General features: G+C 42.6%; 2 protein-coding genes across 8 annotated transcripts; both read right to left on the bottom strand.

Moving 5' to 3' along the window:
• Nucleotides 1–256: 256 nt before the first annotated feature.
• On the bottom strand, nt 257–7,001 carry RPS15 (ribosomal protein S15). Its single transcript, XM_043990395.1, has 6 exons — nt 6,963–7,001; nt 4,410–4,499; nt 3,637–3,780; nt 3,172–3,257; nt 1,630–1,864; nt 257–410 (listed from the first exon to the last, which is right to left on the bottom strand). The coding sequence occupies exons 1-6, from the start codon at nt 6,999–7,001 to the stop codon at nt 297–299; spliced, it is 708 nt and encodes a 235-aa protein (XP_043846330.1). The 3' UTR covers nt 257–296.
• Nucleotides 7,002–10,378: 3,377 nt separating this feature from the next.
• DAZAP1 (DAZ associated protein 1) lies at nt 10,379–51,255 on the bottom strand. 7 transcript variants are annotated; one of them, XM_043985095.1, is made up of 13 exons: nt 51,016–51,255; nt 36,377–36,417; nt 35,491–35,657; nt 35,125–35,190; nt 33,045–33,155; nt 30,459–30,507; nt 25,510–25,592; nt 22,064–22,217; nt 20,137–20,166; nt 19,026–19,166; nt 16,225–16,401; nt 13,812–13,901; nt 11,284–11,420 (listed from the first exon to the last, which is right to left on the bottom strand). In XM_043985095.1, exons 1-12 carry the CDS (start codon nt 51,042–51,044, stop codon nt 13,822–13,824), a joined length of 1,128 nt encoding a protein of 375 aa, XP_043841030.1. In that variant the 5' UTR covers nt 51,045–51,255; the 3' UTR covers nt 11,284–11,420; nt 13,812–13,821. The 7 variants fall into 7 exon arrangements, with proteins under 7 accessions (XP_043841013.1, XP_043841003.1, XP_043840994.1 ...); XM_043985086.1 differs by having other exon boundaries at nt 11,289–11,423; XM_043985078.1 differs by lacking the exon at nt 13,812–13,901 and having other exon boundaries at nt 10,379–11,420; nt 33,045–33,152; nt 51,016–51,254.
• Between the last annotated feature and the right edge of the window lie 13,027 nt (nt 51,256–64,282).

The following is a 64,282-nucleotide window of genomic DNA, read 5'->3' on the forward strand; positions in this document are numbered from 1 at the left end:
CTGCTATCCTGGGCATCCCCGTGGGGCTGATTAGAGAAGGGGAAATGCTGCCTTCAGCTAGACTAATCTCTGGGGGGTAGGTCTTGAAGCCAACATAGCCTATGAGATTATACTAACAGAACCAAAGCTGGGAAACTGGGTCACAGGCAAGGAAAGATGCAATGGACACTGCAGTAATTTCTCTCGACACAATCTACTACCTCAGGGGCAAAAGCCTTCCCACCCTAGCCAGGTCAGGTGCCAGAAAATGCCACACTTTCACAAGAACCTTCTTGTTTTTATTGTTAGGATCTGGGTTACTTGAGAGGGATGAAACGAGAAGAGTGGGTGGCTCCAATACCCGGCCGGCCATGTTTCACAGGCTTGTAGGTGATAGAGAATTCGCCCAGGTAGTGTCCAATCATCTCGGGCTGCAAGACAAAATGAACAGCTGTGTTTACAGGCACCTTACTCTGCCCATCTCTTAAGCATTAAATAGGCTCCAAAGATCGACAGCTCAAGCGACAGAAAGCCAATTTGTTGAAGCCCTTTCATTTTATAGCTTAAACTGTGCCTCATAAAGGGGGTGTATTGTGGGGCACATTGAAGAACATGGGGCACGGGGTCTGGAAAGCTCTGGATTCCAATCGTGGAAGTACCATTTGTGATTTAAAGCACTGAGCCTCTTTCCTCACCTGGAAAAACGATCTACAATGTGAGTTACTGTGCTAAGTCACACAAGCAGCAAACAGCTGAGCTGCCATTCAAGCACTCTCTAAAATAGGGCCCCACAATTTGTGCTGCAACTTAAGACACAGGGAGAGTGTCTACTTGCAGACTTAATTTAACTGAAAACATCTCCTGTTTTGCTCTGTACCATCCCTGACCTCTTTATCATAAGGCTGCTCTGTCTCATCCCCAAGTCAGTCCTTGGAGGCTGTACTAAGCAATATCCCATGGCCAACGCACAAAGCACTTTGTGATGCACTCAGAATAGTTGATAAGGGCAGGACTGAGAGTGCCAAACTGTCATCTCAAATGAGAAAACTGAGTCGATCAGAAGCAATGACCAGAGGGGCAGCATGGCATAGTGGCCAACAATTTACATGAGTAAAAAAGACCTGAACATCCATCTTTATTCAGAGTGCCAAGCACATAGTAGGTGCTTAATATTTATAGATTGACACTTGGTAGCAGCTGTGTGACCTTAAGCAAGTCATCTGTTCTCATCTGAACAATGGATCCACAACCCTACCTCCAAGGACCCTTCTGGCTTTAAATATGACCTATTTTTTGTTTAAATAACATTTTTTATTTATAATTTTGAAGTCCAAATTCTATCCCTCTTCCCCCCCCCATCCCTGAGTGGTACAATTATGTAAAACATTACCATGTTAGTCATTTTATAGAAGAAAACTTGAATAAAGAAAAACAATGAAAGCAAAAAGTAGCCTGCTTCACTCTGTGTTCAGTATGAGTTCTTTCTTTGGAGGTGGACACTCTGACCCATTTAAGGTCATACATGGGAATAATGGGGACTAGGAATTTACAACCACATTCCTGACTCCTCATCTTTTTTCCCCTCCCTTGTCATTTTACTGTTTTCATCAGCAGAGTCTGAACACCCTTTAACTGTCTGCCAGTCCTTACCTTAATTTCAACCTGATTGAAGGTCTTGCCGTTGTAGACGCCCACCATACTGCCCACCATCTCTGGCAGGATGATCATGTCTCGAAGGTGAGTCTTCACGACCTCTGGCTTTTCCATGGGGGGTGCCTCCTTCTTGGCCTTCCTCAGGCGCTTAAGGAGGGAATGCTGCTTGCGCCGCAGACCCCGGTTGAGTCTCCGCCGCTGCCGGGCGCTGTACAACTGCATGAGCTGTTCACTGTAGATCAGGAGAAAGGAAACAAATTATCAGGATCTACCCAGTCAGCCCAGGAAAAGCCATTGCTCAAAGTGTGAATATGACCAGGGCCTACTTTGGGGGTAGGAAGAACAAGACTAAGAGCAGAGGCAACCAAAGGGTACCATATTATAGTGCTAGGCTTGGAATCGAAGATGACACTAGAATGCTGTCTCAGACAACCTAACAGATGTATGACACTGAGGGAGGCCACTTTTCTTCTCATTGGTAAAATTAGAAATAGCACCTACACCATATAAGGTTATTGTGAGCATCATGAGAGAATACATATAAAGTGCTTGAAAACCTTAAAATCATCATCACTCCTCAGAAGGCCTCTCTCCTTCCTCAGCCACATGCTTAACTCCCAAAAACCATCACCAAGTTTCTCAAAATTTAGTTTAAATCTAACCAGCGGGGCAGCTAGGTGGCGCAGTGGATAGAGCACTGGCCCTGGATTCAGGAGTACCTGAGTTCAAATCCGATCTCAGACACTTGACACTCACTAGCTGTGTGTCCCTGGCCAAGTCACTTAACCCTCATTGCCCCAAAACAAAAATAAAATCTGCCCAAGGCATAAGGATTTTTCTGATGTACCAAAGATTTGACTCTAAGCAGAAACTGTCCAGTGAGATGGAAGAAGCAAGCTCCCTAAGATCTGAAGCATCTTTCCCCTAAATCTCCCCAGAGTTTGGTAAAAGTCTGCTAAGAAAAAGCCAGGGGGTACAACCCCAGGGGGTTAGCCCTAAAGAGACCATAGAGAGCATTCGGCCCAAATCTTACATTTCACATTTCATTGAGACAAAGGAGGAAAGAGACTTTTCCAGGCCTAAAGAGCCAGGCAGGGGCTAGAACTCTGCCGGCCTGACTGCAGGGGAGGCAGGGCAAATCCAAAGTGACCCGGGGAAATGGAGTCAAGCATCTTAACCCAAAACTTCCAGACTAAGCCCCGGTTTCCCGCTGGGGGGCAGGCTAAGAACCGCCCTTTTCTGTCCCCGCAGCGTTCGGAGCAGGGCTTGAGGGCCACTCCCCCGGCTCCCAACCTTGTTCTTGGCTGGCACGCCGCTGGATACATCGGGGAAAGCCCCAGCCCTTCCCGTCTGTCTGAGCGACCTCCTGGGCCTAGAGCAGACGCCCGCAGCATTCCTTGGGAAAGGAGCACTGGGGGCCAGGGGCTGGCGCACTGACCGTACCGGCCAGCCTGGGGCGGGCTCCCGCGAGGTCCCATGGGGGCCTCGGGACGGAGAGCCATCGATACCGTGCTGGGGGTGGGGGTCTCTGCTCCTTACTAGGACATGTCCAGGAGCTGATCCAGGTCCACGCCACGGTACGTGAACTTCCGGAAGGTTCGCTTCTTCTTCTGCTCCACTTCCGCCTGTGAAGAGCCGGGGACCCGGGTTAGACTCCGTGCCCGCGGCCCCGAGGGGACCTACCCCGGGGATGGGGAAGGGGTGTCCCCTGGGGGCAGGTAGCTCCAGGTCGCTCCTCTCCCCCGCCCCGCACGAACGCCAGGGCCGCAGTGCGCGGGACCTCCAGGGCCTCGCGCGCGACAACCCCCGGCTCTGGCGCCCGGGACTCCACGGGGCCCCCTGGCCGACCATGACCGCCCCTCAATATACGGCGGCTAAGAAACCCTGGAGGGTCTCCTAGGGGAACCAAGGTGTCCCAGTCCAACCCGGCCGCCTCAACTCTGGATGCGGATGGATACAAAACACCCGCCCGCTCTCCCCGAGCCATTCAGCGCCAGCACCTACCATCTTGTCTGCTGTCAGGAAAAGACCGCTCCCGATTGCGCAGGCGCAGATATCGGGCGACGGCACCCCGCGCCGGCGCAGTGGCGCTACACGCAGGCCCCGCCCCTTCCGTTTCCCCTTCGTGGGCTGGGAGTGCGCCCTCTCCTGGCCAGGAGGCGCAAAGCAAGCGTGTGCTTTGCGAAAGAGGGAGGGGCGTGAGATGCCTCGAGAGGCTGCCGGTTGGGGGGGGGGGGGTGGAAGAGCTGGTTCGAATTCTGCTCCGGGCATTTAGGGCTGCACATATAGAACTTCTATGATTAAGTCCCCGGGGAGATAAAGTCTAACTCGTTCTGGGTCCCCAAGCAAGTCTTTTCCCTTCCTGGGGACCGAGCTGTACACATCGTTACATCTAAAGTCCCTCCCAGGGTCCTTCCCATGCTGGTTCCCCCACCCCAAATCTGATAGTCCCTGTTCAATGTTCCTCCCAGCCCTGATTCTCTAGGTTGTGGGTTCTAAGGTCCTCCCCATCTCTCTCCCGCCCCACACACCGGTCTGAAATCCCTCTTAGCCCTGACATTCCATGTTCTAAGAGCCAGCTCAACCCACAGCCTTGGACAAGTGCCTTTCCTGGGTTCTCTCTCCCTTTCTCCGCATCTCTGCTGCTGCCGCCGGATTGCAAAGGCAGGTGGTGAGGGGAGGGGAGCCCGTGTGCGAGTCTCTCCAGGGAGCTGCGTAACCCGGGGAAAGAGGGGATTCAGAAACCGCCTTTCCGATGTCCCAGGTGCCTTTCTTACCTCAGGCGGCCCCAGCCCACAAACAAGCAGGCCCCGGGGAGGGAACCAGGTGGCTCTGATTAGGACCTCAGCCTCCAGGTGGTCCCTGACCTGGGCACCAAGAGACCAAACTAAGCTCTCACAACCTAATCTCCCAGAGCTGGATTGCTAGAGCTGAAAAGGTGCTTGCTAACTAACTAGTCCAGGGGTTCTTCATCTGGGGTGGGTGAACTTTTTTTTTTAACCTTTTGATAATTATTTCAACGTAATTGGCTTGCTCTGTAACTCTTATTTTAGGTGCATAAAAACATGATTCTGAGAAGGGCTTGCCCATAGGCTTCACTAGGCTGCTAAGGGGCTTCATGACAAATAAAGTGAAGAACCTTTGATCTAATCCAGCCCTGTTGTTTTTGTTTTGGAGGCAGTCAGGGATAAATGACTTGCCCAAGGTCACGCAACTAGTAAATGTCTACGGTCAAATTTAAATTCAGGTCCTCCTGACTCCAGGGCTGGTACTTTATCCACTGCACCCCGCCCCCCAATTCTGTTTTACCGGAAGGAAGCCGGTTCAGCCTTGGGAAATGACTTGGCCAATGAATATCAAGGGCTGGGAACAGAATCCTGGTTTCCAAATTCCTAGGCTGGGTGAGAAGAAAGGCATATCGGTGATTAGTAGGGGGCTCAGCTGTTTCCTTGTCCTCCTGACTAGGTTGAGTTTGTCCTCAGAATTTGCCCTTTGGGACCTAGAAACCGGAGAGCTGCCAGTGTGATCTCTCTCCAGTCATTCCTCCCCTCTCCATAATTCCCTCTCTATTCCCTCAAGAGTTGAGCTGGGAAGGAGAGCTGAGCTTAGGTTTTTCTGTCTATGGAGTCTGCCGTTGCCTTGTGTTCCATCGTAGGGGAGAAAAAATCCTGGCTGGAAAAGGACTCTGTGACCAAGAGACCTTCATGTTGCCTCTCTGCGTGTTAGTTTCTGTAGTTACAAGCAGGTCTTCTCTCAGCTCATTCATTCCATTTTCTAACAGTTATGCTGTATAGCTTCGTGGATTTAAGAGCTGGAAATGAACTTGGAGTTTGGTTATCTAGTCCTAACCTTTCATTTTACAGATGAGGAGGTGATGACCGGGGGCTCCTCCTTCTAGCTGCAATACTCATGTTCTGAAGTTGTTACCTACTCTGATGTCCTGAGTGCAATTCTTTGATTCTAAAGAAAGCACAAGGCCTCAGTCTAGCCTGGGGAAGGCTTGAAAATTGTGCCTCTTGTGTGTTACCGTCTACTTGAGGCTCTCAACTTTCACTTGAACAATGCCATCTGACATCACACAATACCCGTGGGGTGGTGGAAAAGGTTTACTGGCATTACCAAATACGTGCATTTTATAAAAATTTATGGGGGCGGCTAGGTGGTGCAGTGGATAAAGCACCGGCCCTGGATTCAGGAGGACCTGAGTTCAAATCCAGCCTCAGACACTTGACACTTACTAGTTGTGTGACCCTGGGCAAGTCAATTAACCCCCATTGCCCCGCAAAAAAACAAAACAAAATTTATATGAAAAGCTTTCCTGTCTTGTGCCTTAGGCAGCTGCCTAATAATAATTCACATTGCCAAAGCACTTTCAAGTTTACCTTACCTTGCATATCACTCATCTGGAAATTTTAGCATTAGGCTATATCCTGTGAGCTGGACCTTACCTTTCCTCAGCCTGGACTTAGCACAAGGCCATCCATGCACATATTTGGCAATGGATAAACAGCAGACCACGTTTGGAGCAATAGAAGGCCTTGGTGTTATTGTCCACTTACATTTTGTGTCTCATCTCGGAGCATCTGGGGGAAGGGGGCGTTAAGTAGATGACTTCTACCAAGAAGCAGCTGCTGATCTCTAAGGAGGAATATGAAAAGTCCTGACCAAGAGAGACCAGCCTGGGTTACAAACCAGGCTGAGGGAAAAACAAAACAAAACAAAAAGCCAGTATGAGGCAGCCTGCCAGTCACAACTCACAGCTTCCCAGAGCATCGAAGGAGAGGTCAAAGCCCAGAACCCACATTGGAGGGTACTTTAGAAAGCAGTGTTCTCTGAAGTGTCAGTCCAAGTCTGGGCAGAGATGCCTTGCTGGTTTTTTTCTTTAAAAAAACCACATTATTTCAAGCCTTTTTGTTGAATCATATAAAGCCTGTGGTCTAAAAGGTGAACTGCACTAGGATAATTTACTTTCTGGATACTAAACCGCACTAAAGACCAAAAAAAAAGTACTTTCATGTTGATTGGTTCATGGAATCAAGTTAAAACTTGCTAGAAATTGTAGTTCCAGCGATTCATTTTTCAAAGCCTTTCCACATGTTACTTCCCTGAGAAGCCAGTCTCTGGGGTGAATTAGCAAGTGGAAATGGCCTGAATCCAAAAGGGAAGGGGATGTGTTGAGAACAAACCACCTATTCCTTCTTCCCTCCCAACATTACCTAAATTATTTTTTTGTGGGGGGGGGGTGGGGGCAGAAAGGGTAGAGATATGTTGGGAGGGGGTTTGTGATGCTTTCCGTGAGATGCTGGGTAAGGTTAAAGACTAATTCCTACTCGACTGCTTGGAACAGCTCTCTCTGGGATCCTTTCCATTATCGCTAGAAAAGATGGTGAGGCTCTCTCCACCTACACAAGTTTTATTTCAAGAATCCTAGGATTTTTTAGAGCTAAGCAAGGCCTTGGCAATCATTTAGTGTTGAGGTTCTTACTCTTTGTGGTGTCAAAAGATCCCTTTGGCAGCCTGAAGAGACCTGTCTACTGCTTTTCAGAATCAGTTTCCAATCAAAGGAATTCTAAAATTTCAGTTAAAACTTGGTCAAAGTAAATGTTTTCCCCCATCCAAGTTCACAGAACCCAGGGTTAAAAACTCTGCTTTGGTACAGAAGCCCAGGCAGGAAGCTTCAGTGACTCAACCAAGACTAGAAGCTAGGTTTCCAACTCCTAGTCAAGCACTCTTTTCCACCACAAAATTGTTTCCAGGGCAGCTAGGTAGGAAGATTTCAGTGATCTCTACCTACCATACTGCTAGTCAGCCTAGCCCCAATGTGTAGGAAATGGTACTGTCTCCAGGGACTCTTCCTTGGATTTTCCAAAGAGGAACAACTTTCCTTCTTGGAAATGCACGTGTGTTAAAGATACTTAAGTATATATGGGACTTCTCTCTCCATTGCCTCTGGAAAGGCACATGGTGGATTTAAAGGCCACACACTAAAGCAGCTTAGGTGGCACAGTGCATGGAGTACCGACCCTGGAGTAAGGAGTACCTGAGTTCAAATTTGGCCTCAGACACTTGCTGTGTGACCCTGGGTGAGTCACTTAACCCTGATTGCCTGGAGGATGGGGGGAAAGACACACACATTACTAACAATGATTTAAAAGTGGTATAAAAAGATGCAAAAATATTCGTAACACCTTAAAAGGTCACTGAGTGAGGAATAAGAGATGAAATGCCCTGGTATGTTAAAAGACGTAGAGGATAGCCTAATTTAGTATGTGGGATGGGATGTGGATAAGCAGCTCAGGATTTATCCTGGACAAATTCGTCAAGGTATTATTGTCTTATCCCATTAGTTTCATGATAAAAAATATTGAGTGACTGTAACCCAAGAAAAGCTTAGCTTGTCCATCCCATTTCAGATGGAAAAAGCCCAATCCTCTAGTAGTTTAGACTCGAAAGCATGGGAAAAGATTAGTTGGGGTATATATTTTAATTGGGGAGGGAAAGGGTGAGTTTTGACCTGGGATTTTCATTAGTGGGGGGAGCCTTGAGGTGATTAAACTCCTGCCAATGCAGAATGGCATTGTGTCTGGACATTAAGTAGGTAAGTGGTTTGCCCAGCTGTCCATCAGTAAGCTTGAGAAACCAACCCACATTTCCTTGACTTAAGATAGCTCTCTTGTCATTTGTGCTGTGGCAGACCATTTCCTCCAGGTATAAAATATAAACTCAAATTCACCTGCAATGTCCACAGCTGAAAAACTTAAACTCATGAGATCCATAAACTTCACGTTTTTCACTGCAAAAGTTATGTCCAGCAAAATGTTGTTTGGATTGTGATTTAAAACGTGTGCTTCTGTTTGCCCCACTCTCTGAAGTTCCGGCATCCCACTTGACCCAGAGGGGTTGCTATTCAGTCAAAATGCTCAGGATGCCAAATTTTCCTCAAGCTCCCCAGGGGCAGGTCCCCCCACAATGACAGGCTCACCAGTGGCACCAGCCTCAGTGAGCTCAATTGCAATGACATATCCCTCCCAGCTGCCTCATACATTCAGAATTTGACTCTAGGCCTGCTTGAGGGCAGATGCTGCTCTAATAAGCCTATGATGGGGGGGGGGGGGCGGCGGAGGTTGCAGGGATCTGTGCCAGCAAATGTCTGGGGTCACTCTGTGAAAATCATTATCTTAGAGCTCCCAGGGAAGGCCTTGGAGGTCATCTAATCCAATCCCTTCATTTTACAGATGACAGGAAGAAAGGTTAAGTCAATTACCCACGTGTAGTCAGTGAATTAGTGGAAACGACAGGTCTCAAATTCAATCCACCACCTCATCACTGGGATGACTAGAATTTCATATGACTGTTTCCTGGACATTAAGATCTCCACAGAATTCTAAGAGAAACCTGAGAGCACCTTAAGGTCCCAGTTTAGATCCAAATCCAACAAGAGCATGAAATTCATTCTCTTCCTTCTTTCGATGAGTCAGGGTTGGTCAACTGAACACAAAGCCCTATGGTGCACCCCTCTCTGCTGGTTTGGCACCTTCTTATGGCCTATGTACTTGGTGAAATGTGGTAGATGAAACTGCGTTGTATACAGCAAACTGCTGCCAGGCTATGAAATATTCAGAGAAATCTGAAGGCTGTATGCTGGACTCTCAAGAAATAACCATTTCCCACCCACCCCCCCAGCCCTCCTAAGCAACCCAAATCACACCCCCAACACCCCTGACCCACATGCCCCACCCAAACTTGGCCTAATTTTAATTGGTGCTCCTACCCCTACAAGGGATCTTGCCAGGCAGAGTTGGAAGGAATCTTTGTGATCATTTAGTCTAACTCCACTCATTTTATAGGTGAGGAAAGGGGTGCCCAGAGAAGGGAAAGGGGCCCACCCCAAATTCAGACTGTTCGAGTAACGTAAGGTGAGAAGCCTCTAATGAATGAACACCCCAGATACCAAAGCTTTCAGGATTCCACCACTAAGTTGAAAGGTCAAGTCAACTTTCAAAGGGCCGCTGTTCTTTTCAAAGTACTCTTCCAGACAACTTGCAGAATCTACAAGTCACGCTGTACAGGGAGTGTTTTTGTGATGAAGCAGGATGTAACAGAGCATTTGATTGGGTGTCAAAGCCCAAGGCTGCAATCCTCTGAAGCCCAGAGTGACCTCAGAAAAGTTACTGAACTTCTTTGGGCCTCAGTTTCCTCACACCTCAAATGAAGGGGTTGGACAGACGGGTAGGACAGTTTTGAAAGGACTATGTTGGATTTATGATAGACTTTTAAAAACCCTCAATAACAACTGTGAGCTGCCCACAATGGAGATTCACAGCTTCACATATTGTCCTTTTTTTCTACTTTGCATGGAGATTGAAATGTCAAATTTAAAACGAGAGGACCAGACTAGACGGCCTCTAGGTTCAGGTGCCTTCCAGCTCTAATCCATGATCCTACAGCAGGGGTTCCAGCTGACAAGAACTAGCCATATGAACCTGAACACATCATTTAACCAGTCTGTTCCCTCATCTGCAAAGTGAGTTAATAACTCATATCACCTACCTCACAGGACCAATTTTGAGGAAAGCACTCTAGAAATGTAAATTATCATTATTATTATCTGTGCATTTAATCTCCAACAGGCACCAAATACCAGAAACAAATTAAGATTAGACAATCCACCACGGGTGGTGTGTTGAGAACAACAACACTGGTGGGGAGGGGAGGGCAGGGGGAAAAAATGGAATACAAACTTGTGTTTCTAATCCAAATGTACTTTTCTTTATTCAAACCAGGGGTAATCACTGGTTAGTGCAAAATGCACCAGAACTTTTCCGCCTGAGGAAAATCTACGTCTCACCAAGGCCTCTGTGACCCCCCCAATGAAATCCACAAACCGGATTTAAAATTTTGAAGCACAGATCTAAATGCCTGTGCCCTTCCTAAGTGACCCTGTGCGCATCAACACACCTGCAATGCTACCACAGTTAGTCAAGTGGCAAAAGCAAAAGCACAACCAAACTCAGTAGATTTCTTCTTTGAACTCCCAGAGTTTCTGGACCAACTGCCCCAACCCCCAAAGCCAGGAATAAGGGCTTTAAAACTGACCCTCACTTCCACCAGTACTAACGGAAACCCTGTATTAAATTAAAAAATAAGCCAGCATACATAGTAGAAAATTTCTCTTAAAAATTTCACAATCTGTAAATGTATATTTTTTTCTTTCAACATAAAAGTTTACAATATACGGTAAAACAAAAGGCTCAGGAAGAATCATTTTTAAAAAAAAAAAAGAAAAAAAAGGAAGGAAAAAAGAAACCTGAAGTTCTGAATTAAAGCTGAAGACTTTTTTTAAAACCCTGTAGTTTGAACCAGTGACGTTTTGTTTTATTTGTGCTGATGGGCTAGAGAAAGGAATATATTTAAAAACTGCAGTCCAAACACCCACAGCTTTGCCTTCAAAAGCCATTCGCCCCCTCCCCACCTCCCCACCCACCCCCCAAATGGTTTATTAAGTTGTTCTCCATCAAGTATGTGATTGTCACAAGTTCACAAGTTTGGAATTCCCGGTTTCAGCTGGTACCAGATATCCCATTGTGGACAGAATTCCCTGATTTCTAGCCCAGGCTAGCGTCTATAAGGGTGAAATCCTTGCACGTTATGGTTCTGTCCTCGTCCAAAACCACTTCCTCCTGCAGGTGGGCCACCTGATCCGGGCACCGAGGGTCCTCCGTAGGAGGGGGGTTGCTGGCTGGGATCTGAGAAACCCTGTCCAAAGCCACTCAAGTCCTGTCCATAACCTGCTGAGAAGGGAGAGAGAGATTACAGTGAGCTTTGGTCAAAAAACTGACCAGAATTCAAGACAGGGACATTGACAAGACCACAGTCATAGCAATGATACAACCCCCTCCCCCCTTCCCCGACCAGATGGGTCATTCTGGGGAAAATAATTTGGTTGCCATCAAATGGAATTCTTAATCATCAAAGTAGATAGGTGACTTGAGGGGAGATGGAAACCCTTATTATTTTAGATGGCTCTACTAAAAAATCCAATTCAAATCACTGGCTTATGCTGCTAAAGGCCTAAGTGGGGAGGTAAGGTGAGGTAAGGTGAGGTCAGGCAGCTATCCAGTGGAAGCTGAAATTGCACCAAGTTCCTCATCCCTTTGGCTACTTGTACCAGCAGAAAGGACAGAAGAGACATGGAGACTTACCTCCCCCTTTCTCCCACTTGCTGAGTGCTGACCCCCTCCCACTGACACCAGGGGCAAGTTCGCACATATGCTGCGACCCCTTGCCCCTTGGGTTCAACAGAGGCCCAGGTTTTCAGTCTCCATTGCCAACCAGGCACCCAGCATTAGTGTTCAATTCTCTGCACGAGAGGACACTGTTACATGCCTCCTTCAAAAGGAGACATGGCAAACAGAAAAGATCTGGGTGGGCAATCCATTTTCTCATCCCTTTTATCAGCTTCAATAACCACATCCAATTCCAGCCAAGTCACCAAAGCAATGGGAATGTGGGAAGTATGGGAGAGTCAACACACTTCCACATGCAACCACTGGCAGGGAGATAAGCAAAAGGAATAATCCTCCATGTCCCCCGGTAATGCCTGAGACGTTGCTCAAAGTGGATCGTGGATAGATTTGCTCAAGCACAGAAAGGGAAATTCACTTCAGAGAACTTGATGTAACCAAGAGACCTGCTCCAAGCCCAATTCTTCAACCTGCTCCTTCAAAAAGGTCATGTGGAGGGGTTTCTACTGACAAGAATGAGGTCCAACAGATTTCTAAAAAGCAGGATGAAGAGATGAGTGGCTAAGAGATGAAGAGATGAGTGGCAGTGCAGTACAGTGGAAAGAGGACTGAACTAGGAGTCAGCTTCCAGTCCTGGCTTCCCCAAGGTGTGACCTTGGGCACATCACAACCTCTCTCAGCCTGTTTTCTCATCTGTAAAATGGGGAAAATAATGCTTGTAGAACCTGCCTCACAAGGATATTGTGAAGATCAAATAAGTGCTCTGTAGCCACAAAGTGCTACAACCATAAAAATGTAACATGTAAAATGCTATATAGATTTTTTTTTTTACTGGGGATTGAAGAGTTTTCTCGGATGGCATGCCAACATTACGGTATCTAACTGCTCTATTAGTTCCTGTGATTGGGAGATGTAAAAATGTCAATTAACCACAGGACCCTTATGTTTTCTTTTTTAAAAAATCCAGACACCACTAAGAAATTTACACAATCACAATATGGTGTCACTTAGATGTTTTTGGATGTGCAAGGTTAATACTGACTTCCAATGTGAGAACACTTCTTGGCATAGCAACAATATTGTTGCTTTCTACTTTTGCTACTCCGCTAACACCCTCCTATTTCTAATGGCATTGGTCAATGCATCTGTTACAAGCTGCTTAGGGACTTGACCCCCTTGAGCCACTTAATTCAGCCATTTTAATGCAAAGGTCAGTCATCCATCACAAATATACTTTGAATCACCTATGTGGTTGGTGGTGAAGCTCAAGATTAAAAAAAAAAAGAAAATGGAAAAAAAAAGGAGAGGGAGAGAAAGAAAGAACATCTCTCTCACAAGCACTGCATCTTGGAGGTAGAGAGCAGCTCTAGGTCTGTGGACTGCAGGCCCTGTTCAGAGCTCACAACTGTTCTGAACAGTCTTACCGAATTCCTTCCCTATAAGCTCTCTCACTCATAGGCAGTGATCAACTTCTTCGCTCCAGACCCATGGGGGCAACTTCCTACTTCAGAAAACTACCCAAATCCAAAGCAATCAAATCCAATGGGCCCAGAGTAGAGGGGAGTAATAAATCAGTTGCTCATGATAAACTTAGTTCAGTCGGTAGAGGTCCGACGAAAACTAGTAGCGCAATGACTTGGTCAATGGAGAATGGGATCGGGGTTATTGGACATTCAAGCTCTTTTGTGCTTTAAGGTGGTGGTAGTTTTGTTGTGCATTGCTTCAAAACAAAACAAAACAACCCAGCTGGGGCCAACTGATAATTGTAGCCAGTAAAGATCCTCAAACCAGCAAAAGCAAACATTTCAGAACTGTACCTCTAATTTCCACCCCCACCCAAAACGAAAACAAAGGTAGAAGAGACCCTGTTAAGAAACATTCATTTCCCAAGTGCAGATACAGTAAGAGCATTGGTTATAAATAGGCTCCACCTACCTAGGATATATCACTGCTCAGCCTGACCATAAGAGTGTAAACAAAGTATTGGCCCGAAGCCTGAAGGGTCTTGAGAATAGGTACCCAGCCCTAGTAAGAAATGAGGAGACCAGGGTGACTAACCCCAAGACAGCCTTGTACAGATAGTAACTTTTTTTAGGGTGGGGGAGACAAATATACCAGGGCTTATGGTTACTCTACACCCGAAGGTTTACATATTTTTTTCCACCCATCGTATATATAGAAGTGCTTTAAGGTGTAAATAACATCTATACAAATGCAAAATAATGATATAGTTCAATGCCTTTAAGATTGAGTAATGCTTTTTCCCCTGAGGCATTTTGTTTTAACTATGAAGGAAACAAAATACATGCAGTGTTGGTGAACTGCCTCTGGGACAGTAAGTAATCCAGTAAATAAAACTGCAAAGGGCATGCAGGGGATAGAAGGGGTGCTTCTATTGCCTAGACAGTATCACCTTTAATGACTGTATGAAAAACCAGCCCTAGCAATAAAAGGAAGACAAACTTTCAGCTGTGGCAATTCGATGCTAAGGTAAATGAATACTTGGGGCCCTGTGGGATCACATCCAGCAGAGTTTTGTACAGAAACGTGGAACTTCAGGCCCCAAATCTAATTAATGGTCCTCTAGCCCCAGCCCTGCCCCGCACCCCCTTGCTAATAACTGTTTCCTGAGACAGGACTAAAGGTAGCATGCTGCCTTTCATCCACATTTCCCAAGAAAGGCCTGACAGAACTAGAAAAACAGGTTCTACAGAGATACCTTCTTAGAGCACTGTATCAATACTGTCTCTCAGAGTAAGTGGAGAGCTAGGCCTAACTTCTGTAGCTCTAAGGAGGCTTTGCCTGTTGCAAGGGCAGATGAAGCTAGTTTACTTTCTAGGCAGCAAGGGGGGAGAGGGGGAAGAGGCCAGTTTCTTGGGGTAAGAAAATCTGCTGACAGATTAAAAGATGGGCATTATGGTATTGGAAAGAACAATGAATGGCAACTTGGGAAACCTGGGCTCTGCTGTTCCCTCTGCCATGGGCCTGGGCAAGTCACTGAAGCTCTCTCCATCTCAACAGCCTCAAATGGAAAAGGACACTACACCAGCTGACCCTCTCAAACCCCTTCTCTAGCCTGCCAATTCTTTCACACACCATCCCCCCTCCCAACTTTGGTAATCCTCTGCCATCAATATGAATCTTACTTTCAGTGAAATTCTGATGCTCTACACCACAGAAATCACTAACAAGTGCTGGCTCCACTCTATGTACACAGACATGCCCCCTCCCCTTACCCCTGGGGGACTTTGGGGAAAGATGTTGATGATGTTGCCACTCTACAGAACAGCTCCTTAAGGTACTTCGGGTCAGCTTCAGCTACCAACTAGAGAAGCTACTTAAAGCATGGTGGCAAGGGTTACCCTGACTTTATCCGATCCCTGGGTCATTCAGCCCCCCATTCCCTCCCGCAGCTGAGGCCAGCATCTGACACTTCAAAACAAAGGCAGCAGGCTGGCCCCTGGAAGTCAAGTTCATCACGCAATGCTGCACGGCTGGGATTAGGAGAGCAACTGAAGCCCTGGAGCATGAAATCTCACCCTCCACACTGTCTTCCTGGGGCTTTCAGCGTCACATCATGGAATTTCACCTCGACCTCGCTAACTCTCCTTGACCACTCACAGCCTCGAGTTCCACAAACTGACAGTACCCTGAAGGATTTGCTTCAGAATTGACTGCTTTTCCATTGCAAGTGCCCTTGTATTCTTGCCCTTATGAGACTAAGTAAAAAAAAGTAAAATGTGCTGAAAGTTTTGCTATAACCTTCGGTCATTTTGAATTCTTCTCCATCAATTCCCCACTCCATCTTTTTTCCTTGCGAGCAGCCTGAAGCTTCCCACCTCCTCCTAACACTATGAAGCTTCTTCCCAAGTCTCTCTAGTTTCCCCCACCACCTGTTTCTGAGGCACCTTTAAGGTGAGCCACCCAGAACTAGCCTGGGCTGAGGCCATCTTGGGTCAACTCAACAAGAGAAAACATCTGACTGACAAGGACAATATTGTTCATTTCTAAACCAGCTTAAACAAAGTTGGGAAATTAGAATGAAAGGGAAGAAGATACAAAACTAGTCAGTGCACACATTCCTGTCCTTCACCGTCATGAGCACCCCTACTGACTGTCTGGGTATTTGGGGAGCCAGAAAACTTAGCATTAGCTCAGAAAACAAGTCCAGGAAGAATGCTGTGTATGAGAACCCTGAAAGGCTGTAGTTAGGCTTTTTAAGAGTTTTCAAAATCAAGATGCGCTTATACTTTGGGCTTATGTGTGGAAACCCTGTGTGCCCCCAACACATTACCACTACAGGAAAAGCACAGGATTGGGGGGAGAAGCGCAATGCCTAACGACTTACCATACTGACTATAAGGGAAATCGGGCTGGGCCGCTGGGGGTTTGCTCATGTCCTGAGCTGCCTGAGATGGTGGTGGTGGGAAAGCTAGCGGTGCTGCCCCTGGAGTGGCAGGTGGAGGAGGCACTCCCGGAGGGGCAAATTGATCAGGTGGAGGTGGCGGAGGCCCATAGCCAAAACCTGAAAAGAAAAAGCAGAAGAAAGAAAAAAGAGAAGATATATAGCCAACAAGGAATAAAAGACAGGCAGTTCTGGCTTCTCAGGCCATCAAAAATGATCTTGTGAGGCAGTAATTAATGGAAAGAACATGAGACTTGGAGCTAGGAAATCTGGGTTCCAGTCTTGGCTCTACCATGTCCCCTCTCTGGCATTTAGTTTCCTTACCTGTAAAATGGGGATAACATGTGCATTACATACCTCTCAAGGCTGTCAGGAAAGCCCTTTGCAAACAGTAAAGTGCTACTATCATCTTGATTAGATTTCCATATGTAAAATGGCCTAGTAGAGGTTAAAGGAAAAGACCAAATGCTGCTGGGATTTACAGGGTGTGCCTTGGAAAGGGCAGGAACAATTTAGGACTATGACTGCCATGGGGTAGGAGGCAGGGGCACCCAATCACTCTTGACAGAATGATGGCAAATTAATGATTCTCCTCAAAACACAGACCCACATTACAGTCTTCCCACAAACGACCAGTCTGGGTTGTTTCCCAAGTCTGGCACTTCAGTTCACTAAGAGCTCCCATCTCCCACCCTGAAACTCAAGGTGTCTAAATGGACTAGACCTACTGGTTCTCTGAACATGCAGGACTGAATCACTCTCAAAACACAACCCTTAATTATGTCATGAAAAAGGGCCACTCATTATTTCTAGACTTCATTTTATCTACCTCCAAATACTTTTTCTGCCCCTACTTATACATACTTCAAAAGACTTGGTGAAGGGCTACAAAGCTTCAAGGATTTGTGATTCCTTGGTAAGGATGCACATTCCACTGTCGCAGACTGAAACCCCTCGGCCTCACTAAACAGCCTTCAAGGGCTGCTCACCTACATCACTGCTCAGACATCAGACACCATCTGCCACCTGGCCTGTAAATGAAGCCCTATAGCTTCATCTTAGTGGGCCCTGCCAGGGCCTGTGGCTCCACTGACACAGCTTCAAAAATAAGTAACAAGTACACCACGACAGGACACGTGAGTAGGACTTCAGTGAAGGACTGAAAACAAAACTCTCAAACTTCTGTTAAGACTTGCAATTATAACAATTAAGTAGAAGAAGGAAAGGTAAAGGAAATGGGGAAGAGGAAGGGGAAGGGGAAAGGAAAATTACTCATTAAAGAGGTTGTTTTAGCTCCCTGGTGGTCAGATGTCAGTCACTAGGTAAAGAATGTAATTTCCTTACTAAGAACTATTCCAGAATCAGGCTGCTTCTATCAGTCAATAGCTGTACTATGATTTCTTTAATACAGGTTTACAACAAAGTTCTAAGTTGAAAATTCAAACAATAAGGTAAAATTGTTCATTTTGAGATAAACTGGTCTTCACAGCTCGTTATAAATTTTAGGCACTCGACTTGTTGAATATGAATCCTGCCAAAACACTATGGTCTAAGAATCAAGCCAAGATCTGCCTCCAGAATCTATTCATTCATATGACAACTGGGAAAAACATCATGTATACAAGTTCTATATGGTCCCATTGTTCTTGTTCTAAGGGAGTGCTAAATGTCAACATATTAAAGAAATGTACTAGAAAACTGAAGGCATTAAAGAAAATCCCTGTTTACCAGAGGATTTTAAAGGAGAATTTCCATTGTTTACCCAGAAAAATAGCTCTTATTGGGGGAGTGGTGGGAGAGAAGAAAGGTACATCCAAAGTGCTTTTCTTCACACCCCAAACCTCAATGCCGGCTATATAGCCTTCCTGGTGATGCAGGTCCTTATTATTCCACGTGGCTTACTGTAATAATGGCTTACTTGCCGACACAAGCCTTCCTGCCTCTACTCTCCCTCAGTCCAATCTGTCTTTCAGATTAAGAGAATCATCCTTTTTCATAGAGGTGATCAGATCACTCCTCTTAGCAGCTTTCCTCTAGAGAAAAGTTCTATTTGCTCTTTTTTGGTCTGGCATTCAAAGACCTCTAGGATCCAACATCGCCCTGTTTTCCCCAGCTTTGTCTTCCTTCCAGGTATTTCTGGTGCAGTCAAATGAGGCCACGTTCTCCTTTGAACAAGCATTCCTCTGCACTTTTCCCACCATCTGTGCCTGTGTTTGTACTATTCCCCATGTCTCCAATGTTCTCCATCCCCCTCTTTAAGTCCTACTCAGTTTTAAATATCTATTTCCTCAAATCCTCCAATCTTCAAGAGGCCCTTCCTTAATTCCCAACCCCCTCCCCACCATTTGATAATGACCTTCACCCTAAGGTCTGACACAACACCAACTCTGTCCCTCTGATGCTAGTTATTTGGTTTGTTTTGTTTTTGTGGGGCAATGAGGGTGAAGTGACTTGGCCGAGGTCACACAGCTATTAAGTGGCAAGTGTCTAAGGCTGGATTTGAACTGAGGTCCTCCTGAATCCAGGGCTGGTGTTTTATCCACTGAGTCACCTAGCTGCCCCTGATGCTAGTTATTTGATGCTGCATTTTATTACTCTTTGCTCTTTCAAAGACCATGTCTTATCTGGATTTCTTTTAAGGACCAAGCTCAGCACTCTGTTGTTTAGGGACATTCTAACACACTCAGTTGTTATGAAAGGCCTGAAACCAAACTTTTCCCCATCTGAGCCCAAATAAGACTTACTGAACTGAGGAGGGGTACCGTACCCCTGTGGGAAGCCTTGGGGAGGGGGAAACCCTCCTGGAGGCGTGGATACTATGTATGAGGTAAAAGGAGGCGGCGGAGGTGGAGCTCCCCTTCCTGCAGGAGGCGGCCCATAACCACCTGGAAAAGCAAAGAAACAGCACCATAAAGGGAGGGAGGGGAAAGAACGTACCCAACCATACCCATCCCCAACCTCCATGGGCTTAAAATCCACCTTGATTGAGGGACAGGACCCCGGACTCCTTAAGGTCTAGTCTCAGCTCTTATTAACAAGCACATGTGACCCAAAGCAACTCTACCTGTCTGGGTTTGTCTCTTCATTGGCCTTCTGTAAAGTGACCCACTTCTTCAGGGCACCCAGCCAATCAAAGGTATTTGAGGACAGTGGGGTGAAAAGACTTACTAGGCTGACTGAGTCAGAAAACCTTGGCTCTATTCAAGGCTCTGCCATTAGCCTGAGAAGCAGCCTTACACAAGTCATGGCACCTCAGAACCTCAGTTTGCCAATCTGTACAATGAGCTCTAACACACTCTAATGACAAGACCCCAAAAGAACCCTCTGTGTACCTCACCCTATCACAGAGAGAGCAACAACACATGGATCTGCTCTTTTCTAGTGTACTAGCTAGCCATATAGGTATTTTATCCCCACGGTAAATCACAAGAAGATCTCCTACAAATGTAACATGCACATTTCCTGATACTCTTCTCAGACTGCATAACAAAGTGCTCTTTTCTCATGTGATACTATACATTATCGAGACATGACAGTGTCTGCAATGCCATCAAGTTCTTATCTCCTCCAATGTCCTTTACACATAATAGGCGTTTAGTAAATTCTTGCTGATGGCTCAATTGATTGTGAAATCAAAATCTTTCCAACTAATCTGCAATGCCATAAAGCCCTTCAGACAGTAGTTTGAGGCCACTTCCAAAATGATATTTTGTCTTCACTACTTCCTCTGCCAATATAAACAGAGTATGAACCGCCTTCTCCCTCTGCCAATTGTAAAGCATGATATTTGGGAAGCTGAATTCCCTACTAATTCTGTAACCCCTTTGTTTAAAAAAAAAAAGGGGGGCTACTTACCAATAGCCTGCCCTGCTGGCACCCACATTCCTAAAACAATGAAACAAACAAACAAAATGATTGATGCTCCCCAGTCATGAGGTAAAAGTCATTTAAGTATCAAATCCTAGAAGGCCCTTTAGTGTCATTTGGAAAATGAATCAAATTCAAATTCTAATGTCCAAGATGAGCTTTCAAATGAAGAAAAAAAAAAGTAGGTATCTAGGATTGAATTATAAGCACTTCAAATATGCCACTCAAGTGGTTTTCCCTTTGTTCCTCACTCAGAAATTTCAGGAATATCAGAGCATAAAGAAGCTCTACTGTACTGTCTAGTACTGGGGGGTTTTGGTTTTGGTTTTTCAAGCTTCCTGTGTGGCTTGGACAACAGGGATGAGAATATGCTTTTCTTCTCAGTCCTAGGTAAGAGATGACTTTTGTGTCTACCTGGATGCAACATGAATGCTCCCAGGCAGCTAAAAGCAAGGACCAGATGTTAACCACAGACAGATGGTGCCATCTTAGGTTTGGCAGACAGGCAGAGGGATTTAGCAGAGAAAGTGCTAGAAACAGAGGCAGAGGACCTAGGTTAAAATTTTGGCTCTGCTAGTCAACTAGCCCTCTTTGATCAAGAGTAAGTCACTTGACCTTCCTGAGCATTAATTTCTTCATCTATAAAATATGCATATTCCTTTCCTCACTGCCTTGTTATGAGGGTAGAATTTTAGGGCACCAAAAAAAACTATTCATGTAATAAATTTAAGCCAAAATTTATTCCAGAAATGCACTGTGTGCATGAATGCCATCTTCCTGTATTGTGTTTAACATGTTATAAAAACATCAAAGCCACAGCTGTGTCTGCAGAGTTAACAATGGAGGAAAAAAGGGAGCTAACTGGTCTCTTTGAGCATGATCTAGGACATCACAACTCAGAAGTGCTCGTAACGGCTGCCCCTCCCCCTCCCTCCCTATGGGAACCTGGCAGAACAAGTACAAACACTAAGTCCATATTTTTCAAGTGTTCGCTGTTGAGAACTACTCAGAACGTATAATGCTTGAAACACAGAGATGGCTTAAGTCCAATTGGGGCCTTCTAGAGAATAAGGGCCTCTCCTCCAGGCAATGCCTAGTGTCCAACTTACTATGTGTCCTGAGTAGACAGCCTTGTTTTGTCAGATCAAGTGGGAAAAAACAGGAAGGCAGCTTTGATGAAAAAGATTTACTTTGGAAACAGAACCAGTGACTCTGGTTAAGGACTGGAAATGCTTTCACATCAGGGCTCTCACCTGCCCCTTATTCAAAACCAAGGCAATTTGTTCTACCCTATCTAATTGCAGGCTTCCTTCTTAGAGCACAACACCAGGACCCAAGTAAAGTTGTAAGTAAGAAAAATGGGTTGTAAGAGTTACCTTGGTGCAGTGCTTTGGATCAAACTGACCATTTGGATTTAAGGAAATTTTAAAATCTTTAGATTTTTAAAAACCTAAATGCAAAGAAACTCAGACAGTTTCTATGATGTGATCTGCCTGCATTTCAGATTTTGATGAAGACTGTTTCTGTTGTATGTCTAAAAATAGGAACAACTCATCGAAGAATTCAAATGGGGAGGAAGGGGGGGTGGTATGTATGTGGTATGGTAACAATATTATAAGCTCATGCTTTTAATTGAAATCTCCCTATCAAGTTGTAATAGCAAGTACTCCTCATGATGCTGGTAGACCAGTGATGTCCAACTCAAATGGAATTGAATGGGGGAGGAGGGCAGGGGGACGGACAGGACAAGACACCACACCCACCTACTGACTAAGAAAACCACAAATTTATATTGCATTGAGTTTTCCTTTCAGGAAGTGGACACCCAAGTTTGATACCTCTGAAGTACTCAGGTCACCTCTAACTACTAAACTACTTGTGTGCTCTGATGGGACTTAGATGAGGATGACAGTACCTTGTGGGCCATATCCCTGTTGCCAAGTAGGAGGGGGCTGACCTGCCCAACCATTGGCAGCATTTGGCATGAGCCTGCTTCCCCACTGGCTGGCACCTGGCTGTCCTGGGACTTGGCTTTTGCTATCTCGAGGTTCTGCACGTTTTACCTCCACCTAAACAAACAGAAGACCAATTTAAGGAGGATGTTGTGGGTTAATACACCCCCCTTCCCTTTATACACACCCTTAGTTACACTTAGAACTACACTTAGCACCTTATGACTTAAATCTAAATACTTAATTATAAAACTTATTTAGGCCAGTAGATTGTTTTGTTTTGCTTTTTTAATGTTTCTCAGGTACAATAGATGCAATTGTAAGACACAGCAAGTCCTACACATGAATATAAGTATTTAGAGCTAAGAGAGTCCTTAAATCTTATTTCTGATACAATCAAAGGTCATTGACTTTCCTATTTTAAAGCAACAGTACCCTCTTTCAATAAGCTCTCACATGAAAATGTGCTCAGAAATCTCAAGTGTGGTCTTTAAAGAAGCCATCCATCAACGTTCAGATAAACTACCTTAGTGAGCAGGGTCACCTTCTCACTTGGAAGAGAGCTCTTTCCTGAAGGAGGACACTAATGCTTTAAACCATTAATGACACTGGTTGTTGCATTTCAAAGCTAAGCTAAGCTTAAAAAGCCCACCCAGTCTGCCTGCAATTTTAGCTCTGCTCATACCTGAGAAACACAAGTCTGGTTTGGTTTGGTTTGTTTATATTTTGTTTTGTTTTTAAACTTAGGTTTTAATTTTGTTTAAATGTCTAATGGAAGATAAAGACTTACCTTCCCCAGGCTAAGGCTTAAAGAATCTCAATTAACTCAAAATAATGTCAGAGGGAATGGATGTGATAAGAGAATCAATCTTACATTACATCTAACAAAAAAGTAAACAGACATGCAAATAAATGGACAGTGGAATCAGTAAGCAAAATCTTCATACTGTGTTAGGTCAGTAGCCCAGACCCCAATTGTTTGGAACACTCACTAAGCCACAACACTTTATCGTCAATAATAAAACTGAGTGGCTTGGGACAGCTGGGGAGAAAGGAACTTGACCTACTTCTGCTAAGCTGTACATCCAAACCTCACCCCAAATCCCATTTTTTATTCAATGAATCTCTCTGCACTAGTGTCTTCAGGATTCTTTTTTATTTTATGATAAATTTTAATGGGGGCCAGTATACAAAGGAAATAAATCTGAATCGTCTGTCAATGGGGGCTTCCTGATAGTGCAGGCAGGCATTTTGGTATTCAGAATTCTGTCTGCTTTGCCTTACAGGCTCAGCACAGGGACAAAGGTTTAGTACTCACCGCCTTTCTGCTGATGCCCCAAGGACATTATACATGATGGTAACAAAATCTCTGTGAGCTGAAAGGATCTGCTATATAGCAGAACCAAGGGACTTTTTCAAAGAACTCAAATTAATGAGCCTTCACACACTTTTCCTTAGGGGAATTTGGTTCCTGCTTACAAAGCAAAGTAGTTCTTGTAATTTACAATTTTTTACCCTTAATGATGGAACATATAGATGCAGAGTCACCCCAGCAATACATTTTTAATCACCAAACGGGACTTCGGGCGTTTTAAAAGCTTAATATAGCCACTAAAATAACCAATGTTAAGAACAGGAAGGCAAGCATCCCACTTATCTAGATAGCTTGATTTTTGACCAATGTGTAAATGGGAATTTGGGCTGCTTTAGAATTCCAGCTCAAGAGCCCGACTCCTTAAGCAGTATACGTTTGCCCTTTTTTCCAGATATCTATACCTAATCTACACATTGAGTGAAGTCATTTCAAATTGTTATTTCAATCATCTTTGGCATCGAGCTTTCTCAAAAATCACTGTTTAACATCAGCAGAGGGGTCTACTGGGACCCTACTAGAAGACACTAGCTAATCTATTAATTCAGCAAAATACCTCCTGCTCCATATATAAAGATTACACTTTTTTCAAATTATAAATGTTCAATAGCATGTCACAGTACCTTAAAATATTGAACGCAGACTCCTTTGAACTTGTGTTCATAATTGTCATGCATCCTTGCAATCTGTATGCTAATTTTAAACTTAAAAGCTTCAACGAATGTCAGTACAAGATATATTTTTTTCCTGTTTTAGGTAGGTTCAAATAGACTTCATTAAAACTTTGACAAATTCTAAACCACCTAAATATAAAAATAATCACACATACACTGAACTGTATAGAGAAATCTAAATTTTTAACACCATCTTTTTTTGTTTTTTTGGAGGGGGACTAGTGGGTTGATGACATTAACTACTACCACCTTCAAAATATTTTAACCATCAGCCAAAGAAATGCCTGTGAAACTAAAGACAGAATAAATGTTCTGCATTCAAAGTGAGTTAAAAAAAATAACATTTCATGGGTCTGGGTTATAACCAGATCAGAAACACAGGAAAATATTTGGCACTGTTACTGAAATGGACTACACACTAATAGTTTTTTTTTTTTTAAAGGAGGTCCAAACTCAACATAAATTCAGATCCTATGATATCTGGCACTAATTAGGAATGCCATGTCCCAGCTATTCATTTTAGAGCTCCTTTTGTAAAAATCATAAGGATCCAGGTAAAATGAAGATTTGGGTACTGATTTTGCACAGATTCTTAAATAGGCTCATATAGACAAATGATGTTCAGTGTTCACAGAGGAACAGAGTAATCAAGGGGGCTGGGGCTGGGGAGGGGCAGACCTTCAACTTCCTATTACTATCTTCATGTAATGGCAACACAGTATGAAGATATAACAACCAGAGGTCACTTAACTGCATTGTGGTTAAATACTATAATAAAGTCTGTGGGTTTGTACCGAAGTTTCACAGTAAGTGACCCAATTTAAAAAAACCAATCCTTCATGATGTTTCATGATTGCTTTCCTTTTAAATTGTAACTTGGGATTCTTAAAGGTTCATTTCTACTCACTTATCAGGTTAAGTGCTATATAATTTGAATATGAAATCCACATCTGAAGGAGTGGTATCTTAAACCGAACCTTAGACAACACAGAGAGTTCACTGGAAGCCAGACTGAAAACATGGACTCAGACTAAACACCTTTTCTTCCTGCTTAATTTCCTACTCTTTCATTTTTTTGTTTGTTTTAGGCATTCCACATCCAAAAGGAATTCTAAGAGAATGGTGCCACCTAGCCCAAGGAACACATCTTAGGGCAAGTTGTGCCAAAACTTCCTGAAAAACTTATGTCTAATGAAATAGCATCCCTCGACTTTGTTTCTGCCAAATGATCTACTTTACTTAAGTTCCTTATCTTTCCCTTCCTGTAACAAAACTATCAAATCTATACTTATTTACCAGTGAAATCCCCAGTTGCCCAAGACTTGGTTTGGTCTTAAGGTAAAATAAAACTACAACTACACACTTTTTTGCCCATGATGTCGTGAAAATGCATGTTGACAGCCTGGTCCACTGATTGTTCGTCCTCGAAAGTAATAAATCCAAAACCTAGCCAACGACGAAGAGTGAATCAAGGTAGCAGGGTGTTGTGACACAAAACAGGATGATGAACAGTATTAGGGGCGGACCAAGGGATCAAATAAGGGTTTCAGATAAGCCAGGTATGTTAACAAAGTTCACAAAATGTAGCAGCCACCTGAAAAAGCAAGGACAGGGTGGCTACTAGGGGCTGATTCTTAGCTAAACACATGCAAATGCAAAACAAAAGATATATATTTGGGGTTCTTATAACTCACTTAATATGAAAGGTTTTACATAGCTGGTAAGCAGACTAAGTTGGGAAAAAATGGTCATGGGACAAGGCAGCTTTCTTTTCTGAACAACCGGCATAGGTTAAAATCTTAAGAGTCTACACTTTGCCAAAGGAACTAGTCTAAAAACAAAAAGCTAAACCCTACAAACCAAATGTGATGAAAAGTAGCCAACCCAAATTAAAGTAGGAGAAAAACGTCCTTAAGAGTCAGTAGCCAAAATGTATTGAAATACTTGGCTCATGAAGTGATCCAAACTTGAAGGTCTTTTTCTATACACCTAAGGTTTCCTATCTCGTCACTGAATGTGCCAGATGACACTTGGTATGGGGTTTTTGTTTGGTTTTGGGGAGGCACAAAGATCATTGGATTTAGAGCCAGAAGAACCCTGACCTACTAACTAATCTACCCAGCCCCCCACCCTGGGTTTTACAGACAAGGTTCCAAAGGTAGTTAAATGGCAGAGCTAGGACTTGGAACAGAGATCTTCTGACTCCAAAGCCAGTTTTCCCTCCACTATAGCCACTGCCTCCATTTACTAAATGTTCAAACAAAAACCAAATTCCTAATAAAGGATAAGAAATCACTACATTGTCTATTAACCATCTGCAAGGGCTCCTGGACCACGACAAAAGGAAGATAAATTGGGCACGTGTAGTCTGGATGTGCATTTGCTTTTCTGAAACCCAAGATTTTCCACCTTGGCTTGCATTTTGCTTTGCAGCTAGTGCTGACAGCAGCCATATATATATATATATATTGCTCTAAAGCGTTAAACGGAAACACAGTATCTATAACAGTTAGTGCCTCACTAAGCTTCCCCAACTCGGTTGGGGAAGCCCAAGGAGGCCTATCAAAGGAGGTTATATATAAAATACACAAAGATACAGGCCAAAATGGATTCCAGCAGGTCAAATTCTGCTGTCAGCAGCAAGAGCAAGAGGCATCATCAAAATTTTTAAAATTAAATAAAAATCAAATAAAAAGAAAAACTTGAGCATTTCCCAAACACAAGAGTCTGGTGGTATAAACGAAGTTTGGTTGGTCTGTGATGAGAGCGACCATCCAATGGAAAGCAGCATTTCATCACAATGTATTTGTCTGTAGTGAACTGGAAAGCTTAGCAGCACTGCCAAGAAGACCCTTTCAAGTCTCTGCAGGGATCCTGGATCAGTTTAATATCACAGACTCCCCTCTAGATGCCAAGAGGAGAACAGAAGGGAGCACCCGCCACCTCCAGAGATGGTCCACTGACTCTGTTCACAAAAGAAAGACTTTCGAGGAGACAGATGCCAAAGAACTTGGAAGAAAGATGAAATTCTCAAAGAATTCAGTAGGGCACCAAAAGGACCAAAGATAATAAGGCTATATACATATATATATATACATATATAATTCTTTTGATTGTTTGCTTATGGATTCTTTTGGAGGAGGGAGAGAGAAAGAGAGAATGGCAGGTGTAGGTTTACCAAAACACACCTCCTGCTGGCCGAGAAAGCAGGAGAGCGAAAGCAGAAAAAACTTATTACTTGTCTGGAAAGCAGTTTTGAGTATATTTAAGAAGGGACTTAGGACAAACGCAGGCCCTCGAGGATTGGTAGAATTTATGTGCAGTCAATAGCAAAGGTCTAAACACTGTGAAGGGGAAAGGCTGAAATTATAGATTACCAGGATCACTTCATAAATGGTGCCTCAAGTCCAGATTACTTCAGGGAGCAAACAAAAGTAGATGAGGGGAAGCTGAGACTGGAGTTACCTGGGACTTCAGGATATTTTTAATGAAATACCACTGGTAAGACAACAGGCATGAAAGGGATGGGGGAGAAGGCTAAGGAAGCTGAGTTGACAAAGATTACCAGCAAAGTACAGTTGGGAAGGGTTTTAGGATCAATTTGATTTACAATTTTCATATATATATATATCTATATCAATCAGCAACATGACCATATAACTGAAGGGATGAAATCTGAGGTTCAAAACGATGAAGGTAGCAAATACAAAGGAGGAAGGCAAAAGGACAAGGAAAACTGTAAGGTAACTGAAGAAGGTAATTCAGAGTAGAAATGAAGGTTAGATAACAAGGTTAGGAACTGGAAAAGGGAAAATACTAAAACAGCATTAAACTATGAACAATGAGACAGGGAAGTTCTAGCAGGAATAAATGCATCTACTGAATACAAACTACAGAAATTTTGTTTGTTTGTCTGAAATAGCATTAATGCATCACATGCAGAACATTGTGTACAAGTAGAGTTTTATCTTATCACAGAAATTCAGAAACAATGCAAAAGGTTAGAAAAATCAGAAGGTTGTTCCCTAGTGTCCATTACTTTTTCTAAGGAAGGGAGGACTTGACTTTCAAATCATTGTTTCTACCTTACTTTTTGGATGGGGACAGACACACAAGGACATACAAACACACACACACATATACACATGGGGAGACAAATATACATACACGCACACACTCAAGCATATACACACACACACACACACATACACACACACACACACTCCTCCCCGCCACCCCCACCCCCCCACCTCAGTTTAAGGATGTCATTAAGCTGAGCAATTGGCTTCTTTATTGGGGAGAGGGAACACAAATGTCAGAACTGAAATGAATACCATGGGCCTATAGTTATTTTAATTTGCCTAAGCCATGGAAACTACCTGCCTATTTACCCATACTCCAATGAGTTCTCTATTCACTTCTGGTACTGCTAACCAATATTATAAGTCTCAAAACTCTTCAACCCCAACTCCTAGGCACTGCTGCCTAATTCTATAACGAATGCCCATCTATCTATCCCACCTTTTAACTGACTACCCCATTCCTTATTTTAGCCACCAGGTCCCAATCAACTAGACATTAACTATGGGTTCCTCATCATGACAGAAAGCAAGGATTACAAGAGTAAAGGGACCTGAATAGTGATCTGCAAACAGTGAACTCACCTCACTCTTGTTTGTGTTTATTCTTTGTAAAGCTTTAAGTGGATGAGCTAGTCAGATAGAGAGCAGAACTTTAGATATCCTTTCTGCTAAGCTATTGCAAGATCAGGGCATATATTCCGAACAAATATAAGTGATGTAGCAATATGGTTAAAAATAGTATTTCTCAAATTCCAGGAATTTTAACCAAACATATAGCTCCAATTCTTTTTAAATGGGCAGCAGCAATAAGAAGTGGCAAATTTCAGATTCTGGAGGCTCCTAGAACAGATTTTCTAAAGAATGCATCTTTCAATAAGATTACATCACCAACGAAGAAGCTGAACAGAAAAATCTATTGAAACTTCGTTTACACCCCAATGCAGACAAAGCCCGTCCCTCCTCTGACTGTGGAACTGGCCTGTACCTGTGTGATATAATTTAACACCTAGGGAAGAGAAATCTAAAGAGATATCGTTAATCACAGTCAAACAATTCACAGAAAGAAAAGAAAAAAAAACTTACTTAACATTACTGTACTTTTACTATGAAACACTTAAAATACGTTTCTAAGGATGTATGTCTAAATTAAAAATAAAACTAAGACTTAACAGCTTAATAAATATGAAGTGAAGAATACATTACATAATAATGGAGTCAGAGGAAAAATGAAAGTTCAAATGGCAAACTATTCTCCAGCATGTATAGAACATGCTACAGGGCAGTTGGTGCAACTAAGCTTAATGCAATCATAAAATATTGCCTCAAATAAATATTCTGCAGATGGTAGATGAAGTGAATGACATGGCAATTATTTCAGACAGACCAAAACTTACAGATTGGTTCACATAGCCTGTCCAAAACTGATGGACTAACCAAAAACAAAGTGGGGATTTGGGGAAGGGGAAAGGGAGAGGAAAAGGCTGTGTGGGGCAACAATAACAATGACCCCAAACCACCCTCAAAAAACTAAAAACCATGACTTTATCTTTGTCATCCCAACTCCACAAATCAATTTTGGAGGTGTGCTTTTGGGCAACTCATGAAAGTTTCTTTTTGCACCAGCCTCATGTTAAAATCATTAGACTAAAGAACCCTCCCAAATGGAGGAGGAAAAAAAAAAAAGAGCATGGAATGGATTTGTTTCCGTTTCAAGCAAATCATGTATACCAAGGGGGGTTGGGGGGCAGGGAATGGATAGGTGGGGTGTAGGTGGGGAAAGAACCAGGCTGACAGCATGAAATCACACTTCCAAGTACATTCATGTTGACTTCAAACAGGAGAGACAGGTCTTAAGCAGGATCAGTTCACCACAGTTAAAAATATCTACAAATCTTTCTACATACATTTAAAAACAGAAACCATGTTGAAATTCTTGTCAATTTTTAAAACTTCAATTCAAAATAACTAGCAAAAAGAAAAAAGAAAAAGAAAAAAAAAAGGAAAAGAAAAAGAAAAAGGAATGCATAATGTCTGACCTTAAAAAGCACAAACACACGTAATGGATTTGTACATGAAAGACCTACATTTTTAATATTTGTCTCAAAATCTTTGAGGCAATGTTTAAAAAAAAATCTAGCTAATTTTTTCTTTGTATGGTGTGAAATAGTTTGCCATCTGAGCAAAAGGAGAGGATGAAGAAGTTTCAAGGACAAACGAGATCAGCCTTTACCTCGAGGCCTCTGCTTCTCTGCGTCATAGATCATGACAACTTCAGTGACCTGAAAGAGAGAAAGGAAATTCCACTAACGATGTTGTGTAGGGAGGGTAGACTGCTTACAAGAAGGCAGCAGGTCAGGCCAGGGCACAGTCACATCAAGAGAAGACAAGTACCTGGGGCTGACTTAGAATTTCTCAGCTGAAACATTAAATCCAAAGAAAAATGACTACTTGGGGTCACTTTGTCATAAGATGAGAAAGTTCAGTAGTGCCCAGAAATGAGGGTAGTCTACAAAACCCATGTCTCATCTCCTGGGCCAACACTGGAATGCAGAGATTGCCCTAAATGAAGCATTCTGATGCTCTGAGCAAATCTTCAAGGGGATACCTCAGCAGTTCTCACAGTCAAACTCTACCTAAAATCCCTTTAGAATCAAAGGCCCACTAGGCCAGCCAATCTCTGATGACCTCTGAGCAGGAATGCACTGCTTTCTCTGCTTGTTTTTTGGGTATTTACACTGCATTTCTAATTTTTAAAGCATAACAAACCAAATCCTGGGCTGCTTTGAGTAATCACAAAATCTGCAAGCTAGAATAAAATCATTTAGTCTGCCTTTAAAAAAACAATTAGATCTACAGAAGGGAAGCCACAGAGCATTAGGGTTCTTTGCACTGTGAACTACCATATTTGTTTTAATGCAGAAAACCCCTTTAAAATAGGGGAAAAAATTAAATCAAGTTTTATGCTATTTAGTAGTTTGGGGAGACGATCTGAAGAGAATTTATATATGTAATATTTCTCCCTAGCAGACTTGAGACTGTTCACTGTCTCAAGTTCATATAAGAATATTAGATGGGGCAGCTAGGTGGCGCAGTGGATAGAGCACTGGCCCTGAATTCAGGAGGACCTAAGTTCAAATCCAACCTCAGACACTTAACACTTACTGGCTGTGTGACCCTGGGCAAGTCACTTAACTCCAATTCCCTCACCAAAAAAAAAAAAAATTTAGATGAACATATAAGTTAATATAATTCACCCTTACAAAGTACTGCCGTAAGGGTTTACAAAGCACTTTCTCATAACAGTTCTGTGAGGGAGGCTTGTAGGCTTAGAGAAGTTAAGAAACTTACCCAGGATCAAACAGTTATGAAGGATGCAAACCCAGGTTTCCTGAATCTGACCCTTGCTGAACTGATGACCTTTAAAGCTAGAAATATTCGTTTCCAAGGTTGTGCAGTGTCTAACTACAATGCATTGACTTACAAATGCAAACCAATCTTCAAGCCCCATAGTCATGTTAGAATAGTTAGAATAGGGTTGGGGGGGGGGGATAGAAGTGATAGCAGGAGAGGGAATTGAAAACTAGATAGTCTTGTGAATTTCAACCTTGTATTAGAAAGACAAATAGGCCAACTTGAGTTTCACCCCAAATTATTATGCTCTGCTAAAGTACCAAAAAAGCAGCAAGATGGCTTAAAAAAGAAGCAAGAAACATGGCTTTGTTTTCTTGGTTGTTAATAGCTAACTCTTGGACCTAGAAAGTTTGCCAATCACAGAAATATTCAAGGCTTTGAGATGTTTTGAGCTACAAGGGACCTTGTAGAAATATGTTTATGTAGCTCTAAACACTACATTCTGCTGCCTCTGAAACACTTAAAAATGAAACAGGTCTCCTCAGAAACTAAGAGGAGTCCAAAAAAGAAAGAAGTACCCCTAAACAGAAATCCAAGTGAAATAACATTTATGCCCATTAGCATTAATTGTTGTCACAACCAATATTGTATATAACTCATTCCACATAGTCCCATGGTATGAAACAAGCTCCAAGTTCTCAGAAATGAGCTATGGTTTAGTTTAAGACCTGAACTAAGCGCTTCCTTCCCTCATTATAAAGAGCTGGTTCATACACCAAAGGCCAACTCTTGGAAACTAAATAAATTTAATTTCTCTGAAAATAGGCATAGCCCTGTCTAATGTTGTTAATTAGTTCTGCAAAAACAAAACGTTAGGTGAAATGTTACAGGGTGTAGTTGCTGCTCTAATTAGACCATCTGTTTTGTATGTCAGGCAACCAGCCAAATGATATTACAATGAGGTTTTGTGACATTACAGCAGTTAAGACAGGGGTATGCCTGTACCATCTACTACAGCAAAGCTATTATAATAAAACAAATCATCAAGAGTCTGCAACCTGCATTTCCAAAAAGCATCTCACCCATGTGCAAAAAGGTGAAGACATAGGGTAAACCTGAACCATTAAAGAACTTAGTATTTTCAGATAGTACCAGAAAAATCAAAACACTAAGAACGATGCAGGAAACAATGACACCATCCTGGTTTATTTCAAGGTAAATAGGATGGGGAGGATTGAGAGGTGGGCAAAAGTAAAATAAAAATAAATTAAATGGAAAATGTTTGAGCCAGGAGCTACTAACAATTAAAAGATATCTCCGACTGTCCAAGATTACAAATATTACAACCATGATTCAGTCTGTTGACAAAGAGAGATTTAATACCTTAATCCAATCAAAGCAACTAAAATAAAGGGCAATGTCTTCCATTACAAGCCGATACCTGCTGTCATGATAAATGACTCACCACTCCAAATTTCTTGAAGTATTCCCTGAGCTCCGTCTCGCCGCAATTGTGAGGAATTCCACCAACAAAAATTTTATTGGATTTATTGTTATCGCTCCTAGGACCTTTCTGCTGTACCAAGGAGGAGAAATTGGTTAGTTCATATTGGAAACTCCTCACAACCCTCTTACCTCAGCTATGTTATTATATAAAATTGTTCATTTGTAGTTCAGGATTCTAAATGACCAAATTGCTTTCCCTGCCAAACCATCTAAGCAAAGAGGATTCATAATTCTTTCCACATCTCCAAAAGGCTAGCTTCTAGTCTCTACTTGAAGACCCAATATACCAGAGTAACATGTTTACAATGCTCCCTCTGAACTTTCAAGCCCCACTTTCTACCAAGTAAGATATTTTGTTAACTTCAAATCCTTTCTTATCATGGAAGGGAACACAAAAAGCATTATTCAAATATACCAACATAATTATGTAATAGGGCACAATGAGGTATGTAATGCAGTATGTAACACTGCTACACTTTAAAGAGAAAACTAGTCTATTGACAGCCCACACCTGAGTAAAAGACCAAACACTTGGCCACTTTAAATAACCAAAAATGTCTTTGGTACAACTGTACCCAAAAGTTCTTCATGGAAAGGAGATCTGAAAGTGGGACTATGGATTGGCAAAGCAGTCTTGAGCTAAACTGCAATTATCAAGGCAAATGCTCAAAGGGGTTTAAGTATAATCTTCATCTAATTAGTTCAAAAAGTACCTTCTAGATCACCCTCACAATCCACAATTTAATGTCTGATTGCTAATTTAACAACAGCAACAAAGGAACAAAACCAGTTATCCAATAAAACCATATATTTTTGTTTTCTTTAAATATGAACCTTCTGACTAGCTCAAGTTAAATGTCATCAAAGGTACTGCTGAAATTTAAAATTATTACTATTATACATATTTAGAGGCAATCCTTTAAGGAAAATCAAAACTAATTTCTTCCATCACTTCAGAAAATAGTTAAAAGTTTCTGTGTATACTATATAATCTAGAGGAAGGTAATCATACAAGGCCCATTTAATTTCCCCTGCTCTACCCAAAGGAACAACCTAAGCTCCTCAGCTTGTTTTCCATGAATGATTTTGCTTTCATTCTTCTGAAGCAGAGGCCCAAGGAGATAGGTATCTAGTATATCTACTGTCTTATGTTTTGTCTCTATAAAAGAATATTCCGAATAAGTTCAGCCACTGTGCTTAAAGAGCTCTAGTAATGGAGAAGTTAGTGGCTTTACCTTACCTATGAGACAGCTAATGTAGGTAGGCATCAATATTCTCATTTTATACATTTGAAAGCAGGCATAGATCAAATGACTTGTCCAATTCTTTATGGTAAAACTATGACTCAATGCTACACCTTCTCATTCCAAACTGAATTCTCTTTCCACAAGATCACAAAGTCTACTCAAATACATTTCAAAAATATCAAGACAACAAAATAAGGTTTTTCAGGAAAGATGGGCTTACTAGATATAGCTGATAGGCCTAAGCCAACTGAACTATGCTCAAAAAATGGTATAAAAATACTACTATCTTAGTTTATGAGGTAGTATCATCCTGAAAAACTCAAAACATTGATTCTATCTATTTCCCATCTATTTCTATCTATGTCCCTAAGAAGGTAATAGTTTCTTGGCTAGTATAAATGAATCACTTAACACATAAAACAACCTTTCAAGAAAATAAATCAAATGGTGGAACAGAAGGGTTCAGGTACATTTCCTATTAAATGTTGATGTCTTCTAGAACTGTTAGAAGTTAGCAGAAAATTCAGGCTAAAAAAAAAATGTGTTGAAATGGATAGGTGTATAAAAGGTAAGATTGAGAACAATTCTCAGAGAGAAAAAATTGAATGTTTTTGGATAAACTTTCAATTCTTCAAACATCAAATTGGAGGTCCTTCCTTTACTCTGCATCATCATTCTTGAGGAACAAATCTTTGATGTATAAAAATGAGCTAAATTACTTCCTCTAAGTTCTTCCTTCTAGATTTACCAATATACCTCTAGTTCCAGATGCCCCACCTCCATTTCCCTTACCCATCCTTCCTTTGGTCGTGTTCTTTCCGGCTGCATTCCCCGAGGTGTGCATGGCTTTGGGTCAATCTGTAGGAAGTTTCAAACCAGCTAGTTGTGAATATGCAGATTACTTTCTCTACAAAACAAGATGTTAGTACAGCAGCCAGTGGCAAATTACCACAACCTCATGTGTCAATTTACCATATATCATTATTATAATAACTGATGGGAGAACTAAATCTCACTTTTTTGCTTAACTTAATCCCAATTTTTTTTGTGTACTTGATCCCAATTTTTAAAAGTAAAAAGAACTTTAGCATAAAAAAATTTCCCCTTACAGAATTAATCCTAAGAAATAAATCAAAGCAAACAAAAAAAGTAACTTACATTGCGGCCATCTAATGTATGTGGTCTGCTGGCCAGCACTGTTCCCACACAATTGGGATCTTTAAATTTGACAAACCCAAAGCCTCGAGACTGGTTGGTTGTTTTATCTTTCATGATAACACAGTCTACAACTTCTCCATACTGGGAAAAGTAGCTGCGCAGCGTTTCTGGTCAGAAATTAAAAACAAAAACACAAAAACATATAACCAGTGTTAAGCATTTAGTGTTAAGCGTTTTACAGCTTAGCAACTTGAATGCTTCCATACTATCTATAGCTGCATAGTAACTTAGAACTCTTTATCTTGGCTGCTCCTGCTATTTGGATTTGGTGATTTGGGGTGCAAGATAAGGAAAGGGGTGCAAGGGAAACATACATTTTAATTATATTCTGTGCTACGGAAATATAATAAGCATCTTATCAAGAGTGTGTGTATGTGTGTGTGTGTGTGTGTGTGTGAGAGAGAGAGAGAGAGAGAGACAGAGACAGAGAGAGAGAACTAGTGAGTGCACTAATTTGGAATATTCAGGAAATCAGCATAAAAATATTTAACAATACAACTTATTCAAATATTGACCAGTGACTAGAGTATTTGCTTTTATATCTCATATAGCCAAGAAATGTCCTGCCTTTAAAAACCTACCATGGCCTGAACATGAAGTGTACATAATTCCCCTTTATCTCTGATATCAAAATGAAATGTGATAGTGTCATTATAATATTCTTGCCAGTCCCCTACCTCTCAACCATAAATGCACTTTCAAGGAATCTAGTTCTTTAAATCACTAAAGACATGGTTTAAAAAAAAAATAACAAATACACAAGATCTAAGAAACAGAAGTAATAATAACATGCTTAGAAGTCAAAGCTATAAAATGTGTGACCTACCTTGCGTTGTGCTCCAGTCAAGGCCACCCACGAAGAGCTTTCTGTAATTCACAGAATAGAGCATTAAGGTTAAAATCAACAATAACTATTTGTGGCCAAACTTAATTAAAAACACTCAATTTGCCAATTCACCAATGAAATATTCCAGTATATGTTCGTGGTATTGGGGTGGGGGATCTGTAAATTAGCAGAGCAGTAGAGAAGCTTCTAATGCATAGCTATTATATTATATGATATCATATCATATCATATCATCCATTATATAAACCTTTGTTTGGGCTTATTCCTGTTTTATTCAAGAAACACATTCCAGAAATTAATATATTAAAAGTCATTAGAATTTGAAACTTTATATTATGCTTCTACTATTACAACATGCATATAAACAACTTGTTTTATGTGCCATCTCTTCAAAGAAATTTAAATAAACCTTTATTAATAAGCATCCACGGGGCAGCTAGGTGGCGCAGTGGATAGAGCACCGGCCCTGGAGTCGGGAGTACCTGAGTTCAAATCCAGCCTCAGACACTTAACACTAACTAGGGTCTGGGCAAGTCACTTAACCCCAATTGCCTCACTTAAAAAAAAAATAATAAGCATCCACTATAGACAGAACACTGAGCTGGGCATTAAAGAAAATAAAATTTGGAAACGGTCATTGCTTCTTTCTCAAAACAAAGTGGTATAAGGCAATCATGGCAAAAATTCTGTGTGGAGGCAGCTTGTGAAAATCATTGAAAATAATGCTTATTTGGAAATCAGACCCTAGGCAAGTCATTTCACTTGTGTAGGCCTGGTTTCTACATCTGTATAATAAAGGGGGTCTGAGTGACTGATTAGCTGGTGTCTAAGGGCCCTTTCCTCTCTAAATCCAAGATCTTTTCCCAAAAGGCTTGGAAATGGCTCTTCAAGTCAAAGTAAACCTCTCCCTATGCTAAAAATAAATTCTAATAGCTTATATTTTCATGACAATGTTTGCTAACTGCTCTCCTCAGAATTGTGTGGAGTTTAAAAATACAAAGATTATTATATTCTTTTTGTTGTTGTTGTTTTGAGGCAATTGGGGTTAAGTGACTTGCCCAGGGTCACACAGCTAGTGTTAAATGTCTGAGGCCACATTTGAACTCAGGTCCTCCTGACTCCAGGGCCAGTGCTCTATCCATTGCCACCATTATATTCTTTTTACTGATAAGCAAACAGGTTAAGAGGTCAAATGACTTGCTCTGGATCATTTTCGTTTAAACTGTTTCTGATGGGGCAGCTAGGTGGCGCAGTGGATAGAGCACCAGCCCTGGAGTCAGGAGGACCTGAGTTCAAATTCGACCTCAGACACTTAACAAGTACTAGCTGTGTGACCCTGGGCAACTCATTTAACCCCAATTGCCTCACCAAAAAAACAAAAAACAAACTGTTTCTGATGCTTATTATATATATGAGGCAAGCAAATAGCAATCTTTCTACACCTAAGTTTCCTCATCTATAAAATGAGGGGAGTGGGCTAGTCTGTCTCTGAGGTCTTTTCCAAATTTAAATCTAGGATCCTGACGATCCATTTAGTTTTGAATTCACCAGGTTTTCTTGACTACAAGTTCTGTATTCTTGCCATCAAACTAGTATGCTACTACATACATGACACAGTATAATTTTTCCAGAGGTAGAAAACCTGGTTCTTCCACTCAGTTTATTGGTTTGAATAATAATGCACCCCCAAGTAGAGGCCAGACCACTAAAATGGGGTATCTTTAAGAGGAAAAATATATATACATTGAAGACCAGCAATTATATAATCAGATTCTACACATAGTAGATTAGAAAAAGTACCACCTACCTACATTTGTACTAATACTAACTCTGTCACCTTGAATAAATGACAACTCTTTTAGACTTCAGTTGTCCTCATCTGTAAAATGAGGGTCACCAGTATTGCCGACCTGTATAAGGATCTTGTTAGAACTGAAGTTTTGTTTTTTTTCAGTGCTTTAAAAACTATCAGCGTATATAATGTCACCACCTTAATCAGGGTTCCCTACAGAAACTTTTTCAACACCTACAGCAGCCAGATGCTCACTAAGTATCTGAACTAATAATTTAAGTCCCATATACTCTTTTTTTTTTTAAGTGAGGCAATTGGGGTTAAGTGACTTGCCCAGGGTCACACAGCTAGTAAGTGTTAAGTGTCTGAGGCCGGATTTGAACTAAGGTACTCCTGACTCCAGGGCTGGTGCTTTATCCACTGCGCCACCTAGCCGCTCCCCATATACTCTTTTCCTTTGAAGTAAGGACAATCCAATAGATAATATGGGACCAGTGGAGAATACTGGGAGGTAGCATATGAGAATTATATGATGATAATAACTTCTCTATTTGTAGATGAAAGACACTTGGAAAGTTTTAAGCATCACTGCTCCATCACCAATGATGGAGAGTATTAAAGAAACTTTAATAAACAGGTATTTGGCTAAAGTGGAAGTTCACTAACATCTTACCTGATTAAAGAACTTGCAAGATAACTGTCGACCCCATTAACTCTACTCAATCTTATTATTGTACAGGGCCTAATAAACTGGCAGGCTGCAATTAAAAGAAATCCCTTTGCAAAAATGAGTGGAATAGCACAATTTTCAGGTGCTCTTTTCTACTGCAGTTTACATTTTCTCACTCTCTAAGGAGAGGTATTTAAAGCTGGCATGTGAGAGACACAATTCTACTGCTGTTAATACTGATGCCTAGTATTGTTTAGCAATACAGTCAACGGGGGAGAAAGTGACAAGGATGTCTGGGCATTTCACATGACAAGGCTTCCTTCCACGTTCCAATTGTGAAGCCAAAGGTTTCTGAAGAAAGCATATGGGACAAAAAGCCATAATGGTGCTCCAATTCAGACCTCATTAACTTAAAAATCACCAAACTCCTGTCCGTACCATTTCTAAATTAGGCCAAAGAGAATGCTGAGCTAACATTTGCTTTCTCCCCATTTACCAATTACCCAAAAGATGGCATCTATTTTGAGGAAGGGCATCCATTTGTCTTCCAGCTCCCCACAGTAGACTGCTGTGACACCATTTAAGCAATAGCCATTTATATTATAATCATGGGATCCTCTATGTGGAGCTTTAAAACCTAGTCTACTTTATTCAGAAATTACAAGGGAGAAAGTTTCAAAAAAAAGATGTTTTGCAGAAACAAAATATTTAAAGCATATTAAATAAACACCTCAATTTACTTTGAAAAATATCAACTTCTACCAAGTATTACCTCCAACAAAAACAGTAACTCAATAATGAGCAGGTGCTCCCCACAAGCAATATAATCCTTACATACTAGAAGAACAAGTTTGGCCAGTTAATGTTCCAACCATCATTATTTCAATTTTAAAATGCAGGTGCCAATGCAAAGTCAGAATTTAATTTTGTTTTGGTTCTTTAGAGAGTAGGTCCTGTGTTCAAAGTCTCAAAAGGTACTCTATACATAATGAAATATGATCATTCTAAAGTCATCAAAATTTATTTTGTGACCTTGTGACTTTCAGTTATTGTCCTAATGGCATCTGACCTACTAAAAAGAATAACTTACATATAATGCAGTATTTACAGTTTACAAAGCTCTTTTCTCACTGCTGTTCCCAGAAGGAGGAGCATTATTAGCCCCCGTTTTATTATCTCAGTGTGCTCAGAAAGGGATGAAATGAAGTCTCAAAAACACCAAATCTTCTGCCTTCAAGTTCAGTGTTCTTCCATCCCGTTTACCCTTGTCTCTTTGGTGTACTACAAAACAATACTCTGGGGAACTATTTCTAACTCTCCATAGATTCTCCCAGTATAAAATGGAGGAATTAGAAGGACCCTTAGAGATTCAGATAACCATCTCATTTTACATATGAGAAAGAAGACCAAGGCCAAGAAAACTCAAGAAGTGACTTACCCTGGGACAGCTAGGTGACAAAGTGGATAGAGCACCGGCCCTGGAGTCAGGAGGACCTGATTTCAAATCTGGCCTCAGACATTTGACACTTACTAGCTACGTGACCCTGGGCAAGTCACTTAACCCCAGTTGCCTCACCAAAAAAAAGCAAAAAACAATAACAAAAATAAAGAAGTGACTTACCCGAGATCACACAGGTAATAAATATCAAGGCAGGGACTCAAACCCAGTGCTTTCCATTACACTAGGCTAATGACTGATATGTCTGCCAGAGCCACAAAACCATCTCTAGAACTGAGAGGTAGAACTCCGGATTGCATGCCAAATCAAAATGTTCAGTACTAAAAGATTCTGGGGCAGCTAGGTGGCACAGTAGATAGAGCACTGGTCCTGGATTCAGGAGGACCCGAGTTCAAATCCAACCTCAGACACTTAACACTTACTAGCTGTGTGACCCTGGGCAAGTCACTTAACCCCAACTGCATCACCAAAAAAAATTCTACTAAATGTTATCAGTTCATTGAGTTTTTATATTACAATTGCTTTTACATTAATAAAAGACTGTCCTTGTAGTGACAGGTTTAATTCCTCTCAAAACAATGACTTCAAATGACAGAAAGTTTTCAAGTGGTACCTAAAAACTAGACTACATAGATTAGAGGATTAACATTCATCTTTAACACTGAGCCCCAAATTTGGCCTAGATCAGTGGTGAAAGCCATTCCTTATCACCTGAGGAGGCTCTTTTGAAGCCTAAAACTAAATCAGTGATTTCAACAGAAAAGAATCACAAAAACCACCAAGAGCATGTGCCCTCCTCAATTCCCTGCAACTTTCTGTTCACTCAGAGTTCAAATCTGAGGTCTGAATTCTCTCCCGCTAGACAGTGCCAGCTCAGCAGCACTCCATCTGCTATTTCACACAACACAACCATTATGGTATTCTACTACCCGAAGTACTTTCAGATCCATTAGCTACTTGATATGCCAAACCACCTGGGTAAAGTGGTAGAAGAAGAATTACACCCCTTTTACAGATTGGGACACTGAGCTGGTGACTTCCCAAAGTGACAATGAGGTCATTGGCAGACTTAGCTGTTAGCCTTAGCCAGGTTTTCTGAGTTCAAGGACTTTCCATTACATAAACGCAGAGACCTATTAGTTAAAATTCTTACCTTTTCTGATATGTGAAATTGGAATAAGATTATCACAGATTTGCATTGGCAGGGTCTATTTTCAGGGATCGATGGGATAAAAAGCAAGAAAAAGGATATCTCTCATTAAGGCACATCCCTGGCTGTCTTATTTTCTAGTAATGACAGAACCACTGAATTGATGAGTAGCTGGCTGTCACTGTTTCTGATCTGATATAACCACTGCAATGCCCTAGTGATGATCTTCCTATCTCCCTAGAGCCTGGTGTAGTACTCTGTTCATAATGAGTTGAATATTCAAACTACTAAGAGACCAGGAGGAAGTAGATAGAGGGAGGGCCTAATTTGGATCTAGGCCAGTCAGAAAGGCCTGGGTTCAAATGCTGACCACCACCCATGAGGGAGTTACCAGATAGAGCAAGTCACTTCAGTTCTGAGGCAGGCTCCTCTTCTGGAAAATGGGGACAATTAATTTCTGCCCAGCCACATAGGGATTTGAGATGCAAATGAAAGAATGTATAAGAAAAGCCCTTCCAAAAAATGTTAAGTCCAAGAGAGATCCTTGAAAAAGGCTGAGTCCTGGGCACAGCTAGGTGGCGCAGTGGATAAAGCACCGGCCCTGGATTCAGAAGGACCTCAAATCCGGCCTCAGACACTTGATACTTCCTACTTGTGTGACCCTGGGCGAGTCACTTAACCCTCATTGCCACCCCACCCCACAAGGGAATACTGTGAAATGGCAAATATTAGAAGGACTCTAGAACAACAGAAACAAACAGAATTTCGAATTGGTCCAACCATTCTGAGAAACAATCAAAGAAAAATCTCTAACATATGCATACTCTTCCACCCAGCAATACCATAAGAGGCATATACAGTCCCCAAGGAGGCAAAAGAAAAAAGGAAAGATCCCCTGTAGGCAGCTGGTGGTGCACTGAGCCTGGAGTCAGGAAGACCTGAGTTCAAACTGGTCTCAGACATTCATTATCTATGTGATTCTGCATAAGTTACTTATCTCTGTTTCCTCAACAGCAACCCTGAAAGGTTGTTGTGAGGATTAAATAAGATATTTTATGAGAAAAAAGTGTTGAGCCAAGTGCCTAACACATAGAAGGCACAATATAAATGCTTATTCCTATTTTCCCTTTCCCCTGAATTTGAAAGAAACAAAGATCATGAGTGCCTATCAAATGGGAATGGCTGAATGAGTTCATGGTATATGAATACAATGGAGTATTATTGTGCTTTAAGAAACTACAAATATGAAGAATTCAGAAAAACAGCAAGACTAAATTTCTACTCAATAGAAATGAAAGCAGACGCATTTGAACAATGCACACAACGAACATAACAATGTAAAGGAAAATACTGACATCAGAATTGGGAACCATCTTGACTGTGGAAGCCAGATCAATAAGCTATCTGCCTCCCTTTGACAGAGGTGGCAGACTGTAAATATGCAACAAAGCATATTTTATCAAACATGGTGAAGTCTGACCCCCTGAAGTTTATCACTTGACTCTGATGATAAATACATGATGTTCCCAATTTATAGAAGCCCAGAGTTGGAGGGATCCAATTTCATAAAATCTCAGAGCTGGAAGCCATTTTACAGATGAGGACAATAGGCACCAAGAAGGGAAAGCAGGTTCCCTAAAGTGAGATAGCAAGATTAGAACCCATATCCGAGTACAATTCATGCTTTTCCATAAAACCACTAGAGATGATCAAATCTAACCTAAAGCAGGAATCCACTGAGAAGCAGTCAACTAGTTTCTGCCTGAACCCCAATGATTAAATCCCAAAATAAAAAAAATTAAAATTCCACTAAATATTTCTCATCCCAGGCAGGATGAATAAATGGGTTACTATACAGGTAAAAAAGGCTGCCATCATTCAATGGGAAGGACCTAATACACATTCCAAGGCCCAGTCAACATGTCCATGATCCTTAAGCTTTTTTAGAACTACCTTGTTAAGTTATCAAAATCTGAGTATTACACTTTAAAACCACAGCTATGGGGGCAGCTAGGTGGCTCAATGGATAGAGCACCAGCACTGGAGTCAGGAGGACCTGAGTTCAAATCCGGCCTCAGACACTTAACACTTACTAGCTGTGTGACCCTGGGCAAGTCACTTAACCCCAACTGCCTCACCAAAACAAACAAACAAACAAACAAAACCCCACAGCTATGGGGCAGCTAGGTGGCGCAGTGGATAGAGCACCGGCCCTGGAGTCTGGAGGACCTGAGTTCAAATCCAGCCTCAGACCCTTGACACTTACTAGCTGTGTGACCCTGGGCAAGTCACTTAACCCCAATTGCCTCACCAAAAAATCAAAAACACACATACAAAAAAACCCCACAGCTATTCCCCACCTTTTTAGACAACCAAACATCAAATTTATCAGTACCAAAGAACAAGTCCTAAAAAGCTGGAAGGAACAAAACAGTACCAAAGAATTTGAAAATGGACCAGGACCACAGCAAGGTATTCTACTTTTATCCTGTGTCTAGTACAATGTCTGGCACATGATAAGTGCTTAATAAATGCTTATTGATCGATCGAAGGGAAGTTTCCCCCACAAAAAGTATCAAAACATGATACCAGAACTGTAATGGGGCCATTTCTTTTTCAGGTAAGAAAATCTCTTTAAAAATAACTTTAGGTTGGGGGCAGCTACGTAGCACAGTGGATATAAAGCACTGGCCCTACTTGACACTTAATAGCTGTGTAACCCTGGGTGAGTCACTTAACTCTCATTGCCCAGCAAAAAAAAAGAGACAGGTGAAAAGGCCACTACAAAGAACTTCAAAGTCTAAAATTACACAATCCTTTCTGATTTTTTTTTTTTTTAGGCAATGGGGGTTAAGTGACTTGCCCAGGGTCACACAGCTAGTAAGTGTCAAGTGTCTGAGGCCAGATTTGAACTCAGGTACTCCTGAATCCAGGGCCGGTGCTTTAACCACTGCGCCATCTAGCTGCCCCAATCCTTTCTGATTTTAAATATGGAGAAAGTGAAACCCAAAAGGGAAAACTAACAACACTTAAGTAGCAAACAAACTCTCAGACTCTTATGTTCTAGTTCAGTACTCTTTCCATTCCAATTTCCAGATTTTCAAGTTAACCACATTATTCAATTATGTCTTTTAGTGAAAACTAACAAAAATGCTGCTTTTATTTTTCTCCAATTAATCCTTCCACTTCCTTATTTCTTCAGGTTGCTCTCTTCTGAATTCCCTCCAAATTCCCTAAGATTTATCAATCCAAGGTGACTCAATGGCCTGATAAAATCTCAATAGCTATCTTTCTCTAGTCTTTCATCAGTAAGGCACTGCAGGAAGTCTCCAAAATATGGTCCACCAGCCACCATGCCAAAGACATTATCTGTAAAAACCTTTGGGCCTTAAGTCAAAAGATCAGATCCAAGCCCAGGTTCTTCCATTTGCTAAGCCATGTGACCTGAGCAAACTATGTAACCTCACTGAGCCTCAATTTCCTCATCTGTAAAATGGGTGTGTGACACATTATCTTTGAAATCTTAGGACTAAAACAGAGCAGGCCCTTTGAGCACATCCAATCTAATCTCCCCTTTATTTTGCAAAAGAGGAAACTGAGGCCCTGAAACCAAAGCTACTTGTTTAAAATGACATAGTTATATTTAATGGCAGAGCCAAGACCAGGACTCAGATGTTCTGCTTCCTAATCCCATACACAAGGCTGTCATAATTGTATTTCTCTGTATTTATTCTAGCCACTCCTCCCCTAGTTTGTTCCAAATTAAAGATGGAGCTAAAGAAGGGTAATTTCATTGGTGAACCTATGCCCGGAAACATTTGTCTCTAACACATTTAAATAACTTTTTATCTCTTCTAAAAATAATTAAGATATAAAGCAGATTTAATATCAATCTTTGGAACATCTTCCAAAAAAAAGGAATCCTTAACCCCAATGGGCAGGGAACACAACCTTTCAGATACATGTGAAATCTCAGTAAAAAGATGCAAATTCAGTAAAGTGCATGAAACTTCAGGACAATGAAAACAGTGGCAATCCAAGATTCCTTATACTTTTTTCCCAAATAAGCCCCAATATTTAGGCTCTGAACAATATACCCCATAAAGCAGAATTTGATTAATGATTCCAATCAACTTCAATTCTCTAACTACTCTAAACTAAAATTAGTAAAGGCAGCTCATTTTCCTCATAACAAACCTGTCTCCATTTTGGAACTGAGGCTCACAGAAGCGATTTATTCAGCATCACACAGCTAGCCAACTGCCAGAGCTGGGGCTGGCACCCAGGTCTCCTGACTCCCAAGTGCTCTTTCCACTAAACAAACAAATAGTATTCAGGATACTTACCTCACAGAGTTGTTATAAGGGGACTGACTTTGGAATCTTCAAAGCACTATGTAAGTAAATTATTAAAAAACCAAGAACACAAATCATATTTCAAAGCAAATTCAGATGATGGAAAGTTGTCCAATTCTATTTGAAGAACCAGTGTAGTGGTTTTTAAACTATGCCTATTAATTCTCACAGGTCTCCAAAGTCAGGACTCAGGAAAAACTGGAGCACCACTAATCTGGTCAGTAGCACTAACATGCCAGTACGCACAGTGGAGTTATTTTTCAAGAGGAGAAAGACACTGATGAATCTTCTCATTCACTGAAAGGAGAGAATGGAAATAAATGGCGGAGGAAATGGAAGGTTTAACTTTCTCTACTTCCAAATACTACAAGGTAGACTTCATAAGATGAAGAGAACCAAATTTATTAAAGGGGAAAGTTATCAAGAACAACTAAAACCAATTAAGTTCCGAAACCTGGTTATCTGTTTAAACATGAAAAAGTTAAATACATGACTTTGATCCCAACATTAAACATACTCCCACATTCAGAATTCACCAAGCTGACTTCACAGGAAATTTCAAGAGTACAGTCATTAGCCTATTTTAAAAGGGGCACAAAGGTAACACAGTATAGTGCAAAGAATTCAGGACTGAAAATCAAAAGCCCTGAGTTATTCTCATCTCAGTTCTGTTACAACTACTCTAAGGCTTTGGCCAAGTCATTTAATATTGCTGAGCTCCAGTTTACTCATCCATAAATGAAATTTAATAAATGCATAACTTTAGAGAGTTGTTTTGAAGAAAAAGCATTATACCAAAACTCTCTCTGTTTTAAAAATCACCTAAGTCATGTTGACTCGAGATATCTGGAAGAAGGGGACAGCTAGGTGGCACAGTGAATAAAGCACCAGCCCTAGATTCAGGAGGACCTAAGTTCAAATCCAGCCTTGAACACTTAACACTTACTAGCTGTGTGACCCTGGGCAAGTCACTTAACCCTCATTGCCCTGCAAAAAAAGGAAGGAAGGAAGGAAGGAAGGAAGGAAGGAAGGAAGGAAGGAAGGAAGGAAGGAAGGAAGGAAGGAAGGAAGGAAGGAAGGAGGAAGGAAGGAAGGAAGGAAGGAAGGAAGGAAGGAAGGAAGGAAGGAAGGAAGGAAGGAAGGAAGGAAGGAAGGAAGGAAGGAAGGAAGGAAGGAAGGAAGGAAGGAAGGAAGGAAGGAAGGAAGGAAGGAAGGAAGGAAGGAAGGAAGGAAGGAAGGAAGGAAGGAAGGAAGGAAGGAAGGAAGGAAGGAAGGAAGGAAGGAAGGAAGGAAGGAAGGAAGGAAGGAAGGAAGGAAGGAAGAAATCTGGAAGAAATTAGCTATGTGATCACAAACAAGTTTTACTTACAACCTCTTAGTTTCCTCATCTATAAAATGGGATGAGAGGCATTATGCTGCAGTAGTGAGCACCAGCCTTGAAGAATGGAATACCCGTGGTCCAGGTACCTCTGTGTGAACTTGGACAGGTACCCTTTTCAGTCCTCTTGGCAACTCACCCAAGGGTCTCTAAACTGCAGACAAGGTACTGACCTGCTTTCATAGAGGATATTTCCTCTAAGAAAAACTCCTCCAAGAGTTCCCTATATCAGTGAAACCATATATTCAATCCCTGTACCATCCCTAAAACGGGATAATACTTGTACTGTCCAACTTGAAGTGATGGTGGAAAAAGTACTTTATAAAACTTCGAGTACCCTAGAAACATGAGTTGTTATTGAAAAATCCAGTGATTGTGTGAAAACTGCACTGGAATAAGAGTGGAAAACCCCTTGGGCTATTTTATCACCTACAAAATGAGACTAGATTAGATAATCCCTAATTATCACAGGGGCAGTCACCCACATTAATCGGTGTTGGCCTTTAGAGTTTCCAAGTGCTTACATAGCAACATCTCATTTGATTGTCACCAAAATCTGTGATCCAAAACCTAGCTATCTCCATTTAATGACAGAGGAAAGAAGGCTCTAGAAAGTGAAGGGAATTGTTACTACGAGTAATAAACATTTCCACTGTAGCTCTTTCAAGTCTGTTGAGGATTTTTACCTTGATTCTCTCATCCGAATCTGACAACTCTGTTAAGCATGTTCAACAGACAAGAATATTATGCTTCTCATTTTATAAATGGGGAAACAGATTCAAAGAGGTTAAATGACTTGGCTATGGTCACCCAGCTAATAAATGTAGCAGCATTCAAACCCAAGTCTCTCCTGATTCCAAGTACAGATTTTTTTTTCAACCCAACTACAGGCTGTTCCTCTAATGCAGCTAAATTCTCTTCTAGTTCAAAAATTCTATTATTCAGATGAGAAGCAGTATAGCATGACTCAAAGCTCAGTAAGATCTCACCTGTCACTTCATAGATGGATAACCATGGATAAGTCTAACCCTGCTACCAATACTCCATCAATATTAGTATGTATGGCTCCTACTTCAGATAGGAACCTACATACTTCAGGTAGTAATATATGTAAAGTGCTCTGAAAATATTAGATCACTATGTCAGTTATGAGAAAGAAACACAAAGGCCTTAAATTGATCTTGTAAAAACCAGGCTAAGATGTGGACAGGTTTCTAAAAGCCTCCAGGCATTAAGTTAAGCCTTGATGGGAAATGTAAAGAAAAAGACAATCATTCAACAAAAGGAGGTATGAAGGGGCCTTAGTTCAAGTAATCTAGCCAGTGGTGCTGGGTGCCACAGCATGGAGACCCAAGACCCAATGGAGAAATTTCTAAAATTCACTTCTGAGTTACTATTTTACCCATCAAAATAGCGTTAGAGGTTTCATGTGGTCATGAACTTCTTTTAAAACAAACACTTTTCATACCATGCAGGTGGCCCTGTGAAGCATCTTCTCTCACTCACCCACATTAAACACCACAGGAAGGTGCATTTCTAGATTGTACTTACCACACAGGGGTACTGGGAGACTTAACCAATGCCTGTGAACTGCTTTGACAATAGTTCATAATGCTAAGGCTAGCCCAGTTCTCTAAAGGTTTTCTGTCAAAAGATTTTTTCACTACAGTAGTGGGAGAGAACAGTGTATCAGTCGAAATGTACCATGTGACAACAAACCTCTTTTATTTACTTACTATATTAAGCAAATAAAACTAGTTCCAAACTCTTTGGCCTTGAGGAATTCAAAAGGCCTCTTCTGAAATGAGAAAACCTGGCTGCTTCACTATGCCAAATACAAATTCTTTTAAAGCTCTTTATGATGCAAAAATTAGTTAAGTTGGAGACTGGTTACCCTTAAAGCTTTTTCTTTGCAAACTAAATCTACCTATACTGATTTAGAATTAATTTTTCTCCATCTACTGGGACAACTTATTTTCAATTCATTTAATATTAGTGAGAGATGGAATAAAGGTAGGATCAAAACTTTCTTTTACTAGTAAATTTGTGTAGATTTTTGAATAAAAACTTTCTGAACTTGATCTCAGCCCAAAAGCATGTTTTGTTTTTTTTTCCTTTTGGGAGGAATCTGGGCAACACAGCTCTAGATCTTTCAGAACTGGAGGAGGAGAGGGAGAATTATAAACAAAAATTTTGGCATTTCTCCCACTCTGTCCCCCCCAATCCTAACTCAAGAAAGTAAAGTTACCAACATTCAAACATCAAGAAAAATAACAGAAATAAAAGTGCTCTAAAAAAGTAAAGGTATGGGGAAGAAATGGAAGGTGTGTGGCACAAGATATCTCAAAGTTTCAAAGAACAACTCTCTGGTAGTTACTGAGTCAGAGAAACCCCTCAAGCCTTCCCCATGCTAAGGGTTAGTTGCTTCAGCCTTACCACGTGGGCTTCCTGGCATCATATCTTCCACCTCCTCCTATCCTAAACCAATGAAATTTTAAGGGGCTCTCAAGTAGGTGGCAATCCCTATTTCCTCTGGGGTCTAACTCTGCTTCTTAACACTTTCACCTAACCCGGGAATAAAAGGGGGAGCCCAGCTCCAATTCAGTCGGAACAGCCCTAGGAAGGGAGGCAAACAGAAATGAAAACATCGATGGGAGTAAAGAGGGAATCCAGTTGCCTAATCCTCACACCTGTCCCAGTCCCCATCCCAGACAAATCAAAGGTGGCACCCCAAACTAGAGGGGAGAGGAGGTGCAGCCCCAGGGAAGCTGGGAAATGGTGGCCAAAGGTACCCCAAGGGAAAGTCATATTAATAAACCAGTGCTCACCCCCCACTCCCCAGCTTGCTTTCCTCTCAAAGTTGGGGAAAACAACCTCCACAGCCAGAGATCAACTTCACAACCGGCTTTAACTTCCTCTCTCTCCCCATCTTCAAATACAATAAAAGGCATGCCCCCACCTCCAAACTGTGTCGGGGGTTGGAGGGGGTAAAAAAACCAGCACCATAACTTACTCCACCCGGGATATGTCACCCCCCCATCCCAAAATTAATGGGGCCGACCCAGCATGCGCGAAGACTGGCAACTGGTGCCCGAAGGCCGGCTGGAGGCAGGTGCGAGGAAAGCAGCTTCACAACCCCCTTTACCTTCGGCGGCACCCCAAATTAAGAGGCGGCCCCGGGGCGCCTGGCAAATGGTGGCCCAGCCCAAGGTGCAGGCGCGCTCCCCACCCTCCCTCCCCTCCCGCCCCGGATAAACCAATGGGCTCGCCGCCTCCTCCAAGTTAATGGAGGCAGCAGCAGGGAAGGTGGCAAATGGTGGCCAAGCCCGGGCCGGGTCAGGGAATGGGGGGCGGGGAGATTGGCTGGAGCTCCCGCCCGGAGCAAGCAAGACGGCACCCCCCCTCCCGGTCCCGCCGAGGAACCAGGGCCGTCCCAGGCCGGGGAGGGGGGGGGGCCGGTAAATACGCTCCCAGGAAGCACCCGGTCTCTCGGGCTCTTCAGCCTCCCATCCTCGAAGCCCAGGGAACCGAGCAGGGGCACGAGAGCCGCCCCACGGCCCGGGCCGCGGGGATCCGGCCGGCTGCCGGGGGGTTGCCCCTGCCCAGCCGGACTCCCGGGGGGGGGGGGCTGCCCGAGCCCTCCCCATGACCTTGAGGAGGGCTGCGGCAGCAGGCCCGCGCTGGGGGCCCGGGCTAGGGCTTGGGCTGGAGGGGGCCCGCGGCCGGCAGGGTTTCCGGGCTTCCCTCAGGGCCGGGCTCTGCCGGGCCGGGGCGGGAGAGAGGGAGGGAGGGAGGCCTGCGCCGGGCCTCTTACCCGATCTCATCGGCCCCCGAGTTGTTCATGGCGGCGGCGCTGCTCCGTGTCCCCCCCCCGGGCCTGGGCCTCGCTCCCTCCTCCGGAAGGTCACAAGCTCCCGTCGCCCTCTCCACAGCCCCAGCCCGGATCTGCGCAACGGCGGCAGCGGCGGCAGCGGCGGCGGCGGCGGCGACGGCGGCGGCGGCGGCGGCAGCTCCTCCTGCCTCCTCCCCTCAGCGCCAACGGTCACCGCGCGCCCCCGCGCCGTGCCGCCCCCTTCGCCGGCGCTGCGCCCGTGCGCGCTCCCGCACGGGACGCTGGGGGCGGGTCCAGGGCACGTCATGCGTCATCAACGCGCTCCCCGACAGCCTTTTTTCTTCCTCTTTACCCCTTCCATTTCTCCTGCCTCCCTCATTCTCTCCTGTGTCCTCTTTCTTTACTCTCCCTTCTTCTCCTCTCTCCTTGCCTCCTTTTCTCTTCTCTCTCCTCGCCTCCTCTAATCTTCTCTCCTTTTTCTTTTCTCTCCCTCACTTTACCTTCCTTTTTTCTCACTTGGGGTAGTCAACGTGGTGCAGTGAAAAAAGGATGGACTCTAAAGGTCGGAAGACCTCGGTTCCAATCCCATGGCTGCTGACTTTTGCCGATTCATTTAACCTCTTTGGGCCGCAATTTCTTCATCTGTAAAATGAGGGGGGTTGGACTTGGTGCCCATCCTCTATTTCCCTTCCTTTCATTGGCTTCTCCACGTCCTCCTTCCGATTTTTTTCTATCGCCTCCACTTCTCCTTTTTTTCTCTTCACCTATGTACTCCCTCTCTCCTTCATCCCCTTCTCTGCCTTTTTCACTATCTTTCCTCTTTCTCAACCTCCTTAAAGGGACCTTAGAGGCCATCTAGACAGACTTCAGGGTGATCAGGAGTCCCCTCTAAATACCCTTGAAAAGTGACCAGATCGTCAGTGATAAAAAAAAAAATCTGTGACCTTCTGTAAGCACATCTATTTGAAGACCCCTTACATCAAGCACAGAAAACATTTAAGCCCCACTCTCTTCTCCAGGCCAAAAGTCCCAAATTCTTTCTATCGGCCCTGTTATGACCTGCTGCATCTCGATACCGTACCTGCCATTCATTTGTTAATATCCTTTCCTACTAAAAGGTGCTACGCAGAATAGGACCTGATAACTGCGTTTTATGGCCTAATCAAGGCAAGAGGGATTATTACTACCCTCAAGTTGGGCACTAACCTACTAATAGGGCGTAAATACCTCCAGGTCATTCTCTCTCTGAGGTATCTCATGATCATAGATTTATACCTAGAAGGAATCTGAGTTCATCTAGTCCCTAGCTTCTTTTTTTTTTCTTGTGGGTTTTTTTTGTTTGCTTTTTTGCGGGGCAATGAGGGTTAAGTGACTTGCCCAAGGTCACACAGCTAATGTCAAGTGTCTGAGGACGAATTTGAACTCAGGTCCTCTTGAATCCAGGGCCGGTGCTTTATCCACTGCTCCACCTAGCTGCCCAGTCCCTAGCTTCTTAAACTGAATGTGGGGATCGCGAAAAACTTGGCAACAGTAAAAGGTTGTGTCTATTTTATATATCTAAATACCTAGGGTTGTATAAAAATTTCTCAGGTGAAAAGGGGTCGTGAGTGGAAAGAGTTTAAGAAGCCCTGGAAACTGGGGATCAAAGAAGAGAGTTAAAACAAGTCCAGGGGGGGGGGGGGCAGCTAGGTGGCGAAGTGGATAGAGCCCTGGAGTCAGTAGTACCTGAGTTCAAATCTGACCTCAGACACTTAACACTTACTAGCTGTGTGACCCTGGGCAAGTCACTTAACCCCAATTGCCTCACTAAAAAAACAAACAAACAAACAAGTCTAAGGGGGCAGCAAGGTGGCGCAGTGTATAAGCATCGGCCCTGGATTCAGGAAGACCAGTGTTCAAATTTTACCTCATACACTTGACACTTATTAGCTGTGTGACTCTGGGCAAGTCAGTTAACCCTCATTGCCCCGCCCTCCCAAAAGAAAAGAAATTGTGTGTGTATGTATATACATATATATAAACACATATGTTTATAAAACAAGTCTAAGTAGGACTTAAACCGAGGTCTTTTATTCCCCTGTAACCTTTTTTTCCTGTTCTTTCCCTCTTCTTTCCTATTCATCTCCCTATGACCAGCTCTCCTTCCCTTTTTCATCCCTCTCCCCATCTGTGTTTCCCGTCCTCATCTGCTCCGGCTCTCCCTGGGTTTCTGCTTTTTCCCCCCCTTCCCCTCCTTCCCTGTCTTCTTCCCTCTCTCCCTCCCTCTCTCTCTCTCTCTCTTTCCTCCCCTCCCCTTCCCCCCCCCCCGCCCTCGCTAGCTCTGCGCGCGCCCGGCGCTGGGTCAGTCGCGGGGCAGCCTGGGAAATGGAGTTCGTAGCTTTTCCGCGGGCCTCCTCCTCACCCTGGCCCGAGCTGAACCCGGCCACGTGCTTGCAGGCAGGCTTGGCAGGGCGCGCGCGCTGCAGCACTAGCTGGGGAGGAGGAAAGGGAAAGGGGAGGGGGAGCGGGGCGGGTCTGGGCTCGGAGTTGGGGGCTTAGCCGGGAGGAGAAGGCGCCCGACACCGAAATCTCAAGAGAGCGGGGAGAAGGGAATACAACCAGCACCGTCCTAGACCCCAGGGGTAGCAGACAAAGCGGCCGGGGAAAGGCGCCGACATAGTGCAAAGAGCCAACTTCTGAGCCTAGAGGACAGACCGGCGTGCCAGCAGCTCCCTTAAAGTCGCTGAGCCTCAGTTTCCCTGTTTGGAAAGAGAAAGGGATGGAGAAAAATCAGGGGATTCTTAACCTGGGGTCCAAGCAGAGGGAATTGATTTCAGGGAGACCTTGAACTTAGTTTTTTTAAAAAAATCTTTATTTTCACTAAGCTCTATCTGAAACTTAGGAAAGTCTTTGAAAACCTTACAACGAGAAGGGGTCCATAAGGCCTGGGGCTAGAAACTGAAAAGGACCTTCGAGGTCCTCTGGTCCCACCTTAACGGTGGAAAAACTAAAGCTCAGGAGAAAAACGAGTGAAACACCTCTAGGGACCTTCTGGTCCTGAGAGCCCTTCCAGTTCTTGCTTTCTGTGGAGAACTTGTTTTTCTCCTCGGGACCTGGGTCCTCTTCCGTGAAATGGGGACAATAGAACTCCTGTGCCTGGCAGTTAGGGGAATCCAATGTGCATGAATGGAAAGGACTTATTAACCATACAAAGATATTTAAATGTTAGTTCATTATGGGGTCAATCGATCAATCAACATTTCTTAATCATCTATTATGTGCTGGTCACTCTGCTAGCATGGGGTGGTGGTAAGATGGGAGACTTCTTAAGAGGAATGCAGACTTCTAGCCCGGTATACAAGAAGATATATGTTAATGTGTATGTTGCACATATATACGTGTGTGCATGTAAATATACACGTGTGTGCGTATAATCAAGGCTACACATGTGTACATGCACATGTAAAGGCACACATGTAGAATGGTATACAAGCAAGGGGTATACACACATATGTATACATACATACATATATGCACTTATATACCCCTTGCTATGGATTTATATATATTTGTGTGCTTGTGCTTGTAGGCTCTACTATTGGTCCTTTCAAACTGGATCCCCAGGAAACATCTCAAACTGAACTTGTCCAAAATTCTACCTCCTTCCTCTCCCTCTGTCTCTATGGTTATGTACTTGTATACCCCTTTTTCTTTGTGTGTATGATCATTTTGTCATGTATTTTTCTCAATCAATAGGCATTAGTACCACAAACACTACTTTGTGCAGTCCACAGAATGTTTGGCCTTAAAAGAGGTCCTGGGGCAGCTAGGCGGTGCAGTGGATAAAGCACCAGCCCTGGATTCAGGAGGACCCGAGTTCAAATACAACCTCAGATACTTGACACTTACTAGCTGTGTGACCTTGGGCAAGTCACTTAACCCTCATTGCCTGCAAAAAAAAAAAAAAAAAAGGTTCTCGCCCTGGAAAAGTCTGTCCTAGATCATAAGCTCTACCCCTTACAAAGTATGTGACCTTGGGTAAGTCAATCAATCAAACAACAGCAACAAAAACCAACCCCCATTATTAAGTGTCTGCTACGTACACTCCAGGCCTCAGTTTCCCCCTCTATACAATGAGAAGGTTGCAATAAATGTTGGCTAGGGGCAGCTAGGTGGTGCAGTGGATAGAGCACGGGCCCTGGAGTCAGGAGTACCTGAGTTCAAATCCAGCCTCAGACACTTAACACTTACTAGCTGTGTGACCATGGGCAAGTCACTTAACCCCAATTGCCTCACTAAATAAATAAATAAATAAATAAGCAAGTAAATAAATAAATAAATAAATGTTGGCTAAAGATCCTCTGACATTCTACATCCTAAGGTCTCTCTCAGCTCTGACATTCTATGTTCTGTGTGTTTAAAACCCTAACAGATATGGCATGAAGGGAGTATTCCTATCACCCAGAAAGCTAGGTGTCACAGTAGAGTCCTGGGCCAGGAGTCAAGAAGCTTGTTGTTGTTCAGTTGTTTCAGTTGTGTCCGACTCTTTATGACCCCGTTTTGGGGTTTTCTTGGCAAAGATAACTGGAGTGGTTTGCTGTTTCTTTATCCCAGGGTCACACTTGCCCAGGGTCACACAGCTAGTGTCTGAGGCTGGATTTGAATTTAGGAAGATGTCTTCTTGACTCCACAACACCACCTAGCTGCTGGAGTCCAGAAGACCTGAGTTCAAGTTCAAAATCTGGCCTTAGACATTTACCTGTGTGACTGGGCAAGTCACTTAACCTATTTGCCTCAGTTTCCTCATCTGTAAAATGGGGATAATAACAGTACCTACCTCTCAAGGTTATTGTATCAAATGACATAACATTTGGAAAGCACTTAACACAGCCCCTATTCCATAGTAGGTCCTTGATAAATGCCTTGTTCCTTTCCTCCCTCCTTCTGACATTCTGTGTTCTAAGGACCCTCCTAGCTTTCACATTCTAGGTTCTGAGGTCCCTTCTGCCCCCCCCCAAAGACATAATAAGTGCTTGTTAATTGATAGGTTGATAACATTCTAAATTCTCCAGTTCTTAGTCTGAGGCCCTAACTGCTTTCAGAGTTGCAAGAAGGATCAAGTAGGAGGCAGGATTAGTTAACAGAAGCTCTAGCTAATTCACTCCCCTACACAGAAACCTTCACTGCCCTCTACGCTCCTTGGCCAGGCTTTCAAAGTCTCAGCCCCCAACTTCATCTCCCACTATTCACCTCAATACTTTACTTGGGCCTCAGTCACCGTCTCCCTCACTCACCACACTCTGGGGCTCATTTCCTGATTCCTCCAGCTGATGACTCAACTCTTCACATTCTTAGGACCTCATTGCTCTCTCAAACCCTCTGCTGCATTTGACACTTTTGACCACCCTCTCCTCCTGGGTGTCCTCAGCTTTCTTTTTTACATGCCTCTAACTGTCCCTTGGTTCTCTTCCTAGCTGTCTGATTTCTCCTTCCTAGTCTCCTTTCTTGGTTTATCATCCATACTACACTCCCCCAATTCCGTGTGTTCCCCAAGGCTCTGTCCTAAATCCTATTCTCTTCTCTCTGTAAACCCTCTCAGTGACTTCATCCACTCCCTTGGATTTAAATGATCATAGATCAATATATCTAGCCCTAGTCTCTCTTCAGAATCTAATTTCTTTTGTGTGTTCATGTGATTTCATTAGAATCTTATTTGGTTGTGGTTGTTTGTCCTTCATTCTTGAAGAGGACCGTGACATTAGGTGATGTCATGACTTGCACTGACTTGGATTTAAGTGAGGGAGAGATTGTACAAAGTCACCAACCTCACTCTCTCCTCCAGAGCCATCTGGATCCAGTGGCCAGATATACATCAGGATGACTGGAGATGGTTCCACATGTTTGAGGCAATTGGGGTTAAGTGGCTTACCTAGGGTCACCCAACTAGTAAGTGTCTGAGGTGAGATTTGAACTCAGGTCCTCGCAGCTTCACAGCCAGTGCTCTAGCCACTGCACCACCTAGCTACCCCCATTTTTTTTTCTGAATTTAACAAATATCAAATAAAATTAGCATTTCCATATACAAAAAATAGAACAGAAAAATAAGATTATACATGAAACTGGGAATCTGCATGCAGCTTGCCTTTTCCTTTTAAGGTATATATTAAATTCAAAATATAACTTTCAAAACTGTACTCATTTGTGATTCATTCTGACCTGTCTTCTCTTCAGTGTGTTTAAAAAATGATTCAATGACTCTCTTGTCTTTCTTTTCTTTTTCTGTTCCTTTTTTTTTTCTTGTCAACTCTGTTGCTAGTTCTTCTCTCCTTTCCACATTCCCAATGGGGAAAAAAAAGAAAAATAAAATTCCTTTAAGTAAATATATGTAGTTAGCAAATAAATTCCCATATTAGCTGTGTATAAAAAATGTCTCTAAAAGGTATAATCTATCATTTCTCTGTCAGGAAGCAAGTAGCATGATCATCTTCAGTCCTCTGGAATCATAGTTGCTCATTGCATTGATCAAAGTTCTTAAGAAATTCAAAGTTGTTTTTTTTTTAATTTTATCTTCTTCCTTCACTTTTCATCAGTTCATAAAAATCTTCCCAGTTTTCTCTGAAACCATCCCTTTTTTCACTTATTATGTTTGAATAACATTCCACTACATTCATAGATGGTATTTTGTTGTCGCTCCCCAATTCATAGACACCACACTCCCTTAGCTTCCTTTTCTTTGCTCTAACCAAAAGAACTACTACAAATACTTTTTTTTTTAAGTGAAGCAATTGGGGTTAAGTGATTTGCCCAGGGTCACACAGCTAGTAAGTGTTAAGTGTCTGAGGCCGGATTTGAACTCAGGTACTACTGACTCCAGGGCCTATGCTCTATCCACTGCGCCACCTAGCTACCCCTACAAAAACTTTTTAAAAGACTTTTTACCCAGCTACTATTGGTCAGCGACCTCTCCTAGAAAAATCCTTTCTTTGATCTTTTTAGGAAGTAAGCCTAGTAATTATTGTAGGATTTATATAGCATTTTAAAGTTGGCAAAACACTTTACAAATATTTTCTCATCTGAGCTTCACAACAACTCTGGGAGGTAAGTTGTATTATTATCCCCATTTTACAGATGGGAAAACTGAGGCAAACAGTGCCTGAGTGATTTATTTACTAAAGATTACACAGCCAGTAAGTGTTGAGGCTGGATTTGAACTCAGGTCTACCAGACTCCCAGGCCAGCACTTCATCCACTACTCTTTCTTGATGCCACTAAAGTGGTGGTATTGCTTCGTTGTTTTAATTTGTATTTCTCTAAATGATTAACTGTTAGGTTGGGCTTCTCCCTCTGATAACTGCCTTGTTCATATCCCTGGGCCATTTATCTTTTGGGGAATGGCTCTTCTATTGGCCATTTCAAACTGGATCCCCTAGGAAACATCTCAAACCCAACCTGTCCAAACCAGAACTCACAAGCTTTCTCCTTCTTCCAAACTTGCCTGTTTCTGCCAAGGGTTCATAACAGAGGGCTTCTCTCTCCATCCCTCCATAGACCAAATCCATCCTTCACATCTGACAGACCCCCTCCTCCTCACTCACACAGGCCTCTCATTTCTCACCTGGCCTACTAGGATAGATTCATTACTGAGCCCCTGGCTGACCCCAGTCTATCCACCACACAAATGTCAAAGTGACTTTCCATTACTCCCAGTCTCCCTCCCTACTCAGTAAGCGCTAGTGGCTGCCTACTGGAACACCCCTGGAATTAAATAGAAATTCTTTTTGGTTTCTAAAGTCCTTAATAACTCAGCCCCAAACCATCTATGTGGCCTCCTAGGTTACTCCCCTTTATGCACTCATCAGTCCAACAACACTGTCCAACACCTGGTGCTCTGTCTCCTCCCTCCCTGCTTTTGCCCCAGCCATCCTCCATGCCTGGAATGCACTCCCTCTTCATATGTGTCCTGTCCACCCTATAGAACCCCTTACCTCCTTCAAGAGGCAGTTCAAGCACTACTTTCTATATCAGTACCACCTCTTTATAGGATCACAGAGCTGGAAGAGACTTTTGAGGTTACCTAATCCAAATGCTTTGTTTTTTGGTTTTTTACAGATGGGGAAATTAAGTCCCAGAAAAGTGAAGTGACCTGCCAAAGGTCAGACAGGGATTAGATGACTGAGCTAGGTTCTCTAACTCCCAATGGAGGGCTCTTTCCACTGTATCATTAGTTGAATTGCATTCCTCCATTAGTGTACTTGCTCAAAGGATCTCTACACTGCTTATAGATACCCAGCCTTGCCCTCCCTAACTCTCTTCCTCTACCCAAATACCTCCTGTCTGAAAAATCCTAGCTCAAGTCCCAACTCTTTTTTTTTTTTTTGGTGAGGCAGTTGGGGTTAAGTGACTTGCCCAAGGTCACACAGCTAGTAAGTGTTACGTGTCTGAGGCTGGATTGGAACTCAGGTCCTCCTGAATCCAGGGCCGGTGCTTAATCCACTGTACCACCTAGCTGCCCCTCAAGTCCCAACTCTTGTAGACAGCCTTCCTCTGAACTCTTCAGAACATAAGTAAGCATTTAATTACATTTTGCCTTTCATCATTTGCCATGCATAATCACAAAATGTATAATTGCAGGAATGAAAAGGACCTTAGAATATACATGTTGGAACTCAAAATGGCCTTACAAGATAGAATGTCAGAGCTGGGAGGGCCCTTAGAACACATGATGTCAGAACTGGGAGGGACCTTGGAACAAAAAAAGAAAAATGTCAGAGGTAGAAGGGCCATTGCACACAGAATGTCAGAACTGGGAGGGTACTTATAACAAAAACTGTTAGAGCTGGGTGCGCCCTTAGAACACAGGATGTCAGGACTGAGAGGGCCTTTGGAACACAGGATGTCAGAGCTGGGAGGGACCTTGGAACAAAAAAAAAATGTCAGAGGTAGAAGGGCCATTGCACACAGAATGTCAGAACTGGGAGGGTACTTATAACAAAAACTGTTAGAGCTGGGTGCGCCCTTAGAACACAGGATGTCAGGGCTGAGAGGGCCTTTGGAACACAGGATGTCAGAGCTGGGAGGGACCTTGGAACAAAAAAAAAAATGTCAGAGGTAGAAGGGCCATTGCACACAGAATGTCAGAACTGGGAGGGTACTTATAACAAAAACTGTTAGAGCTGGGTGCGCCCTTAGAGCACAGGATGTCAGGGCTGAGAGGGCCCTTAGAACACAGGATGTCAGAGCTGGGAGGGCCCTTAGAACACAGGATGTCAGGGCTGAGAGGGCCCTTGGAACACAGGATGTCAGGGCTGGGAGGGCCCTTGGAACACAGGAGGTCAGGGCTGGGAGGGCCCTTGGAACACAGGAGGTCAGGGCTGGGAGGGCCCTTGGAACACAGGAGGTCAGAGCTGGGAGGGTCCTTAGAACAGGGGTTCTTGGAAGCTGTCCTTGGAGCTGTAACTGGACCTGTGGCTGAGGACAGCAGCAGTTTAGGCAGCAGAGAGCCAGGTGTGGGAACTGTCTGAATTTGAGATTCATCACACAAAAAATTACCAAGTGTTAAAGGTCTCCATGCCAATGTAGTATCAGAAGACACAGACAGTCTGTTATCCAAGGGGTCAATGATAATGCTCCATACCAAGGCATGCTTTGAGACCCAGCTTCCTGTTTGCTTTTGCATAAGCCACAGAAAAGACCAGGGCAGCAAACTTGGACTTTCTTTATTTTATTTTATTTTTTTTTTAGTAAGGCAATTGGGGTTAAGTGACTTGCCCAGGGTCACACGGCTAGTAAGTGTTAAGTGTCTGAGGCCAGATTTGAACTCAGGTACTCCTGAATCCAGGGCCGGGCTGGTGCTCTATCCACTGTGCCATCTAGCTTCCCCCGAACTTGGACTTTCAAAAGACAAAATATCATCTGTTGTTCCAATGTGTGCCAAGGGATCTAATCGGTCCCCATCAGTGGTGAGTGGATTCATAGCTAGTAGCAGGGGTAGGGGCAGCTAGGTAGCACTGTGGGTAGAACACTGGCCCTGAAGGTAGGAGGACCTAAGTTCAAATCTCACCTGGGATACTTAGTAGCTGGGTTGACCCTGGACATGTCACTTAACCCCAATTGCCTCAAACATCTGGGACCATCTCCAGTCATCCTGGTGTATATCTGGCCACTGGACCCAGATGGCTCTGGAGGAGAGAGTGAGGTTGGTGACTTTGTACAGCCCTCACTCACTTAAATCCAAGTCACTGCAAGCTGTGACATCTCCCTAATGTCATGGTCCCCTTCGAGAACAAAGGACAAAGAATAATAGCAGCAGGACTAAGAGCTGGCTGCCTGATGGTAGGCCTAGAAAAGGCCCCCAACTCCATTGTTTGAAGAGTTGAAGCTAGGCATGGAAAGTCGGCAGACCTGCTTAGAGTGGCTTGACTTTGTTGAAGTTGTTATTATCCCAGGTGAGACCAGTGTAGCAACCTTGAATTCATTAAAGAATGTGTCAATTTTTTTTTTTTTTGGTGAGGCAATTGGGGTTAAGTGACTTGTCCAGGGTCACACAGCTAGTAAGTGTCAAGTGTCTGAGGCCGGATTTGAACTCAGGTACTCCTGAATCCAGGGCTGGTGCTCTATCCACTGTACCACCTAGCTGCCCCTGCACAATGTATTTTAACACAACATTAATATAACATAATATATTCTAACATGTTTATGTAGCAGTATAATATAGTATAATATAACTAACAATATCATAACATGACATATTTTCTAATGTAACATATATACATATAAAACATATACATATGTGTATAATTTTAAAACTGATGGATTGTTATATCGAGTTTTAGACTCAATTCTTATATATAGTATATGATTTCTGGAGAGACTGTTAAAATGGTTTAAACAGGACCCAACACAGAGTAGGTGCTTAATAAATGTTTGTTGACTGACTCACTAAGTGACTGGTTCATTGTCATATAGCTCCCTCACACTAGGGGATGAGATTCTTGTTCCACTTCTTTTTTTTTTTTTAAGTGGGGCAATGAGGGTTAAGTGACTTGCCCAGGGTCACACAGCTAGTAAGTGTCAAGTGTCTGGGGCAGGATTTGAACTCGGGTCTTTCTGAATCCAGGGCCGGTGCTTTATCCACTGTGCTACCTAGCTACCCTCTCTTGTTCAACTTCTTCACTAATATAGTACCTGGTTCCATGAATCATTTAAAGCAGTTGTACAGTTGTATAGACCCTGGGCCCAGGCCTAGCCATAGCATATTGTGGTTGCAGACTAGGCCACTATTTATTGTAGTATTTATGTATTTCTTAAACATTTAACATGTGTAAAACTGCTACCATTTTCTTATTAGGTTCCTATCTTTTTTCTTTAAAAAAAAATATATATATATATCGGGGCAGCCAGGTGGCACAGTGGATAAAGCACTGGCCCTGGAGTCAGGAGGACCCGAGTTCAAATCCAGTTTCAGATATTTAACACTTACTAGCTGTGTGACCCTGGGCAAGTCACTTAACCCCAATTGCCTCACAAAAAACAACAACAACAACAACAAAAATAAAACAAAGCAAAACAAAAAAATATATCACTGAAGAAGTAGTGGATAGAGTATTGGGCCTAAAGCCAGGAAGAATAACTCCAATATGACTTTAGACACTTATTAGCTATATGACCGTGGGCAAGTCACTTAACCTTGTTTGCTGTGGTTTCCTCACCTGTAAAAACGAGCTAGAGAAGGAAAAGGCAAACTACTCCAGTATCTTTGCCAAGAAAACTCCAAATAGGGTCATGAAGAGTTGAACACACTGAAAATAACAATAACAACAATACAGTTGTACAGTGCACGCAAGCCTACAATATGAATAAGAGAAAAAAATGTTTTTCCTGTGTGCCATGTTGTATGTTTGCACTAAATAAGGAGGATGTGGTCTCTGACATCAGGAATAAAACACTAACTACTCCCTGTTTATATCATTGTGAGGTGTATTTTACTTAAATATATATATATAATATTAATAATTATATATATATATATATTTTTGGTGAGGCCATTGGGGTTAAGTGACTTGCCCAGGGTCACACAGCTAGGAAGTATCAAGTGCTTAAAGCTGGATTTGAACTCAGGTCCTCCTGAATCCAGGGCTGGTGCTTTATCCACTGTGCCACCTAGCTGTCCCAAAAATATATTTTTACTTAAAAATATGTATCTCATTTTATCGGCAAGACACCCCGGGAGGTAGGTAATATTATTATCCCCATTTTACAGATAAAGATGAGGCAGACAGAGAGGTTAAGTGACATGCCCACGGTCACATAGTAAATTTCTGAATTTTTACTGGAATTCAGGTATTCAGGACTTGAGTGCCACAGAACTTCTAGCTGCAAAGGTATGGATTTTAACAAAATATTAATAATTATCATGTTTCATGATTCATATTAATATTTAATATTTCAGAATATTGTATGTCTAAAAAATCTATTACTCAGGATTCATGTGTGCCTTCAACTATCTATAACTAACCAGTATCATGATTTTTTTTTCACTCTTTGTATAATTTAAGTGTGAAATTCAATGTCAATCTTTGGCTTGCAAAAAAAAAAAAGCTTTGGCTTGTGATGTTTATGTAAATATAATAATAGGGAGCAGCTAGGTGGCCCTGGAGTCAGGAGGACCTGAGTTAAAATCTGCCCTCAGACACTAACTGTGTAACCCTGGGCAAGTCACCTAACTGGATTGCCTCAAAAAAATAAAAAGAAAGTAAATACAGTAATATAAGAATTCTTATTTCTTTTTCCTAAAAAAGAAAAAAAAAACCCACAGGGGCTCTTCAACTGGGATCCAAGACTTTTTTTTCTAAAAAATTATTTTGATACATATATCTCATAGTTGGACTTCTATTTGGACTCCCTATGTGTTCTGGGGATTCCTGGAGGAAAGTATGGGTTGTCTTCTGTTGGTGTAGGGACCCAAGGGATTTTTATAGCATTAGGTCCAGAGTGGGGGGTGGGGGTGGGGGGGATGGTGAGCCTTGTGGAAGAGAGAGAAAAGGAGAAGGACCCTTGTGGGTTTGTGAACACCAAGCCTAATCAATCTGTTATCTCACCTGGGTTCAAGGTCGTTTTTTGTAGACCCCAGGTTCTAATTCCCTTGTGTACAGAGTACCAGCTGATCAGGGAAACTGTATAGGGACTTCTGGGAAAAGTAGCTTGAGCTGCCTTTTTAAGTAAGTCTGGGATTAAATTTTTGTTGTAGCCCTTGGAACCACAGTAGGACTGA

Source organism: Dromiciops gliroides, chromosome 1, assembly GCF_019393635.1.
Source record: "Dromiciops gliroides isolate mDroGli1 chromosome 1, mDroGli1.pri, whole genome shotgun sequence".
Classification (NCBI taxonomy): Eukaryota; Metazoa; Chordata; class Mammalia; order Microbiotheria; family Microbiotheriidae; genus Dromiciops; species Dromiciops gliroides.

What these genes read in the sequence shown, in the direction of transcription:
- RPS15 (XM_043990395.1), bottom strand. Translation starts at nt 7,001, where the DNA reads ATGGAAAGGATCCCAGAGAGAGCTGTTCCAAGCAGTCGA. An exon ending in GAGCTGTTCCAAGCAGTCGA is followed by an intron (nt 4,500 to 6,962) that starts GTAGGAATTAGT and finishes CTTGGTGCCCAG; the next exon opens with GTCAGGGACCACCTGGAGGC. An exon ending in CAGCTCCTGGACATGTCCTA is followed by an intron (nt 1,865 to 3,171) that starts GTAAGGAGCAGA and finishes CCTGATCTACAG; the next exon opens with TGAACAGCTCATGCAGTTGT.
- DAZAP1 (XM_043985050.1), bottom strand. Translation starts at nt 51,044, where the DNA reads ATGAACAACTCGGGGGCCGATGAGATCGG. An exon ending in ATACATTAGATGGCCGCAAT is followed by an intron (nt 35,191 to 35,490) that starts GTAAGTTACTTT and finishes AACTTCCTACAG; the next exon opens with ATTGACCCAAAGCCATGCAC. An exon ending in ACAGGGATATGGCCCACAAG is followed by an intron (nt 20,167 to 22,063) that starts GTACTGTCATCC and finishes TCATTGTTTTAG; the next exon opens with GAATGTGGGTGCCAGCAGGG.